Here is a 72089-nt window from a genome sequence, read left to right as displayed (position 1 = left end):
ACCACCACCACTTATAAATGTTATCGGGGTTTGTTGCGCATTATGTGGGATATGAAGGATTCCATTGGATTATGAAGAGGTTGTCGCAGGTGGCTACCAACAACCCTGGGTGGAATAGGGTATAATATCTATGGAACCTCCGATGAGGGTGTTTCGAGGTGATCCTGCTAATTTTTGACGATGATAATCGACACTTTTACGTATTTCGGCGACTTTGTGGTGAAACTAATAAATTTAAAAACAGTTAATAGTATACATTCAAAATAAAATAATAATCCAATAAGATAATATTTATTATATTAAAAAATAATAAATTAAAAGTAATATTTCAATAAATTAATAATTCAAAAAAAATTACAATAATTAATAATCCAATAATGTATTATTTACTATGATGTAAATATTATATATTAAAAATAATATTTGTTGATATATAATAATCTAATAAAAAAGAATTGCTCCAACTAAATGAAATTATAAAAAGAGTCAACTAAAAGAAATTAATAATCCAATAAAATATTGTTTCGTAATATGTAATAATCCCATAATATAATATTTATTATGATATAAATATTATATATTAAAAACTATATGTACTGATACATAATAATTCAATAAAAAAGAATTACTTCGACAAAAAAAAAATTAAAAAAAATAATTAGCTAAAATAAATTAATAATCCAATAAAACAACATTTAGTATATGAAGAAAATAATAAATTAAACGTAATAATACAATGAAAAATGTTTAAAAATTATAAAAATTAATTAAAAAAATTAATAATCCAATAATATAATATTTATTACGATATAAATATTATATAATAAAAACTATATGTATTGATATATAATAATTTAATAAAAAAGAATTACTCCAACAATTTTTTTTTAAAAAAAAAATCAACTAAAATAAATTAATAATCCAATAAAAAATATTTATTAATATATAATATTATATATTAAAAATAATATCTACTAAATATATAATACTTTATTAAAATAAAAAAGAATATATGCAAAAATGGTCCTTATAGTATAGTAAAAGACAAAACTGTGAAAATGGTCCCTGGGGGTAAAATTGTAATTTTAAGGAACTTAATGGATGAGGGACCAAAACCACAACAAAACTTGTTGAAAAGGACCAAATCTGCAACTTTTCAAACGTTTGGACCATAACCACATAAAATAAGAAACCACAAGGACCATTTTTGCAGTTTTGTCTTTCATAAATTATAAATATAAATACAACATTTTCATTATAAGTAGGTATCGGATATTAATTCTGAAAATGTTTTTTTTTCTTTGTTAATGTACATATATAACAAGTTTAAATTTTGAACATGTTTATGAAACATTTGATGTGCCATTCAAAATAGAATATTTCTCAACTCTCAAGTTCAATCCTATCAAAGTTTTTAGTTTTAACAAAGTAAAATCTGAGTCTGAGTCAAAATTTCAAAATCCGTACATATATTACGAGTAACACTAACTTATGTTTTAATTAGGGATAATGACTTGGGAGAGTAATAAGGTTTCCAGTTTGTCCGTATTAGGTCACTAAGGTTTTTTTTTTGTGTATTAGACAAATATGGTTGTTATTACCGTTTAGAAATAGTCCTTTTACCGGTTTTAACGGGTAAAAATGACTATTTCTAAACGGTAATAACAACCATATTGGTCTAATACGCACAAAAAAACCTTAGTGACCTAATACGGACAAACTGGAAACCTTATTACCCTCCTAAGTCATTAACCCTAATTTTAAAGACATTGAGAATATATGACCATCAACAGTAAACTACTTCGTTTAGAACTCGCGTCGTCCCATATAACCTGCTACTCCTCTATATGGTGAAGCTCTTCATCTATAGTCGTCCCTTTGGGGACATCCGATAAAATTGGAACGATACAGAGAAGATTAGCATGGCCCCTGCGCAAGGATGACACACACACAAATCAAGAAATGGTCCAATTTTTTTTAACCCTAATTCCCTTTTCAAATGCTAATAGAGTTCAATTGCAATTCTTACGTTTCAATATTTCATCTACTAAAGTCATAATCAGACAACATGTGGATTCTATGGTCAGATTGATCTTCTTGTTGATGTCTTCAACCATTTGTGGCAAGAGTGATCTTTCTTTCTATAAAGTCTCATTTAAGTTTTTTACTTTCCCTGTCATTAAGTTTCATGCTTTATAAACTTCCGTTTATGTGTTGTATATAGTCTGTATGTGTTTGTTCATGTGCTGATTTTGATTAATTGTGCAACTTCAATTTCTTAGTTCATGTTGTGGTTTTGCTTTTTATAAAATAATTGATAATAGGCATCATCTGCAAGTCCCTGTTGGTTTTACATTTCCATTCGTTATCAAATGTAGACATTGATGGGAGGTATCAAAGTGAGATTTTGTTTTTGTACATATGGATGTGTTCATGTAAACATTTAAATGACAAAAAAGAAGTTATTGATAAAATGTTGCATATTTATGTAATGAAGATCATCAATCATATGAGTTTCTGGACTTAGAAGTTCTGAAAGGGTTGTGAGATAAGTTTAAATGGAAGCAACTAGTTTCAGTCAAACAAATCAGTCACATTGATTAGTAAGCATGTTTTCTAAATAATTAGGGTTAATGACTTAGGAGGGTAATAATGTTTCAAGTTTGTCCGTATTAGGTCACTAAGGTTTTTTTATGCGTATTAGACCAATATGGTTGTTATTACCGTTTAGAAATAGTCATTTTTACCCGTTAAAACCAAGAACCCCCAATGCATTTTTTTTTCTACCTATTAGAAACCAAAAAAAAAAAATATAAAAAAAAAAATAATAATAATAATAAAAACCTATGTAGCTACAATGTCATTAAAAATGTGAGAGTTTTGTTAGATGCCCACGAAAGAAGACAAATACTCCATCGAATAAACGTATCCACCGAACAAACTAAAAACTTAAGTTCCTAAAGGCTTTTAAAACCTCGAAACATACCCATTGTCATTCTACGTTTTGGATATTTTTTTAATTGTTCATTTTATCATTATTCATAATAAATACGATTCAAATTGATCTATTTTATTTTAAATAGATCAATCAAACTTGTCATGACTATTTGATCCCTAACTTTTCAGTAGAATCAATCGAAACAACCACAAATCTTTTAAAACTTCACATGCATAACTAATTTTTATTCATAGCAATCGAATATACCAACATTAATAAGCTTCAAAAATTATGAACAAATCCATTGACACTTGCATGTTTGAGCATCCGAACATGTTCCCCATGAGTATTTCTTCCTCCAGAAATGACAATAATTGTTGCATTTTTCTTTCCAACAACCGGTTGTCCATGTCAGATTCACATCACATAACTGGACTACCATCTTCGTCTCTTTTTTCCCATCACCTAAACCAAGTGACAACATATATTACATAACTTATGTTATAAAAAAAATACATTCAAGTAAAAGAAAATTATATATGTAAATTACTTGTTGACGTTGTTGCAATTGATGTTGTGACAAGTAATAGAACTGTAGCAAAGCCATATATGTTAAAAAGCTTCATTGCTTTGCTCGTATTTTATCTTCAAGACTTCAACAATGAGTCATACGACCGTTTACAAAATTATGTGTTTGTAATATATTTGGAGCAAGATTTATAGGATTTATAGGTGACTACCTGAGATATTCCATCATAAATTAACAACAATATATGTTAACAAATATTTGTATTAAATGCCATTAGTGCAATTAAATGCATCAAAGATTACTTTTTCTTTATTCATTACTATATTAATCATATTAGTATTAATTGAAAACTCTTTATTAAAAGAACATTTTGTTGACACAATTTTTTATTTTCATTCATTTTAACCATTAAAATTATCTTACACATTAATTACATTATACATGGTCGCTATTAATTCATGTATTATTATTATTATTATTATTATTATTATTATTATTATTATGTAATATGTCTTTTTTCTTTATCACGTCTGTTTTTGTTTCTTATCGTTGCTGTATTGTTGTTTTTGTATCTTCTCTTGCCTAGCACCTTGCTAGGTTTGACTTTTAATATCATATTTGTTGGTTAAAAAATATTTATTTAAAAAGTTTTCTAATATATCTTTAACAACATCTTTTATATTTTGGGAAAATGACTCTTGAGGGTAATTAACTTTTGCGTTTGTACTCATTTGGTCCCTTTTCTTTTTTTTGTATTCAATATACCATCGAACTTGTTGTTGATGTTTACCATAGCCCTTTTGACCTGTGATAGCCGGTCAAAGGGTTATGGTGAACACAGACAACAAGTTCGATGGTATATTGAGTACAAAAAAAAAGAAAAGGGACCAAATGAGAACAAACGCAACAGTTGGTTACCCTCCTGATTCATTTTCCCTTTACTCATTTACAACAAATCTCACATCATCTCCTATTGATATTAATGACTTTTATGAGATTCATTCTTGCTTCTCTTCAAAACATAACCTACGAAAGGACATTATTCATACATGTACAACTTTGTAATGCACTTGAATATTTATTAGGGGAATCTTGACTAAGCAGACACATTTCATGACTACATTTACATTTTCAATCAAATGATTTATCGTATCATGGATTCTAGACAAGTCTACAAACGAGTGGAATCACAAGTGCTATGATTTTTGAGTTTACTTAGCTTTAAGATCGAACTCATGGGATAAGATACAACATCAATATGTACAATACACCATAATATTGTACATATTGATATTGTATCTTATCCCATGAGTTCGATCTTAAAGCTAAATAAACTCAAAAATCATAGCACTTGTGATTCGACTCGTTTGTAGACTTGTCTAGAATCCATGATACGATAAATCATTTGATTGGAAATGTAAATGTAGTCATGAAATGTGCCTGCTTAGTCAAGATTCCCCTAATAAATATTCAAGTGCATTACAAAGTTGTACATGTATGAATAATGTCCTTTCGTAGGTTATGTTTTGAAGAGAAGCAAGAATGAATCTCATAAAAGTCATTAATATCAGTAGGAGATGATGTGAGATTTGTTGTAAATGAGTAAAGGGAAAATGAATCAGGAGGGTAACCAACTGTTGCGTTTGTTCTCATTTGGTCCCTTTTCTTTTTTTTTTGTACTCAATATACCATTGAACTTGTTGTCTGTGTTCACCATAACCCTTTGACCGGCTATCACAGGTCAAAAGCCGGTCAAAAGGGCTATGGTAAACACCAACAACAAGTTCGATGGTATATTGAATACAAAAAAAAGAAAAGGGACCAAATGAGTACAAACGCAAAAATTAATTACCCTCAAGAGTCATTTTCCCTTATATTTTAATATTTTGTATTTCAGTTTTCAGTAATATTTATTTAAGGTATTGTTGTAAAAGTTATGTTATAATTAATTATTTTATTTTTATAACCTTTATAGTCTTTATTATAAACTTAAACAAATAATAAGTAAAATGTTATCTAGAAAATATTATATAATAACTACTTAATAAAGTACTCCAAAAATTAAAAGAAAACGATATAAGTGCTGGGGATAGCAATCATAATATAGTATTAAACCATTTCCAACTCATTTTTATTTTATCCTAAAAATAGTGTAAACAAATAATTATTATTTTACTCCAAAAATAGTGTAAAAAAAAAGATAAATAATATTTCATCTCTATCTCTATTTTATTTTATTCCAAAAATATATTTCTATTATATTTTATTTTTGTAACTTACATAGATTGTCAAACATATTTTTACTAATTAACTTTTAAAAAATATATATAAGTCATGTTATCGTAAAACCATGACAAATTAACTTGTTTGTATATAATGAATTTGTATAAAACCTATTTATTGAAAAAAAAATCTTAAATAAATAATATTATAATTATAATACATCTTAAAATAATCATTATACATGCAGTTTATAGAAATATTACCCTAACATTTGAAAAAACTAATACATATTATGCATTGAAATAATTTCATATAAATGATCAAGTTATACATTTTGTAGACTGAAGCGAGTTACTTTATCTTTAATACGTTTTATTTCATAACAAGAAGTTGTTGGAAATGACTGTTTTATCCATCATCGTTTAAATCTCTATCGATGTTACTGCTTTTGCAACTTTAACCAGCGTATCAAAATAATCTTCATCCTCGAACTTATTGCCGTTCCTACCTAGCACCTTGCTAGGTTTGGCTTTTTAATATCATACTTGTTGGTTCAAAAAAATTAATTAAAAAGTTTTATAATATATCTTTAACAACACTTTTTATATTTTATGTTTCAGTTTTTAGTAATATTTATTTAAGGTATTGTTGTAAAAGTTATGATATAGTTAATTATTTTAATTTTATAACTTTTATAGTCTTTATCTTAAACTTAAACAGACAATAAGTAAAATGTTATCTAGGAAATATTATATAATAACTACTAAATAAAATACTTTAAAAATTAAAAGAAAACATTATAAGTGCAGAGGATAGTAATCATGATATCGTATTAGACCATTTTCAATTCATTTTTATTTTATCCTAAAAATAGTGTAAAAAACCAGATGAGGTTCAGTGGTCCACATGTTCGGGCAAAAAAACCAAAGGGCCGAGTTCGAGATTGGAAGACTTCCAGGGCCGCAGCCGATGCGGTAAGTGTGGCAGGACGCACGGGGGTACATGTAGGAGTAGCAGAGGTGGTGATCCTGGCTGTTTCAAGTACGGCCAGACTAATCATTTTAACAGAGATTGTACTACTACCATCGCTCAGGGGATTGATCCGATATGTTTCCGTTGTATTCAGAGGGGCAACAAGAAGGCCCACTATCCGAGTTTGAATACAGCAGGGCAGGTGCCAGCTCCTGCCCTTGGGACTTCGAGAACCGCTAGCAGACATCAGGGTCGGGCAAGGGCGCCCACGGCTCGGAGCAGAGTATTTCGGTTGATTTCAACAAGGATTCGAGCAGCACTGGATGTAGGGGGTACGTATCTTTTACCTTCCTGTCAATTATGATTTATGATGTTGTTGTTATGTTACTACACCGATTTAGTAAGTACTTATATTGGAATATTATATTACCTATTTGGGATTGAGTCATATGCCATATGCATACCTTGGAATCTAGAATGATAGTTGAGGACGTTCCCCGTAAGCAGGTCAGTTCGGATGCAGTAACTGTAGCATGTATATGTAAGGTTGGAAGTGTCTCACTACTTTCGAGAAGGTGTCATTCGAGTATAGACCAGTTATAACCCCAACAGTGGTAAGCTGGAGTTTCCAGCGGAGTAACTAGAGGACGATAGGGTTGCGGTTCGAAGACATTTCCCCCTTAAGCGTAGGTTCTCACTATGCAGTCACTGAAGCAAATGCAATCGGAGATTTAAAGGTGCTTCGTTAGTTGGCAAGAATGGTTCAAGTCTAGTAATGGGTTATTTGGAGCGCCTACAGAGGTAAATGTGGTTGATAGCAGATCGAACCGTTAGATGATAGGAAGGATTGGAAATCCTTTTTTTTAACTATGATTTGTAAAGGAATTAGCCAGATCGAAGTGGGGGAGAACCCTTCAAGTATTCGGGGCGGTAGTATGATAAACTTATAAAGGGTTAGTAATCTTTGAGAAGGAAGGGAAATCAGTCTGATGGGTTGTGTGGGTAAAGAAGTACAGGAGTTGGGTGCTTGGGAACTTCCCAACGTTGAGTTCATGTAATTGATATTAGTGGGCGATTGGGTTTGGAAACCCAACGATATATTTTCTCGACAGAACACTAAGGTAGCAGGGATGTAAGCCTACGGGACAGTTGTAGCATTTTTTTTCTGAGGGTTGGTTTGGGAAATCGGGTTGGAGGATCGCCAACAGGACTCGAGTAAGTTGGGATGCCCTCGGAATGGTAGTTAGTGATAGAGTCAGATAGTATTAGAGTGTTGTAAGTCTGTGAGTGTAGCCGTAGCATTCACTAGCAGCCAGATAGTGATATAGTGTTGTAAGTCTGCGGGTGTAGCCATAGCATTCACTAGCAGCCAGATAGTATTAAAGTGTTGTAAGTCTACGGGTGTAGCCGTAGCATTCACTAGCAGCCAGATAGTATTAGAGTGTTGTAAGTCTGCGGGTGTAGCCGTAGCATTCACTAGCATCCATATAGTATTTGAGTGTTGTAAGTCTACGGGTGTAGCCGTAGCATTCACTAGCAACCAGATAGTATTAGAGTGTTGTAAATCTGCGGGTGTATCCGTAGCATTCACTAGCAGCCAGATAGTATTAGAGTGTTGTAAGTCTGCAGGTGTAGCCGTAGTTGTAACACCCGAAATCAAAAAGGTCAAGAAAGGAAAGGAAAAACCCTAAGTTAAAGAGGGCTGACTCGTCGAGTCCAGGGAGGAACTCGGCGAGTCGGAGCGGGATCCGGGTGTAAAGCAAGTGACCGACTCGGCGAGTCGGCAAGTGGACTCGGCGAGTCAGGTCTGGGTTGGGAAACCCTAATTTCGGGACTTGGTACCCTGTTTAAGCATCTTAATCTCTTCCCTAGGGCTCATTTGCGGCCCTATAGTCCAGAACCAGAAACCCTAAGCCTCCATTGTTGCTCAATCAAGCTTTCTTGCCAATTTGGGTGATTTGAAGGAAGAAGGAGGAAGGCACACATTGGGGATTCAAGAATTGGCAGTAGATCCAGAGTTGGTGAGGTCTTCTAGAGCTTTTGAAGGTAATGAGTCGCTACCTTCCCTCTTTTGCATATAGATCAACCTTTATCATGGGATTTGGGGCTTTTAGGACAAGTTTATGAACCATTTCGAGTTAGAAGCCCGGATCTGAAGTTGCTACTTCAGATCTATGTGTATCTTGGCCTGGAGAATCATAAAGCATCAGTCTATGGGTTGATTGTTGAGCCCCTTTGTCTCAAACCCTAGTTTATAGTGATTTGAGCCTAGATCTCGTTAGCTACACGTAAAGTTTGCCACTTTACGTAAGGAATAGGCTTTAGAAGAGTGAATCTACAGTTTGGAGTCCATGCATGACTCAAAAGTCCTCTGCATGTATGTAGATCTGAATGGACTCGGCGAGTCCTTCGAGTGGACTCGGCGAGTAGCATGAAGATGAGGAGGAACTCGACGAGTGGGATGAATAACTCGTCGAGTCGGATGAAGTTAAGCATGAACTCGGCGAGTTGGAAGAACAACTCGACGAGTTGGTTGAAGATTGCCTTGGACTCAGCGAGTCTATTAGTGGACTCGGCGAGTCAGGTCGCGAAACCCCAATCCCTTCGAGTTGAGATTCGAATTAGTGAGTCGGGTGGAGACTCAGCGAGTTGGACAGGTCAGGACTCGGAAATAGTTGGACTCGGCGAGTCATGGACTGACTCGGCGAGTCGAGTCGCGAATAGAAAAACCCTGAGCATATGAACTCGGCGAGTAGGGTTGACCTAGAAGGTTGACTTTGACCAGGACTTTGACTTTGACCAGAGTTGACCTTGTTGACTTTTAGAGGACTATCAGATTAAGTGTCATATTGATATTGGTAGCTCGGAGAGCTGGAGGAGCAACGGCTCAGGGGATTGTCGATCAGCAGCCAGAGGACTATCGGCGGAGCTCAGCAGTTCAGGTGAGTTTCCTTCCAGTAGGAACGGGTCTAAGGCCACAATGCCGGCCCGTTTAGCTAGCAGTAGTTTCCGGATTTTGATCTGATGCAGTAGTTAATATGTTTGATGCCTTCGTGGCTCATACAGGATTTATGTGTTATGTGTTCCCGGCTACGGCCCGATTCAGTATGCAGTATATCTGTGTTCATGCTAGTTGATGTGTTTATGTTATGTGATGTTCAGTTAGTTCCGGACTTTGGTCCGATGCAGGGGGCAAGGCCCCAGTTAGTCCGGACTTCGGTCCGATGCAGGGGACAAGGTCCCAGTCAGTTAGTCCGGACTTCGGTCCGATGCAGGGGACAAGGTCCCAGTCAGTTTCCGGACTTCGGTCCGATGCAGGGGGCAAGGCCCCAGTTAGTTCGGACTTCGGTCCGATGCAGGGGACAAGGTCCCAGACAGTTTCCGGACTTCGGTCCGATGCAGGGGGCAAGGCCCCAGTTAATCCGGACCTCGGTCCGATGCAGTGGGCAAGGCCCAGTATGTGCTTTATATGTTATTGCATGGTATGTGGTAGATTGGGGGAGCTCACTAAGCTTCGTGCTTACGGTTTTCAGTTTTGGTTTCAAGTACTCATTTTTCAAAAGAGGAGCTCGGGAAGATTGCAGTGCACACACCATAGTCAGTTAGCCTGGGAATGTTTGACTCTGATAATGAGATTATGTTTTGAATTAATACTCTAAAAATTATGTTATGACTTATGATACAGTTTTGTAAATATGGTTTTAGTAATGTTTTAAAAGAAATTTTTAGTCGTGATTTTTGGGTCGTTACAGTAGCATTCACTAGCAGCCAGATAGTGATAGAGTGTTGTAGGTCTGCGGGTGTAGCCGTAGCATTCACTAGCAGCCAGATAGTGATAGAGTGTTGTAGGTATATGGGTGTAGTCGTAGCATCCACCAGGTTGGTAGATAGCATGAGTACATTGTTAGGATGTGGAAGAAACATTAGCTCCCAGATCGGGCACAACAGTAAGGATGTGGAAATCCACGAATTGGATTTCAGAATTATCTGGATGGATTAGACCTAGTTGAGCCAGTGATAAGACTGTAAGAATGTCACTACAGTTTGAGATCGAGGAAGCAATGGAATGCCTCGGGTACAATTGGTCTGGTAGCAGTCACGTTTAGCCACAATTTGGTAACATCAGGTTTCGACGCTCAAACCCGATCGGTTGGATCAGGAGATGTTAGAGCCTTAGTAACGTGGTAACTAGTTCCAGAGAAGGATTTTGTTCAGAAGTCGTGTAAGACGACAAAAATAGGGAGTCCTTTGGCTCCGCAGCCGGGTTGGAACCCAATATTTCAGATGACTGTCGAGGGAATTGAGACCAGGAAGGTCTTGAGAGATATAGGAAAGAAGCCATATAGCAACATGCTATTTTAGGCAGTTCAGTGTTTCAGGCGGTTCAGTGTTTCAGGCAGTTCAGCGTTTCAGACAGTTAGTATTTCAGGCAGTCAGTGTTCAAGCTGTTCAGTGTTTCAGGCAGTCAGTGATCAGACAGTTCAATGTTTTTAGGAAGTTCAGTGTTTTCAGAAAGTCTTGGGTCTCCAGCGGTGATGGTATTTTGGACTTTTATGGATAGTTTGTGGAGTGGCAAGCCACTCATAGCACGATTATTTGATTTATGGCCAAGTATAAGTGAATCACTGGGATAAGTGGATCTGTGGATTCTGTTGTTCTAGCGAGAACCTGGGGTAGTTAGCATGAAAGGAATGGATTCATGAAGAGGACAGAATGAGTTCCAAACTAGCGAGTTGCTCGGGTTATCGGCAAATATGGAAAAAAGGGAGGATAGTTTGGCACCGGAAGAGGACCCAATGAATTATTGTGGTATATAACTTTCGCAAGTCATGAAAGTGTGTTCCTGCCAGGAAGGGGACAGTATCCTCGGGTGATACTTGGTTGTTAGGTAATGACATTGAGGCCGGTGGTCGACATGGAGTTTTGGCAAGGCTGCCACGCGAGGAGAAGTTATTTTAAATAGGGGTGCAGTGGTAGGGTTTGGAAGGACCTGAGTTATTTAGGAATTCGGAATTTTTTGTGCAAGTGGTTAGTTCGGAAGCGTATCCTGCAGTAGGCTTTGAGGAAGAAGCCTAATTTAAGTGGGGGAAAGATGTATCACCCAGAATCAGGAAGACCAGGAAAGGAAAGAAAAGCCCTAAGTCAAAGGAGTCAACTCGTCGAGTCCAAGGAGGAACTCGACGAGTCGGAGCGTGACCCGTGTCGCGGATTAAGTGACCGACTCGGCGAACCAGGGAGACTGACTCGGCGAGTCTGGTCTGAGTTGGGAAACCCTAATTTTCGGACTTGGCACCCTATTTAAGTATCATTTTAGGCCTCCACCCCAACCTCCATCACTCCCTTTACCTACTCTCGAAACCCTAAGCCTCCATTGTAGTGCTCTCAAGCTTTCTTTGCCATTTTTGGGTGCTTTGAAGCTAGAATGAGGAAAGGAACCTTTGGTGATTCAAGAATTGGCAGTAGATTCTGAGTTGGTGTGATATTTCAGATCATTTGAAGGTATGAAGCTCATACCTTGGTTGTTATTCATTTAGATCCACTTTCCTAGTTAGATTTTATCATTTTTGGGGCCATTTCCAAGGCCAATTCGTGTATTGTGCCTTGGTGAGCAAAGAGAACTTCATATCTAGGTTTGTCTTGGCCCAGAAACCCATAAAGTATTAGTCTTTGGTGTATTGGTGAAGCATGTTTGTCTCAAACCCTATCCCTAGAGTGTTTCAAGCCTATAACTCCTTGGTTTCACATAAAGTTTGCAACTTTACGTGAAGGGTGGGCCTTAGAAGTGTGGATCTACAGTTTGGAGCCCTTGCATGGCTCAAAAAGTCACTGTATGGATTAAGAACTAAAGCGACTCGGCGAGTCACATGGGTGGACTCGGCGAGTTGTATGAAGAAGGGCAGGAACTCGACGAGTTGGAAGAACAACTCGGCAAGTCTGTTGAAGGTTGCCTTGGACTCGACGAGTCTGTTCTTGGACTCAGCGAGTTTGGTCGCAGAACCCCAATCTTCTCTGGTTAAGACGCAGATCAGTGAGTTGAGTGGTGACTCGGTGGGTTTGGTCAGGATGGGACTCGGAGATCGTTGAACTCGACGAGTCTTGGGGTGACTCGGCGAGTTGAGTGGTATTTTGAAGGATTATGAGTTTAAGAACTCGGCGAGTTTACGGGTTGACTCGGCAAGTAGAGTCAACTGGAAGGTTGACTTTGACCAGGACTTTGACTTTGACCATAATTGACTTAGTTAGACTTCTAGAGTCTAGTTTAGGCTAAGTGTTATTACTGGTATTGGTAGCTCAGGGAGCTAGAGGAGCAACATTTCGGAGAGTCGTCGGATAGCATCCAGAGGGTTATCGGCCGAGTTCAACAGCTTAGGTGAGTTTTCCCTCCAGTAGGAACGGGTTTACGGCCACAATGCCGACCCGTCTAGTTAGCAGTAGTTTCCGGACTTCGGTCCGATACAGTAGTTCAGTGTGCTTGATGTCTTTGTGATTCAAGCATGTTTTTGTGTTATGTGTTCCGGACTCCGGTCCGATGCAGTATGCAGTATATGTGTTTATGCTAGTAGTTATTATTATGTTATGCCATGTTCAGCAGTTAGTTCGGACTTCGGTCCGATGCAGGGGCAAGGCCCCAGTTAGTCGGACTTCGGTCCGATGCAGTTAGTCGGACTTCAGTCCGATGCAGGGGGCAAGGCCCCATTTGTAACGACCCAAAAATCATGACTAAAAATTTTTGTTTTAATATTACTAAAAATCGCAACATCAACTATTAGATAATAAAACTTCAACTCTATTTTTTTCAGAAATGAATAGTATTGTTTTATATTTTGGGGAATACTATTAATATATAGAGAAATATTATAGAAATAAGGTAGGATCGGATGAAAATGAAGAAAAATTAGAATAAATTAAAATTTAGGTGTGGGTTGAAGATGTTCAAAGACACCGAATGTGTTTCTAGCCATCACTAAAATAAAATAAGATTATTTGAAACTAACTTTCATTAATTTTATCACAAAAAAAAAATCATGGTTGAAAATATTATTCATAAAATTTATTTAATATTTTTATTGAAATAATATAATATACAAAATATTAAAATTTTAACAATATTATAATAAAATATTAGAAATATTATTTATTAGAAATAATATTTTTGTTAAAATATTCCACTAAATGATGTTTTTTTAGTATACAAATAATGTGATTAACTAAGATACATATAAAGCAAAAAAGAATTTATGCACAATCAACTCATCATATGAGTACGAAAAGATTTGTTTTCGTATATCTTTTGGTTCTCAAAATTACTCAACCCTTAATTAAGATACATATAAAACAAAAAAGATTCTACTCATTGTTCTTCTTCCTAGTTCTAAAAAACTAAAATAAACTACACACAAATACATGCAAATTAGTTACGTACATATTTCATACTCATATCACATATGTAACATAAAGGACGAAAACATCCAAATCAAACTCATATGATTTGTTTGGATGCGTAATTTCCTTGTGACTTTAACAAAGAGGATGATGAATTCCAATTTGAAGAGCCACAACACAAAGACTTCAATGAAAAAAATCACCATAACTCTTCTTAGAACAATATTAACGGGTACAACAAGTGCTAAAGATTTTTTTTTTCTGAATTTACCGAACTTAGCAGTTTTGACAAAAAAGATGTCGGAGAGAGAAGACAATAAACGACATCAATCACAACTAGAGGAGCTCAAGGAAGATAAATTTTGCAACATGGAGGAGGAAAAACAAAAGAAATTACGCATCATGTAGGAGTTGTGCATGATGCAGGAAAAACTAATAGGTAAAGATATTTGATTCTATGTAACGACAAATGATCATTTAATTTAGTTGAGCTTGAATGAAGAACTCGGACAATATGAATTTAACTAGTCTTATATGATTTTAATAAAAGATTTTAATTACTATTTAGTCTTGGAATTTTTTTTATTAATGAAATATTTAATTACAAAATTTATAATTTTATATTTAGTTCTCAATCATTTTAAATAATTTAATAAAAAATGTGAAATAAACAGGATGAAAATAGTTGACAATCCCTATGGTTAATAGATGTTTTAAATATGTTGATATAAAGTGTGGGATGAGTAAGGCCATTCTTGTTGCCTTTTGTTTAAAATGCAATCATAATGACATAATCTACATCTTAATTATACCTACGTCTCAAATAAGACTTAACCCTTAATCTAATGGAGGAATAACACTTCATTATAACCATACCGCAAGATCAAAAGTTTTTTGGTTTCACCACCCGTACGCGTTTCTTTTAACATTTTTAAATAAAGATTTAGGAAACTTTTAATATCATACAAAGCTACCAAAACCTGGTTTGTAAAAAATCCCAATTTTCATTCCTAAAAACATAACGGGTGTATAAATTACATCAATAAACCGTAGAAAAAACAAAATATATATAAATAAAAAGAACTAAGTCCCGTCTCCATCCGTCTTGTTGTTATCACAAGTCACCCTATAACTTTGCACCTGATCCTAGAATACATGACAACAATAAAACACATATTAGACAACTTTATTTGGTGGGTTATAAGAGAGTTCAAACAAAACAACCTCATAACCATTCTCTTTAAACGTACTATTATCGCGCTCGAAATTTGGCTCAGTCACATTATTTGGCATAGGACGCTTATCTTTACTATGGAGTGACCATTCATAACGAGTCCTCATAAATACAACCCTAATTGTGCGCAGTCACATCACGTGACCCAAGACACTGACCTTTTACTAAAGAACAAATCATCCGAACAAGACCCATAGTAGGTCCCCGTAGGAACCCAAGACATGCGGTAAATTACTTTCACTTTATCACATTGAGTAATATGATAATCACATAAGCATAATTTGCTATAAGTCATGTACTTAAGTTATTAAGTACTAAGCCATGTATTCCTCATATATATATATATATATATATATATATATATATATATATATATATATATATATATATATATATATATATATATATATATATATATATATATCACTTGGGGAGTCTAGGTAGCATATGTTCTCTAATCATATTCTCTTTGCAATCCAAATCTTGCTTCATACTTAAGCATTCATTTCCAAATCCTTTAATCATTACATATGCTACTTTTCACATCTTAGCAACATACTTTTAAAATTTGCATAATACTCTACTAATTACATTTAGTATAATTTAGTCTCATTATAACACTAAACTAATCATATAGTTTAGATTTCCATGTATCACATACCCTTTATGTGTCAAAATTTTCACATATAGCAACTTATTTTCGTTTGACCATTTCACTTTATTTCGTTATATGCTTCAATTCTTATAACTATCTAATGACCATATTAACCTAGTCCTTCTAATATCATTTAGAATCCATTTTAATACCTACATATACTTTATAAAAGCAAATGCTCATTTTGGAAACTTTTGCCATTTTGTCCCTTTTTTACATTTTATTTCAAATATCATGCATTATTGTGTTTACTTTATGTTAGGGAGTAACAATTGATGATGACACGTCACGACACGAAATAAAATTGGGATGAAACTAAAATTTGAATTCGTATTCATGTCAAGGGTAAAAAGCACGACATCGTGTTGTATAGTGTTCGTGTTCGAAATATGTTTTCTAAATTTTCAGCATGAATTAGAATATGTTTTGCTTACTAGCTGAAAATGTAGTTGTTATCTAAAAAACTAGATGTGAAATAAAAAGCTAGTTGATAGTTGAAAAGTTAGCTGATAAAAAATATAATTTGGTAAAACTAACTGAAAAATATAAAATGACTTAAAATGGCATTTAAATATATTTGTTTCTATAATTTATTAAGGAGTATATTTGAAGTTTTTTTAAAAACTCCTAAGAACTTAGTCTAAATAGCTTTTTAAAAAGCTAACTTATAAAATATATTTTGGTTTGCCAAACATAATAATTTAAAAAGTTCGAAAAATAAGCTAAAATATCAGCTAGCTGTAACACGCCAATAACAATCATAATATCTTTATGGTCTTAACATTTTTCAAAACAATAGATATCAACTTATATTTTATTGTCCTTTTGTCATTTCAACAATTTTATTTCTTTTTACAATTAAGTAAATTTCTAATTTTCTCTGACCAAAACTCGCAAGATTTTGTTTAAAACTTATATCTCATATTTTATTAACTTATTCTAAGTTAATTCTATTCAAAATCTAAAATTGTCAAATAATCAACAAAATGTGACTGATCTTTTTGATCGCACAAAAAGTTAGCATGCAACTTTAATCTATCACAACTTTTTGGAATGGCCTCTAACGAGTTGAAGCAGCTTGCTGCAAGTTCCTCACATTCTCTGCTTCATTGCTTCATTTTTGGCTCAAGAATGAATTGATTTGAATATGTACAACTCATCTTATGCAGCTCTAAATACTTTAAATTTCCAAACTTAGAATCATTTCAACATTCAAGCTTTGTGCTGATATTATACTCAACTTTGACCAAACATATCTCAATCATACAAAGTGGGATGAGTTGGATTTTTATTTATTTGTGTTCTTTGTTGTAGGATTATCTACTGATTTACTGTTTTTGGAGTTTCATTCCAATGGCTTAAACAATTGCATATATTCTAAACTTGTCTGTGTCATATAATATTTGTTGAAGTTCTAATAACTCTTTCATGACCATTAAAAGTTCTAACGATTAGTTTTCACTTTTTTTTTTTAGTTTTCACTTTTTTTTATTTTTCACTTTTTTTTAATACAAGTACAACGTATTTTTAGTTAGTTTTCACTTTTTTTTTAGAAATTTAGTTTTAAAAAAATTAGGTTCAGAGAATGACTAGAAACTCGCAACAACTAGTTTTTCATGTGTTTATAAAAGTCAGGAGACGAATAAGAAAAAAAAATGGTGATGAGAGTAGCTTCAGGGAATGATGCAATGAACAGAATAACATAACTTTATCATGTACGTTTGTGTATGCAAAGAGATATATCATGTATAATGTATGATTGAATGTAGGTTGATGGAACAATGTTTACAAAATAAACAAAGTTCCATAACATCAAACTTAATTCAGAAGATCAAAAATCATCAAATCTGAATAACAAGCTCGAAACCATTGTTGTATGCCCCTGTCTGAACCGAACGAAATTGAATTAAACATCCGATTATTCGAGGGCAATTTCAAAAATAAAAACAAAGCATAGACATTTTTAATCGAAAATTATCCGAGACTGCTTGGAAGAACATTGATGGTAACACTTATGATCGATCCAAGTTGCCCCGGTGGTTTAAATATTCAAATTAAAAAGTTAATCGATGAAGATAGAACCTTTTAATCTGTAAATAAACGTATTTGATATAAGCCTCTTAACTAAGCTCGATATGAAATCTAAATGTATTCATACGGCTACTCTATAGAGGCGTTGATTCGAAAAATAAATACCAGCAAACTGTTAAACGTTACGAACTTACGATTCACATGATTGAGATGCATTGAATTGAAATCGGAGCACATTCAATCCAAATTACGAAGCAAACGAGCTCTGATTTCATCTTCGTAATTCGATGTGATGCTAACAGAGGATAACTACGATGACTGAAGTAAATCAAGATTGAAAGAAAGTTCGTAGATTTACAGAGACATCCGTTGCTGAAATAGATGAAGAACTTAGGTTGAGCTTCAATGGAGATGGGGTTTTGAGGAGGAGGCTAGCGATTTTAGGGTTACTTTGCAACAGCGATTTTTATTTTCTGGATTCTTGAAGCCCAAAGTAAAGAGGCTCATCCACCATGTTCGTTTTTTTTAGGCCCATGTCATTATATTGGTTAAATTAGAATAAACGAGTCATAAAAATAAATCATATTTTAAAATATAGTTTAATTGAGTCGCTTTGATATTTTCTACTCAACTTAGTTTTCAAGGTGTGTACCAATGAAATGGTAGATTTGGATGTATAGAAATTCTTTTCGTAAACGCTTCTATAATTCTTTTATTCCTCGAGGAGAACTTTCAATTTTTATGTTTAACAAACTATATTATTCGTCATATGGATATGGATGTTGTAAATTATTTTGGAATTGTACTTTCCATATTTAACCAGTATGGTTTAAAAAGAGATGGACGGATAGGTTGAATAACAAGTGACTTTTAAATGTGATCTAAATAGATTCAGTGGATACATCAAAACTATTTTGTTTGATTTCTTATTTCTATGTAATAAGATGATCAACTAAAAATTATACTTAAAAAATAACTATACTTAAAAAATATTAATTTAAATAACATGATATATATATATATATATATATATATATATATATATATATATATATATATATATATATATATATATATATATATATATATATATAACTTTTATTTCATATAAGTTTGGGCCCACAATAACCACTCATACCACACCCATCCCTCCCTCTCTAGGTTTCCATTTTTAGAGGATTGTGATGCTAGTATGGTGGTGGTGTCATGTACTGATGTTGAAACACAAACTGATGTTACAGTTGCTACCAATGATTATGTCGTCGTTGTTGACCTTCGATCTCCTTAAGATGGAAGTTATGGACAATTATTGGTGGCACATTTAAGCCTCCCAACCTACTTGTTGCATGAACCCCAACGTGATTGAAGTTGGTTGAGTCCCAACACCCAAGGACATCGATGCTATCTGGATCGAATAGTTGAGTCTCTTATATACCAAATAATGAAATTTTATGTTGGGCCTTTAATCTTTTAACCCAAGCCACCTTATGATCTTCTCGAATTTACTTTGATGTTTAGTGATATACAATTCATTGGGTCGTGTTAATTCCCCCAACCTCACCCACGACTTCTTCCAATATTAGGTTCCTAACTTCAATCTCAAACCCTAATTGTTAGCTAACCTTAGTTGTTTAGATCAATTCCATTGTGGAAGAGTTGCAATCGTTGGACAGGTATCGACTTCATGGTCAAATAGCACAAAGCCTATCACAATGACCCTACCCAACTTAGCGAGTCCATATACCAACTCAGTGTTACAGTTGGTATTAATTGATGGGGTTTACATGCAATAACGCGGATAAATCCTTATACACTTAAGGGTGCATGCAACCTATTAGATATAATCATAACACTATTGTAGTAACATTATATTGAACAACAAAAACCCTATAATCCTAGCTAATTTCATAATCCATAGAAGATGTTACATACCTTTTAGTTATTGTAGTAAATAACTAATCAAATCCTTCTTCAAAAACTATTGAAAGCTAGCACCATAAATCTCGTGCCTCTGACGGTTCACACCCAAACCTTAACAACTAGGAAACTTTAAGTGAGAGGAGAAGAGAGGGGAATTTTCGGCTATGCTCTTAGCAAATGGAGTTTGCCGAAATTTAGAGGATTTAAGGCCTTATTTATAGCTGATAAGAAAACCCTAGATAACCCTTACTTGATTAAAATAATAATATATCAAATCAGGTAATTATATGGTTTCCTAATTATCTTCAAAGGATATTCTAGAAGTCCTAGAACCACCCTCCAAACCGTTCACCCTATGGGGAAGGTTCTGGAAGCCTTTTGTTCAACTATTGAACAGTTACAACTTAGGTCTTTGCGCTATTAATTAATCCAATTAATCCCAAAATTAATTCTACTTAATTTCTGATTAATTCTTAATTTAATAATAATAGTTCTAATTAATATATTATTCTCATAATCTATTAACAAAGCATTTATTTCTATTCATCAATCATATAATAAATCAATCTTATTCTCTAAAAGTCATCCTATTCAATTGGTAGGTTTGAGGGCAATCCAGAAGGAATTCGTTAATAATTCAAGTATATATCAATTTAGTTATTGACTTAGACACCTAATCCAACAGTTTCCTACTTGGATAAGTCTACAACTACAACTGCCAATATAACTTCTAAATTATCAGCAAATGGTGCTTCCAAAAGCAACTCTAGCCGCCGATCTGATCAAACATTGGTCATAAGATAAGTGATCAAATATTCCTTCGTTCTACCAGGTATCGTATGAACACGAGACATGGATTAGAATCAATCTCATTGTCCAAAATTCTGTTTCCCGATTTCCTGATTTGTGATGACATCATAAGACTTCTAATTGAGCACATCAATTTAGTCCTAGTTGGGACCATCACTATGAGTCAACACCAAATAACTGAGGGACCCAAAGATATTGCTTTTCCCATTAGGGAGAAAGGAACGAATAAACTTTTAACTCATATGCTTGTATCATTTACTCACCAAATCATACATGACACTACATTTTATAACACCAAGTTACTAATGCGTTTTTGCAACACCAATGTACAACCGAATTGTAAATTACAACTCATATATCTCCATTTTAAGAATATAAGATATTATCGTATCAAAATTACTCGTGATAGAATCCACGAAGTAATTCTATGAGTGTGGATTTACCCAACACTCAAATCTCCATTTTCAAGTACTCATGAATGTTGTAGCAACACAACTGTTATGTCTAAACTCCTTAGACAGTCTATAATCCAATTCATGACAGTCTTCATTCACTGTTTACTTCCTAAAGTATGAGCGACTGTGGAGCTTCGAATAATTAAATTATTCAGGAAGTAAAACATGCAAAATGAAACACAATAATATATAATTAACAAAGGCAGTAAACAAACTCATAAATAATCTCTATTTAGATATATTAGAAAGGTATTGAAGAGCCCCACAATATTATCTAATCTTGGAATAAAAACATCTCGAACAAAAACCCATATTTCATGCAAGACCCCGACCCATGATTTTCCTTTTTTACCCTTCGGCCCAGAACACAATTCAAAGGTTAAGAGCTCGCAACCATCATTACCACCTTCCACAAGGACTAAAATTTGTCTCCTTAAGGCCCAAAGCCTTTACACAGTCGACTTCCGACCCACGACCCTGAATTACAGAATGATCCAGAACAGGTTGTTACATAAAGAATAATGTGTGTTTTCATGAATTAACATACTTTTCATATATATTTTTTTTCCTAAAGTAACTAAAGTGAGATTTTAAAATAGGGTTCTAGTATTTTATAGATTATAATTTTAATCTGATTATGTCATATCGAACCCGTTCAACTAATGACCATCCAACACACAAGAGAGCGGTGGGTGAAAAGGACATCCATTTAACGGTCATTATATAGGTCGTTTCCTTATATCATTTTTATAGCATGGCTTCGTAAATGAGGCTTACTAGCGATTCGACTGACTTTATCTTATACATTTAGTAATTAACGTTTAATATAATATATAACGTATATTTTAAAACATTTCAAAATACAAGGTTTAAATATTAATTATTTGTATTAAACATTTAATTAATTAAATGTAAACAATTATGATTTAATCTTTATCTTTTAATCAAACAATTAATTAAATTTTAATTAAATCATTTAGGGGATTAAATAATTATTTCCAATTATACTATTAATTAAATAATTCAAATTTAATCCTATAATCTTGTAATTTTCAAAAATTAAGGGATAGGGTTACCAAGTTTTAAATTATTCAAATTTTAAGGCAATTAAAATCATTAAGAAAACTAGAAACCCTAAGAAGCCCTAAGGCTTTTTTAGAAAATAAGGGGTGGAGGCTAGGGGTTCATGAAACCCTAGCCAAGTCAAAATTTTCATGGGTTAGGGTTTATTTTCGATAAACCCTATTTTTTTAATCCATTCAGATAATTCACAATCAAATAGAAAACAATGGCTCTGATACCACTAATGAGTTTTATAGGCTATTAAAATATATATTAAGTGAAAATATTAACCCTTAAGTTCACATGCAACCTATAAAGGATGTATGTTTTCTATAATTGATAACAATAAACATAGAATATCAAGAACCCTAAATAACTCTAGGTATTTCGAAAATACAAGAGGGATTAGGGTTTACATACCTTTAGATTTATTATAGTAAATATATCTTGAATCCTTTCCTTTTCTTCTTTTGTAAGCTAGCATCAAAAACTTAGTGCATCTAATGACTTGTACCCAAACCCTAACAACTAGAAGACAATAGGAGAGAGGAGACGGAGGAGCAAAATTTTGGATCTTCTTAAGAGAATGAAGTTGAGCAAATAGGGAACCAAGGGGCCATATTTATAGTTGATAGGAAAACCCTAAAAACTCTAACTTGAAATAAAATAATATTATTTCAAATATGATATTTATCTAGTTTCCTGATTATCCAAAAGGAATATTTTAGATCCCTTTTGGATCCCATCCAAACCGTCCAACCTATTCGAAGGTTATGGAATTCCCTCTTTTTCAACTATTAAACAATTAGAACTCAATCCTTGCACTAACAATTAATCTAATTAATCTCAAAATTAATTCCAATTAATCTCTGGTTAATTCTTAATTAATTAACAATATTTTCAATTAATATATCAATCACATAATATATTAACAAACTATTTATGACAATTTATTAATCATATAATAAATCAATAAATCAACTTCTCTCCCTAAATGTCATTCTATTCAGTTACTAGTTATGAGGGCAACCCAAAAATGACTTTGTTTTTAATTCAAGTATATACCAATTTATTTATGAGCTTAGACACATTAATCAAAAAGTGATTATGATACAAAGTTATGTAAAGAAAGGAGTTGTTTCATGAGGTGAGTTTACCCTACAATTGGTTTGTTCACCTTTGGCCATATGGTATGTCCACATAGTGAAGGCTTAAAAGAAGGTGGACACTTCATCACAAAATCATTTCACTATGTTTTGGGATGGTGTTTACTAGTGAAGAAGAAGAGAGAAGGGTGAGAAAGAAGGGGAAAAAGAAAGTGAAAAGGATATTTTCTTCTCTCTTAAATCGGACATAGAGGCTTTGGTTTAAGGATCGACGACCTCAGTGAACACTGGGCTGACCCCTCGGCAAGCTGAGCTCGGTTCGGCATTTCGGTGGAAATCTACCGAGTTTGACCGAGTGTAGTGGACCAATGGGGCAACGACGCTTTTTGGTTTAATTTTGTTTTTAAATTCCTATAAATACAACCTAAAACTCATTCATTTAACACATAAAAACCATTTTCTACTTCTTAAAAAGTCTCTTTAAAAATGTCATATTCATCGTCTTCATCGGGCATGTTTGATGCATTGCTTGAAACAACCATAGAGGTGTAACGCCCTGTTCCGAATCGATTCATAGTCTGAGAGTGTGGCCCGAAGATCAATCTTCATAAGGATTAGGGCTTTTGGAAAAGGTATGATCTAGGCACATTTGGGTGCGGGTGATGTATTAGAAGTGATATGGGTGTTCGGTTTGTGATTTAGAGTCTAGGGGTATTTCGGTAAAGTGTCAGCTCAGGCTTTTGTGGAAAATGGATTTTTGTTTGGAAGGTCTTAAGAAAGGTTTGAGTTGTTATAAGTGTAGGGCTTCTCATTACCTTTCCGTTGATATAAGGATCGTCGGAATCAGGCTTATAACGAAGAAGTTATGGCCTTCAGATGTTTCGTGGGTTTCAGGCTTAGCCGAGTACACGGGGCGTACTAGTGAAGAAGGCGGTACGCGGGGAGTACCTTGGAGTACGTTGGGCGTACTGACCAGGATGGTCGCGAATGTTCCTCGGAGTACAGTGGGCGTACCATATGTACGCTGGGCGTACGCTAGTCATATCAGAACCCTATTTTAGGGTTTTGGACCTTATTTAAGCTCCTTATCTCATAACCTAACCCTAATATCTTCAACCCCCATCCCTCTAAACCCTAGAAATCGACCCATAGCCCCCATTTGAGTGATTTTAGAGCTTTAAAGTGATTTTTGTGTGTTTTGGTGCTTGAGGAGGAAGAAGGAACTTCTTAAAGAGTCATTGTTTGACTTGAAGCTTTTGGATCCAAGCTTTGTGCACCTAGATCTATCTTCTGGAGGTATAAAGTCTTAACCTTGACAACTTTTTCATGTAGATTTAGCTAAGTGGTACATTGTTATGGTTTTGGTCCCTTGAGGTTGTTCTTGTGAGTAGAAGTTACTCCAGAACCTTTGAGCTTCATATTTGGCCCTTATTGAGGTTATGGAGTTATAAAGTTTGGATCTTGATGGGTATAAACCTTACATGCATGATTTGGTAGTCATTTGATGAAGTTTGGGACTTAGGGTTTTGATTTAGGCCCCATTGGGTTATGCTAAGTCATAACGCTGGAAACTTTATGACTTAAGAAGTCCCTTGAAATCAGATCTGGAAGTTTGGACTGAGGTCTTAAGGTATTAAGAAGTTTTAAGACATTTTGGGAGTGATTTTGACCTTTTGGAGTTCATCTTTGGTGTTTTGGCTTCATTAAGCCATGCAAAGGCTTAAAGCATTTGACTTTATGGATCAAGTCACTTATATTTGGCTATTCTGAGGTGTTAGACGTCTTGACTTAACGAATTAAGAGCTAGAATTGAAGGTTGGTCATCAGGAGGAGTATGTTGGGCGTACAAGCCTGTACGCGCAACGTACAAGCTCTTAAGCTAGTACGCTTAGCGTACAAGCTGAGTACACACTACGTACTCATGAGAGTGGGATTTCGGGTTTTGGGCTTCAGTTTGTGCCATCAGTTTTGTAGCGCCCCGACTCTCAGGTAGTACTTTAAATATAATATTTTTGGGTTTTGGCCATACTCGACGAGTTGGTTGCCCTACTCGTCGTGTAGCAGCGGGTTGGATCGCGAGTTAAGTGATCTACTCGGCGAGTCCTTGTGGGACTCGGCGAGTAGGAGTTGGAAAGTGAAACCCTAATTCCGGGGGTTGCACCCCTATTTAAAGAAGCTCAAGCCTCTTTCAGTTCCTTGGCAGCCCCCTTTACTGTTGGGTTTTAAGCATTCTAACACTCCTAAGTGTACATGCAACCCTAAATACCTTGGATCTATGTTTTCTCTATTATACATGCAAATAAGAACTTCCAAGGTATTATCCTAATCTAGCATACAAAACAATGAGTGTAACAAGATAGAATACATACCTCTTTTGATATAGAAAGTCTTCATGAAGCTTGAGTGCCTAGCCCCAATAGTGTGGAAGCCTCAAATGGAATCACAATCACCAAAACACTTAGAATAACTTGAGAGAATTCTACAACTCATGAAATCGGCTAGCCCTTTCTTACTCTCACTCTAGTGGCCGATTTGGTCAAGAATAAGATGCTTATATAGTTAGGGTTACACCATGTAAGCCCTAATTGACATGGCCTTTCATTTCCATGATCCATGGGTACAAATACACCATGGAGCATCCATGGACCATCCTATGGGTTTTAGCCCAACTTGATCATCCATGGAGCATTAACCCACTATACAAGTATGGATGATTTACACAATCAACCCATATATTTAATTAGTCTTCTTTTGATCACTTAATTAATCCAAGATTAATTCTTGATCAATACTAATTAAATAATCTTATTATTCTTATTATTAATATACTAGAACTTATAATATATTAATAACCATAAGTGTCTTATTTCTCTCATTATAGTCTATCCAAGTGCATGATGGTATGCAACCCAAATGGACCATGCCGGGTTGGGTCAAGTCTTACCAATTATAGTTATGGACTTAGACATTAATCCAACAGTCTCCCACTTGGATAAGTCTAAAACTATTATTGCGTATGACTTCAGGAACCAACTGGCAATCGTAGCTCTCAAAAGCTTCTGTCGAACTCTGACCTTGTAGATGAACTTTGACCTTTGTCAATGACTTGTCCATTAGAAAAGGGATCATATATTCCTCCATTCTAGATATCATATGGACTGAGACATGGATTATAATCATTCTCTCTGTCCATTTGTTGTTTCCCAATTTTCGATTTATGACGACTGACTAATTGAACAAATCAAATCAGTCCTGGCCCGGCCGAGCACTTCCATTTGTCATCATTAAATCATCGAGGGGCCCACAGATATCGCTTTTATCCCGAAGGTAAAAGGAATGGATAAACTTCGACTCATATGGCTTGTTCTACTACTTGTTGAATCATACACAAAGGCACGTTTTATAGCACCGAGTTACCAAATGCGTTTTCGTGCAATCAATGTACAACCAACTCATAGTAACAACTCATATCTCTAGGTTTGAAGAATATAAGATATTATCGTCTCATGATCACTCGTGATAAAATCCATGAAGTGATTCCAATGAGCGCGGGTTGAATCCAATACTCATAACTTATAAGCACTCATGAGTGTTGTAGCCCTTTGTCCAACACCTTAGACCTCTACAAGCCAACCCATGACAGTCTTAATTCATATCTACTTCCAACATATGACCGACTGTGGATGGTTTGAATAACTTAGTCATTCCGGAAGAATAACCCAGTTTATTCGGGAAGTTAAAACATGCAAAGTGAAACACAATAATAATTGAATCCAATATGGTATCAAACCCTATGAACATAAATAAAACACCTTTTATTTATCACCATATGATTACACATTATTCATTGTATACTGTTTCAGCTATCAACTTTATTCTTGAATTTAAAACAATAGTTGTCCCATGCTCCAAGCATGTACACTATGTTTTTCTAAACACTAGTCATGCCATACACCAAGTATGCATACTATGTTTGTCTATGATCTTTACTTTGTGAACTAGATCCATTGAACATAACTTCAATGATTCTCTTTTCACACTCCCAAATCCTTACTGCAAATACAAGAATTCCAAATTCATGTCATTTACTGAAATCTGTTAGATTCTAAACTTATATGCATTGATCCCCTTGTAATGATTATGCACAAAGTCAGAAATACTTGACAACAATCATTACAGAGTATTCCAAAGGAGATAAGCTCCTTGGAAACATCCTTCTTGCATTAAGTTTCCTAATCTTACACAGATTAAATAATCTCTAACTTTGAAACATTTCCATATTCCATTTTGACTATCACTTCTGAACAAGAGTTGACTCCTTATAGATTATGTCAATATGGTCCTTCCAGAATTATCACTATACTTCCAACTGTCCTTGAGCAACCAATCTTTGGTAAACCTTAGATTGTCCTCGACAATTGTTTAATCCTTTTAGTCATTTCCAGTTCTAAACCTTTTCCCTTCTTAATGCCCTAGGCATTTGGAAAATTTTAGAAAGGATGAATACATGTAATCGATCCTATATCCGAAGCATATGAGAATCGATTCATGATGTCTCACATAAAGACTAAACCAGTCTTTTGCTATAACATTTCCATTTCAATTTGCCAAGTTCTCATAATTCAGATTATGAAAAGGGATGCCGTAATCATAATCGAATTTTAGAACGCAAAAATGGACTCATATACAAAATTTCCTTATGTTGAGCCATTCCAACATGAAATTCATATATATCCTTGACTAAATGATTAAAACCTCACGATCTAAGCTTATAGATTTGAGATGAAGTATAATTTCCTCTCCCTTAATTATAGCAAAACAACTCTTTCCCAATTGAAACTTTTGTTTTCTATAATTAACATTGCTAGCTTGCAACCTTTATCATAATTATCATGCTCCCACTAACATGATGATTATTAGCATAACACTTATGCTCCCACTAGTTTTGACATGTACTCAGAAATCAGCTGACTTTCTGACCAAAGTGCAGATTTTTGATACTAGATTGTTTTGATAAGACTTTATCAAAATCATACACCTTCCCTTAGATAGCACACTTGTGTGTCTAAAAAATTATGAAGAGGGATGCCGTAATCATAATGGTTAGACCTTTTTGCCACTTCTCACAAGTCCAGGTTAGTGTGCCGGTTAACCACACACGCTCCACTAACGACTTTGAGAATGAAAATATCACAATTGCTATCTAGCTAAAATCTACTTAGTGAAAGTGTTTCCTCACCATCATTTTCATGAATCGGAGAGAAACCTTATGACACTTAGATTTAATGGTGTATGTGTTCTTATCCATGTGAATTGTCAAAACCATAGACACAAGACAAGGATAATGACAAATCCATACTCATATGGATTGAACTCAATCTTAATTTCTTGCCACCTGGCAGCTCAAGGGCTTGCCATTGCTTCCAAGTTGTTGTGCAACACATTGAGAACTCTAAGAACTCATATGCAAAGCCAACTTTAACTGGAATGGGCACATAATATGTCAACACGATAGGTTATAAACCTCAAGTCGTGTGCTAGTGAAGAACTTCAGGTTCTATTCTTGATTAGTTCTTGAGACTTTCAAGACTTTAAAGACTCCCACTGTCCTCTTGACCTATAAGACTCCCTTGTCAAACATCCACCAGATAGTGTGGATTTTAATCAAGACAAACACTTCACATGATTGGCCTAAGTTGGTCTTTGTTTTATCCAAAACATCACAACTTACCAATTTCAAATGTACAAGAGTAGAAAACTTTTACTCTTACATTTGAAAAGTGTTTTAAACCTTCTTTAAGACATGTCACTCAAGTTACAATCTTAGAGTATAACTCTAAGAATTGTTTTGGAACGAAGTATGACTCATCTTCTTGATTTAACCACTTCAACAATTCAAGTTCCTTTTCTTAGTCATAAAATTGCACTAAGATTTTCCTTAGAGAACTAATTTTGATATGGTTTCTTAATCATTAAGATGATCACAAAACTGATACTAAAGTACTCTCCCATCTTTTCAATTTTGAGAAACTTTTATCCTTCTGCCTAATTTGATTCTTTTTATTCGCTCTGCCTTACATTGGAACCTTTTCCAATGTCTCAGAGTTACACTTAAGCTTGTAAGTATAATCATATTTACTGAGCTTTAGTAAACTATGACGAATAGTCTTATCAATATTTTGTGGTGGACTTAATCAGTGCACAAGAATGTGTACTCGGTCCCTTAGTCCGTTACTTGACTCACACATCCATGTGAACAAGTAATTAGTCTTAATTTTCCAAAACTTGAAAATTCTCATTCATCATGCTATACAACTTGCATGATTCCAAGTTCCGGTCCAATTGAAACTTGGTGGATGAGAATCTTTCCTTATTTGGTAAATTTAGACATTACCACAAATGAAAGAATCAATTTCATATTTCCACTCTTGCTATTAATGGAATCATATAAGCAACAAATTTTCCTCAAATGCCATTGTAAGGATATTTTAAAATAAATAAATCAAAAATTTTCTTTTATTTTAAAACTTTGCGAAAAACTTATCCTTACAATCCATATGAAAACTTGTTGTTATCTATTCCTAAGCAATATCTCATAACTCCTAAGAAGTAGCTCAAGAATCCGATCTTCAAACTACGCGATAGAAATCCATCTACGCAATCAGATTCAGAATATTCTTTCTTTAAGTTTCTTTACTTTTCTTTGATTCTTAAAACATCAACATGTGACCTAGTCACATCATGTATCAAGAATCTCAGATTAGAAACTTAGCAGAGTTAGATAGTGGACTTTACCTGAAGTAGAGTCAAACTTATTGACTTCAACATCCTTAGGTAAATTTTGCAGATTCGTAACCAATGTCCCTTCCTTTGGCAATATAAACATATGGACCCTTTGATAATGGTACACGGGACTATCACGGACTTAGCTTTTCTCTTTACCATTTGGTCAACCGAGTTGACTATGGTCGATCCCTTTCCATTGGGAAGAGAATGCTTTTCTGGATTTCCTGTGTCACTATTGTCAATGTCCATCAAGTTTTAAGGAAGTTGATCTTAACAAATAGATAAGATCATTAAGGGTCTTGTCATAGTCTGTTTCATAGGTGTCCCAAAGGAACTCACTATGTGACTTAGAAATTGATTGAACCACCAACTTTCTCAAGACTTTGACACCCAACTCTCCCGGCTTGTCAATAAGTGACTACATCTCCAAGACGTGACCACACCTAGACCTTGCCGTGCCAGTAGGGATTGAGTGACCTTAAACTTTTCAAAAACTTGTGGGTTATGGAGAATAATTGGAGGAGGTGAATGAAGTATGATTTCCATGGGACATCATCTTCATTTAGGAAAGCTTGTTTCAAGAGATTTGGGAAGATCATAAATGTCTAAACCAGACATGTTTTGGGAGAGATTCAAGATAGTTGATCTTAAGTCCTTAATATGACACCCAATATGAAATATTAAGGCTAGGACCCAACAAACTATTTTATAACTTAGAAGAGGGATGCCGTAATCCAAGCTATAAAATATTTGAAGGTAGGTGAATGTCGATTCACCAATTTCCACCAAGATAAACGAAATGTATTATTAGGTTTTAATTGGATTTGAAATTCCTAGATCTTTTGAGATTCATTGAACTTTTCAATGACATGTTTCAATCTCGAGTGTGCCCTTCAGGTTTTGTGACTGGGATGCCGAGGATCACAAAACAAGGTGTGAAGTAACCATGCAAATTACTTGGTACCCTTAAGTGTTTACCCCTTAATCGATGTGCCGGTAAACCACACACGCTCCATCGATACTATGATAAATATTAAGTCACCCTTTACCAACCTTGTTAAGTCCAGGTTAGTGTGCCGGTTAACCACACACGCTCCACTAACGACTTAGACAAAGTGTAAAGTGTAATTTCATGGATTAGGACCTTATTCACATTTTCCTAAGTAACTAAGATTGGGTATTATTAAGAGTTTAGTTACTTAGTATTTATCATTAATACTTTTAATGAAGGGTGAATTATAGTCTTGTCAAACCCGTTCGGCTAACGACCCTCCACCGGTCAAGCAAGCGGTGGGTGAGAGTGGACACCCATTAAGTTGCCATTTTATAGGCAACAACCTTATACCCACCTTATAGACCGGCTTCGTGAATGAGGCGTACTAACGGTAAGACTGACTTTACTCTTATACATACATACATACATATATATATATATATATATATATATATATATATATATATATATATATATATTATTAACTTATAATATTATAAAGTATAAGGGTTGAATTTTAACTCTTTAAAATTCTAAGGGATAACTTGGAATTAAAATATTCATAAGTGAAAACTTTTCAAATTCCAAAACTCGAGGACAAGTTTTGAAACTATTCCAAACTAATTATTTACATAACTTATGTGTTTAAAGTAGTTTTAATCCAAAAACTCTTCAAGTTCCATAACTTGAGGACAAGTTATGGAAAACTTTAAAATAATAAAAGAATTAACTTTTCTTTATTTTATAACTTATGAAATTAATTAAGGTTACACTTTATTTATTTATTTATTAATGAAGTGACTCTTGAACCTCCATAACTTAAGGACAAGACTCTTCATCTTTTGTAACCATTGCCAACTTTTATGAGTTTTATGAAACTTAAATGTGACTTTTCATATAACTTGAGGACAAGTTACAAAAACACATTTTAGAATCAACTCTTAGATTAATTTGGATTGAAAACAACTATTTCACTCAACTTTTCTATTAATCTAAGCAACTCATAAGAACAAGATAATTCAAATCAAACTTTTTCATGTAATTAGCCTAATCACTAAACTAATTCAAAACATGAATCTATTGACAATTATCTTTGAAATTGGATTAGCATGAACATTACCACATCAAAAACAAGTTTATAAGTTCAAAAACAACTTAGGGTAATGTTCCTAGTCCATTTCTAGCCAAAAAAAAGTCGAATATATGCTGTCTGGGGCTCCTACTCGGCGAGTGCATGAACCTACTCGGCGAGTAGGATGATTTTACTCATGGAATCGGCGAGTTCATTAGTGGACTCGGCGAGTCCAGTGCCCAGAAAGCCAGAAAATCGAGTTTTTCAGCATTTTTCAGCAATTTGCATCAAGTATAATTGAAAACAAGCCTAGGCTCTGATACCACTGTTGGGTTTTAAGCATTCTAACACTCCTAAGTGTACATGCAACCCCAAATACCTTGGATCTATGTTTTCTCTATTATACATGCAAATAAGAACTTCCAAGGTATTATCCTAATCTAGCATACAAAACAATGAGTGTAACAAGATAGAATACATACCTATTTTGATATAGAAAGTCTTCATGAAGCTTGAGTGCCTAGCCCCAATAGTGTGGAAGCCTCAAATGGAATCACAATCACCAAAACACTTAGAATAACTTGAGAGAATTCTACAACTCATGAAATCGGCTAGCCCTTTCTTACTCTCACTCTAGTGGCCGATTTGGTCAAGAATAAGATGCTTATATAGTTAGGGTTACACCATGTAAGCCCTAATTGACATGGCCTTTCATTTCCATGATCCATGGGTACAAATACACCATGGAGCATCCATGGACCATCCTATGGGTTTTAGCCCAACTTGATCATCCATGGAGCATTAGCCCACTATACAAGTATGGATGATTTACACAATCAACCCATATATTTAATTAGTCTTCTTTTGATCACTTAATTAATCCTAGATTAATTCTTGATCAATACTAATTAAATAATCTTATTATTCTTATTATTAATATAATAGAACTTATAATATATTAATAACCATAAGTGTCTTATTTCTCTCATTATAGTCTATCCAAGTGCATGATGGTATGCAACCCAAATGGACCATGCCGGGTCGGGTCAAGTCTTACCAATTATAGTTATGGACTTAGACATTAATCCAACATTTACATCTCTAACTCGTGTGTGTGTGCCTTGTGTGTTGAAGCTTTAAGAGAAGATTTTTGTGTAAAAGTTTGGGGAAAACAAGTGTTTGGGCAAGGAGTTGGGAGGAGATCCGAATTCTTCTGTTGTGGGCATCTCTTGGGAAGGTATTAAACCATTACCCTTAGTTATTTCAGTTTAGACCTTATCTTTGAATGAGTTTAAGGGTTTTAAGAGGGTATCAAGTTGGTATGGCAATCTATGGGCTAGATCTAAAGATGTAACTTCAGATCTGGACCTTCTTTGGAGCATTCAAGCATAAAGTTCCAGCTTTAGGCAAGATTAAGGTTCCCTTGGTCCATGATCACCCATTAAAAGTTTGGTTTTGGCATTAGAAGCTTGTGAAGCAATGCATGCACGTAAAGTTTTGCAAATTTACGTGATAAGAAGGCCTAAGGAAGTTGGATCTGCAATTTGGGGCCTTGCCATGGCTTAAAGACGTCTGCATGTTAAAATGACTGTAATGACTCGGTGAGTCGCGAAGCCGACTCGACGAGTCATATGAAGATGTGTATTGGACTCGACGAGTTGGATGAACAAATCAGCGAGTCAAATGAAGGAAGTAGTGAACTCGACGAGTTGTTTGAACAACTCGGTGAGTTAGATGAAGATGGCCATGAAACTCGACGAGTTGAAGAACAACTCGACGAGTCGGATGAGTTTAACCAAGGATATGGTTGTGTGTGTACCCGTCGAGTTGAAATGAGGAAACTCGACGGGTGACCTTAAGGATTGATCAAGATTCGAAGGAACTCGACGAATCACTCCGATGACTCGGCGAGTTGGAATGTGCTCCATGGACTCGGCGAGTGGCCGGGTGTACTCGGCGAGTTGAGGTCAACATGGACTGTTGACCTTGACTGAGGACTTTGACCTCGATCAGGAATTTACTAAGAGGTTATGGGGTGTCTCATAAGAGTAAGGACTTATGAGTATATTGTGCTATGGTTATAGGTGTTGGAGCCTGTGTCAAGTGATCCGATAGTTGGAGTTTGCCTTTCGAATCGACATCTTCGAGGTGAGTTATCCTCACTCTAGATCATCTTCTGGAATCGTATAACTGTCAAAAGTGAGTGACTGTTCATCGGAACTGTTATAGTCCGAATACTCATAAGGTTGGGTCGACGCCTGTAGTCTTGAAAAAAAAAAGATCGGAAGATTCGGAAACGGAATCCACATATTAACGAATCTGAAGAGATAATCTTTGATGTACGTTGCATCTTTCAACCAAAGCTTAATGGTTTCTTCTGGAAATGTTGGAATAGATCTCAGAGTAAAAAATTTGCGGCACCAAGGCCGGACCTTCATGATTTACATCCTAGTTTAGGATGGTTGCTTTGTTATTGCCATGTTAGATTTCATCCTATTTAGGATGGTTGCTATGCTAGAGATCGGTTAGATCGGTTGTCATGGTATGCTACATATGATTCTGATCTGTTAGATCGGAATCAGGATAGAGAGTATGTTATGCTTTTATGATCTGTGAGGATTGGTATGTTAGTGACCTGTTAGGTCGATGCTCTAGTTACGAGTGAAACTCTATGATTGATGGTCAGTGAGATAGATATGTTTGCTATGTGTATGTGCCAGTATATGATAGTATACGTACATGGTTATTTTCTTGTTGGTTGGGTTGAGGTGGTCCTGCTTTGTGCTGAAGGCCAACACACCCTCTGAGCGGTCCGGGGAGACTGTAGGCCCACGCGGCGGATCAGTCATGTCGAAGGCTCGGGATAGATCCAGATAGACTGTAGGCCCAGTAGGGCGGACCAGTCCGACCAATGGCCTAGTATGTATGTTGTTTGATTGATCGTTATGGCTATGGTTTCTGCCAGCGTGGTATTAGTATTTTGGGGGTAGCTCACTAAGCCCTTGGGCTTACAGTTTTCAGTTTATTGTTTCAGGTACTTCAGGAGAGCGAGGGAAGGAGAAGGTGTGACCGTACCGCTCCTCATCCTCATGATCTATTTTGGGACACTCTGATGATAAATGAATTGGAAATGTTTTGTAAAAAAAACAATTACTATTTGACTCTTTTGTTAGTATTAAAAGTTTAAATTTGGCGTAAATTTTATGGGTGTTACAAGTTTGGGCCTTGATGCTTGGGCCCTAGTGGACTATATGAGTAGTTGTATTCTGGACTAATTAAAGGATTGGACCTTAGGATAAGGCCCATGAAAGGGTTTGGGCCCAATTTGGAAAATTGGGCCATTAGTGGGCTTTTATGGATTTTAGAGTTTTTGGTTGATTGGTTTTGGGCTTGGTCCTTAGTTATGTATCTTGTTGGGACAAGGGTAAAATAGTCATTTTACCCCAAGTATGGATTACGGATCATGGTATAGAACCCAATTGCTAATTGGGTGATATTTTGGTATTGATAGCCCGAGGAGTTTCCAGGACAGCAACTAAGGATTTCTTGCAGTGGACTTCAACAGTTTGAGGTGAGTTACCTTCCAATAGAAGTGGGTCTAAGGCCACAATGTCGGTCCACTGGTAGGAGTTGTTGTTAGATAATTGTCTTTGAGATAATTATCTAGGTTTGCTACTGTTTGATATGCTTTACATGCTAGTATAATACGATGTTATGTGATAGTAGTAGTAAGGGGAATAGTCCCCGGTTATCGGTCGATAGGGCCAAAGGGGTAGTATAGTACCCAGCCATGCTAGACAGTATGATTATGTTTTGTTATCATGTGGTAGTAGTAGGGGTGAAATAGTCCCCGAAGCCGGTTGAGATAAACCGAAGGGGTAGGTCAGACACCTCCGTATGTCTGACAGGGGTAGGTTAGACACCCCGGTATGCCTAGTAGGGTAGGTCGGGCACCCATATATGCCTGACAGTATGTTTACTGTATGGTATGTGGTAGGATGGGGGAACTCACTAAGCTTTGTGCTTACGGTTTACAGTTTTGGTTTCAGGTACTCGTTTTCAAAGGAACGGAGCTGGCTTGATTGCAACGCATCACACTATGTTTTCCGCACATGGGATCTTTGGGATTACACTCTGATATGGTTTTATGATAATATGTTTTGATTATTGACGCTTTATTTTTGACATGAGATATTATTATGAATGTTTTTATACTGTTGGTTTTATATAATAACTTAATTAAAATGAAATTTTTGGTCTTGAATTTTGGGATGTTACAGGTTGGTATCAGAGCCTTGGTTTGAGGGATTCAGACACATTCTTAGGTGTGTCTGGACTCAATCTAGGGTTTGAAAGATTTTTACAAGAAATTAATTTTCTAAAATTAAAATAAAGATTTTTGATAAAGAATAAGGAATGTGATGCGTGCAATCAGCCGAGCTCAAGTAAGTTTTCCCCAAGATACTCATACATGTTATGTTATGATATAAAGTGAGAATATGTGAAGTGCATGCTAGATTAGGGATAAGGATCTAGGAAGAATGCCTTATATGACTATTATATGTGCTTGTAGACCTGCATGCTAGTACTGATCAATCAGTGATAGGATGGCCTGTTTAGGTTATGCCTGATTGTATGATCCTTTGAATTGCATGTACAAATTCATGATTAGAGGATAGAATGGTTTGATTGGATCATGTTGGTTAGAATTTCCATTGTCTAAATGTTGCTTGCTTTGTGCTTTGTGGGACTCCTAGTGATGTGAGTTAGCTACTAAGTGAATATGCTAAGTCACATGGGATACAGACCGAATAATCTCAGAGTGATGGACTTGACCCTATTACGTAGCTCTCGTTTGAGTCTAACCATTCTAGGGATGAATCTTTTACTCGAAAGATTATTTGATCTCTGTTGCATGTGGCTATATTCATAAGGTAGCTATTTAACATTACTGGGAATCTTTCAGCAGCTGAGGACTGGGTGGGTTCGGGAACCTAGGGAAAGCCTAGGATAAGATTAGTGTTGGGAAGGGTATTAGTGTAAGGGACTTGGTGGAATCGAGGAAATATTTGAGGAAAGTACGGATAGATGTGGAAGGTAGTAGGGGCCCATACTACTGAAAGCAGAGGATCCGTACTCGATTCAAGGAAGGCTGAGATAAGACCAGGGAGCTTGTAGTGTTTGTGATCGAGTATTCAGATGGTTTTTATGGCATGTTTTCAGCATGGAGACGCTACATGAGATACCAATTGGCGGTTCAGGTGCCGCTGAGGGATGTGGCTCAGGCTCTGGAGCTGGGCAGCTTGGCGATCGAATGAGAGAGTTTATTTCAGATGAGATTATACGTAGCATCATTAATAAGACTCCTGTGATTTTCGGTTTGGTCAAGGAGGGGATTTTGGAACTTTTGGATGGTCACCTAGAGGCCTTTCAGGTCGAGATCGTTGCGGGGAAGTTGGGGGCTCATCTGGAGCCTAATGCTTTCGGATCCCTGAGATCCTTCAGGAAGGAGGACCCTACTGTTAACTCTGGTCATTTGGGATCGGGGGTGGGTTATGCACCTTGTCTTCAGGAGAGTCTACCACATGGTTGGATCACTGTGGAGGTTTTGCGAGCCCTACGAGAGGAGTTACCAGACATCATTGGGCGTGTCACTGATAGAGTTGTCGTTAGACTCGAGGGGAAGACCTCAGTTATACAGGCGATTGATGGGATGGTCGAGGTAACTCAGGAGAAAAAGATTGGTTTGGATGGACAACTAGGGAAGAGGAAGCGGGAACATGGTCTGGGCCGACAAATCGAGCAGTTGGGTGTGGCGGCATCAAGTGTCAGAGATCTGAGGGGTCGTGGCGGTTGCATGGAGGACGAAGGGGTACAAAAGGATGTTCATAGCAGGTATAAGTGCGGCAGGTGCGGGTGAAAGGGTCACAATCGCCAAGAACGCATGTTAGAGGTAGTGTTGTTCCATCGTCGTCATCAACCTTGTCATATCAGGGCAAATTGTCCCCGTATAGAGGTTAGGGCTGCTCATGATTCATCGCAGGTACTTCCGTAGGAAGTCAAGATCGAGCCGCAATAGATCGCTGATATGTAATTTGAAATTCCCCTTTTTGTAATGAAATTATGGTGTAACTACTCTTAATTAGCAGTTGTATCTGCTTTGAAATCTCACTAAGTTTTGGGTAAGTGTATCGATGGGTTTATTTCTCTACTTGTATGTGGATTATAATTTCAGAAATATCATATGCCAATTGCATACCATGAGTTGTTAGTGGATTAGAAGAGGGATTGTATCTCGTATAGAGAGTTCCAAGTGTTTGGTTGTTATTTAGGGTGAGGTCGAGATCGGCTCCGGGGTATTGCGTGAGAGGTTTGTGATTAGTTCATCGGGCTAGCTCCCCTGTATTGTTGGGTATAGTGATTTCATCATCTGTTTGGGAACGGTACCATAAGGATATGGGTGTTAGACGCATATGTGTTTGGTCATTGGATGTTTCAAGAAAAGTGTATTCTCGCATGGGTTGTGTTTGGTTAGAGTTCAGTGGTGCGGTGAGAATGGAAGTGGGAGCGAAGATTCGCCAGCCAGGGTAAAGATTGAGGCCTCCATTCACCAGCATGGGAGGTGGATTGAGGTATCGGACTAGATCAGATTTCAAGAGTACTCTTCAAGATTTCAGAGAATGGGTGATCTTAAGGTTTGACTGGTAGTAGAACGCTAACATTGGTAAGCACAGGTTGTCAACACTGGACTGATAGGAAGTAAGAAGGATTGAGAATCCATCAATTCTCACGTGCTGCGAAGATTTAGTAGAATCTAAGTGGGGGAGAATCAATCAGATATCCAAGAGCAGAATGGGTGTGAAACTAGGATGAGTTTCGCATCCCCGCTATGGAGAAAGATGGCCGAGTGGCAGCCTTGTTTGAGGATTGTGGGAGTTGGAAGTCTGAAAAACGTTCCAACATTTGGTTCACATTTTCCCTTGGAATCAGGCCTCAGGAAACAGGCCAGGGATTTCAGTAAGGACATGAGTTCAGCTGGGGATATTAGATCGGGTATATAAGCTCGACTTTGGGTGTGTTCGGAATAGTAATCAGCGGAAAGACCATGGTCAGTGGTTGAGTTAGCATGAGAAGTGTTGTAAGTCTACGGGTGCATCCGTATCATTTACAAGGTTGTCAGATAGTGTTAGAAGTGTTGTAAGTCTGCGGGTGTAGCCGTAGCATTCACAAGATTGTCAGATAGTGATAGAAGTGTTGTAAGTCTGCGGGTGTAGCTGTAACATTCACAAGGTTGGCAGATAGTGCTAGAGTACTATAAGTCTACGGGTGTAGCCATAGATTTCACTAGGTTACTAAATAGTATAGGAGTGATGTTAGATCACAAGATGAACCGTAGCACCCATCAGTTCTGGTGCAGCAGTAAGGACGTGGAAAATCCATGGATTGGGATACAAAATTACCTATATGGATTAGATCTGGTTGAGCCTGTGGAAGACCGTGGGAACAACACGGCAGTCGTGGGATCAAGGAAGCGATTGGCCACATAAGGTCGTTTGTGATATAATGTTATCTATAGTCATGATGCATTCAATTTTAGCTTTGGGATTGGTGACGTCAGGATTCGACGTATGGACCGATCAATTGGGCCAGGAGGTCGATAGAGCCTCAGTGGCAAGATAACTAGTGATAACTATTAACAAATGAGGATTGCATTCGGAAGTCGTGTGGGGCGATTGTGTGGGAGTCTTTAGGCTCAGGAACCAGAATGGAATCCGGTACCTCAGATGACTGGCAGACGAACTGGGACCAAGAAGGTCTCAGTGGATTTTGGAAAGCAGCCAGGAGGCAGCATACTGTTCAGGAAGTTCGGTGCTTCGGGCAGCTTCGGTGTCTCGAGCGGTAATGGTTTATAGGATGTCATGTACGGACGAAGCGACTGATTGATTGGGAAGTGATGAGTCACTTACAGTGGGATTAAATAATCTTAGAGTAGTTGATTTGAACCTGTTACGCATCTCTTGTATGAGTATAAACGTTGCAGGGATGAATCTTCTACTCGAAGGATTATCTCTTCTGTCAATATGAGTGTTCTGTAGCGGTATATGGTCGGTAATTTTGCTCTGTTCGAGATAGCAGGGTGAGCAAGGATTGGAAGCAATTTGTGTGGTGCGAGACAATATGAGGATTGTTTGGTGGCAGATCTGATAGGGAGTTAGGCCGTTGAGACTCCGACTTCAAATTTCAGGTGAAGTAGGGAAGGTTTTATTTGAAGAGATTGAGGATTCGTCTTCACCTGGTTTGAAGAATTAATCTAAGGATTCATTGTATGATCAGAGTTGGAAGGGTTATGACTGGTTTGCCATCAGTTGGGAGAAGGCATGGGTTGTTTCAGCACGGGCGAGCTGTCGGGAAGTTAGGTTATTATAGATGTCGGGTATCGGAAGGTAGAAGTGGCTGCAAGGGCGGAAGGTTCGGATGTTATTTCAAGGATAGGAGTTCCGGTTGCATGGAGAAGGTTATTCTACGTGCATGACTTCCGTTCATGATCATCAAGTTGATTGTGTTGGCATAAGTGTTACTAAAGAGCGATTTCGAGGACGAAATCTAAATTAAGTGGGGAAGAGTTGTAACGCCCTGTTCCGAATCGATTCCTAATTTGAGGCTGTGGCCCGAAGATCGATCATCATAAGGATTAGGGCTTTTGGAAAAGGTATGATCTAGGCCCATTTGGGTGCGAGCTATGTATTAGAAGTGATATGGGTGTTCGCTTTGTGTTTTAGAGCCTAGGGGTATTTCAGTAAAGTGTCAGTTCAGGCTTTTGTGGAAAATGTATTTTTGGGCTTCAGTTTGGTCCTTGATGCTTGGGCCCTAATGGACTATCTGAGTAGTTGTATTCTGGACTAATTAGAGGATTAGACCTTAGGATAAGGCCCATGAAAGGGTTTGGCCCCAATTTGGAAAATTGGGCCATTAGTGGGCTTTTATGGATTTTAAAGTTTTGGGTTGATTGGTTTTGGGCTTGGTCCTTAGTTATGTATCTTGTTGGGTTAGGGGTAAAATGGTCATTTTACCCCAAGTATGGATTATGGATCATGGTATAGAACCCAATTGCTAATTGGGTGATATTTTGGTATTGATAACTCGAGGAGTTTCCAGGACAACAACTAAGGATTTCTTGCAGTAGAATTCAGCAGTTCGAGGTGAGTTACATTCCAGTAGAAATGGGTCTAAGGCCACAATGTCGGCCCACTGGTAGGATTTGTTGTTAGATAATTGTCTTTGTGATAATTATCTAGGTTTGCTACTGTTTGATATGTTTTACGTGCTAGTATAATGCGATGTTATGTGATAGTAGTAGTAAGGGGAATAGTCCTTGGTTATCGGTTAATAGGGCCGAAGGGGTAGTATAGTACCCAACCACGCTAGACAGTATGATTATGTTTCGTTATCATGTGGTAGTAGTAGGGGTGAAATAGTCCCCGTAGCCGGTTGAGAAAAACTGGAGGGATAGGTCGGACACCCTGGTATGTCTGACAGGGGTAGGTTAGGCACCTCGGTATGCCTAGCAAGGTAGGCAGGGCACCCAAATATGCCTGACAATATGTTTAATGTATGGTATGTGGTATGATGGGGGAACTTACTAAGCTTCGTGCTTACAGTTTACAGTTTTGGTTTCAGGTACTCGTTTTCAAAGGAAAGGAGCTGGCTTGATCGCAACGCATCATACTATGTTTTCCGCACATGGGATCTTTGGGATTACACTCTGATATGGTTTTATGATAATATGTTTTGATTATTGACGCTTTGTTTTTGACATGAGATATTATTATGAATGTTTTTATACTGTTAGTTTTATATAATAACTTAATTAAAATGAAATCTTTGGTCTTGAATTTTGGGATGTTACAAGAGGTCATTTAGGAGGTTGAACAGAAGATCGAAGGATTACGACAACAAAATGATGATAATGAACGCCATAGAAAAAAGGTACATACAAAGACATCATGAGGTGGCTAATCAACGGCTCATGCAAGATTACTCTGACAAAAATGTGACGTTTCAAGGATATTACTTTCGTCGATGGTTCTGTATGCATAAACATATGTTTTTGCGTATCATCAATGACGTCATAACAACGTGTCCATATTTTCCACAACGTTCAGACGCTAGAGGTAAAGTTGCTTTTACTCCTTTACAAAGATGCACCGCCACACTTTTTCAATTAGATGAGAATCTTAGGATGTCCGGACGTACTGCACAACAAAGCCTTCACAATTTTTTTAAGTATGTCATGAGGTTATATTATCCACGATATATGCGTAAACCTACTTTTGGTGACGTTCAACCGTTGTATGCTCATCATTCAAATGTGCACGACTTCCTTGGAATGTTAGGAAGCCTAGATTGCCTCCACTGGGAATGAGGCAATTGTCTGAATGCTCACCAAGACCAATACACCGAGGCGATCATGGTTACCCAACTATCATACTTATGGTTGTGGTCTCACATGATTTATGGATATGACATGCATTCTTTGGTTCCTTCAATGACACTAATGTTCTTAATATGTCTCCATTATTCGACGACATGTATAACATGACTGCATCATATTCTTCCTTTTAAGTGTGTGGAACGTCATATAGGAACGATATTATCTTGTGGACGGGATCTATCCGAAGCGTGTTTGTTTTATGAAGTCATTGTCCTGTCAAATGATCGCAAAAGGTTGAAGTTTAAGAGAGCTCAAGAGAAAGCGAGAACGGATGTTGAATGAGCGTTTGGTGCTATGAAAAGATGTTAGCATATTCTTAAATATCCTGTACCTTATATGGAGAAGAAGAAAATGAGTGAGGTGATGTATACTTGTATCATATTGTATAATATGATTTTCGAAGACAAAAGAAATGCAATATGTGAGTATAATGAAAATGAGATCATTCCACCGACACAAGTTTTTGAGGTCGGAAGCGATGAGTACTTGGCGAGGAGTACAATAATTCATGAGAACATATTTGGACCGTCACCTACATCGATCTTAACACGGAACCGGTCGATGATTTAGACGGCCAATCTGACGATGAAGATGTGCTTTAGGTCTATCTAGGTTTGGTAATTTTAATTTCCGTGTTCTTTATTTTTAAATTCTAAGGTTTTTTTTTTTTTTTTTTTTTTTTTTTTTTTTTTTTTTTTTTTGGGGTGGGGGTGGGGTGGGGTTGTTTGCTATGATGTATGTTAAGATTAATGAAATTTTAGTTTTAAAAGAGTTGGGTAAATTGATTATTTTTAACATAAATTAATTTTAGAAAAAAATGAGCATGAAAAATGTGGCAACTCATATCAAGTAAATGATAACTTTTTGTTGTAGTGTGACAAATCTGATATGTTTACGTAAACCGTAACAAACTTAACACCACTCCTTCCAACCTTACGAAGCTTCTTAATCGGTTCAACGATTCTGCCCCACTCTACAACCACAATGTACTACTAACAAGAGGGAAGATATTCTCTAATGCCACATAACCACATATGGATACCTTCACACCCATACCTAACCTAACAATAGCGATGACGTTCTCTAATGCCACATCAACCACGTATGGATACCTTGACACCTATACATAACCTTAACATTTTCCTTGTTTGTCCATCTCTTAAATTGTCCTTGGATCGTGTTTTTTTCATTCTTTATTTGACTGTCAAATCACTATGTAATATTTTAATTATTGTTTTTTTTATTTACTTGAATATGAAATCACCATGTAATATTTTAATTATTGTTATTTTTATTCAACTTTGATCGTATTCATAGTAAATAAATCATCAATAACAACGATTCAGTTTCATCTCATCTATCAAGTTTATTTTAACACTCATCGTAGTGCATATGTAGCTAAAAATGTTAGGTAATTTAATTTAATAAAATATGTATCTGAATTTACATGATTATAAAGATACATACAATCATTGATGAAGTTTCTTAAAATATATATATGAAAAAAAAAGGTTTTTGTTCACAGAAACAATAATGCTACTAAAGGCGTGGCCCTTTCCAACTGTTACACAATCAGAAAGAGCATGTGGCAGACAACATAATATCTTACTTTCAATATGCGCCTCATTCACACATTCACAATTGTATGGATGCATACAAAATAAAAAATTCTCATTCAAGATATCACATGAACGAATTTTTATGAAATCAAAGTTATTCAATGAAAAAAAAACAGAAATTCAGCAAGCATCAACATCTGAGACAATCGGGAAGCAATTACATATTATATATCCATTAATCAATCAATAATCAATTTGAACAAATGAAAATTTGGATCGAAAAACGAGAACTAAGGATCTGAAAACCATCATCATCACAAACGAATTTTATGAAACTACATACATTCAACAAAAGAATGAATTCACATACAAAAATTTCAAGAACAAATGCGGATATAAGCAGAACAAATCATCTCAATACAAAACAAAAATAATTTCTCCAAATCAAATCGATTTAGAATAAAAGCCCAAAGGAAAGAGAAATAAGGGAAATAAGGGCGGCCGGAACGTAAACGCTGGCGGCAGAAGACGGACCCGGCGCCGGGGCGGGAGCTTCCTGAGCTGCGACATTACTGACGGCAGATACGGCCATCAACATAACAACAACGGCGGCGAAGAGCTTCATCTTCATTGATTCCATTGATGCTTTACTTTGAATTTGAAATTCAAGCGGAATGTAAGAACAGATTAGTTTGATTAATTGCAGGGTGTTGAAACTTGAAAGTGGTGGTGGTGTTGGAGGTGATGAAGGGTTGATATATATAGGGGTGTGTGAAGGGGGAGGGGACACTTTAGTGGCATGAGCTGACCGAACTGCCCGACTGTTGACAGGGTGTTTATGTGGGGTTGCCCCACAGCTGTGGCCAACGGTTGTATCGCCGTTTTCGTGGGCTCCACCCATTTGTTTCGATTGCCTTTTCTTAGAAAAAAAAAAAAAGAAACTGAATTGTGTGGTTTACATGGAAAGCTATCATTTAAATTTAAAATTTTTGCCGTTCGATTTAAGACTAAACAGTCTCCTAAACTTTTTACCATTGCCACGTAGATTGAAAGAGACATTTTTATAAATTTTTAGTTTTAAAAATGATAACACACAAATATGATTTTTGCCACGATAAACTTTCACCGCTAGCAATGGATTTCTTGTGGAAAAACGGTCTTATAACATAATAACACCGTAAAATCAAGTATATAAATATACTGGGTGTTTGAGATAGTTTTTGAAAATAATTTTTCAAAAAGCTAATAAGCTAAAAAAGTGTTTGTGTGTTTAAAAAACGGATTTTAAAACAGTTTTTTTAAAACAGTTTTTCTTATCCGAACACTATTTAAAAACCGTTTTTCATAAAAGTCATAAGCTAATAAACATTTTTCTTAAAAATCACTTTTGTTATAAAAAAGTTAACCCAAACACACCCTTATTGCATCCTTCATTGATTCCTTTATATACACTCTATGAAACACAAGTTGATTATGATGGACATGAATATGACGATATTGGCATCGTAAAGGTAAACATTTTGCTTGCGATAGGACTACATATGCCAATGATGAATTAACAAACGATTATGCAAAAAATGTTTGTGTTGATTGATGATTTAATATTACTTCCACACGGATAACCGGTGGAAAGTCGTGAAGCTAGATCGGATTATGATGAAATTCAATATGATAACGATAACAGCCCAATCAATATGATAAGGATGACTATGAGTTCTTTTATTAGTATGAAGAAACTAAAACTATGAATATTACATTATACCATTGTTCCAACTCTCAACCCACAAACATAAACTTATCTTAAAGAGTCTCAATTTTTGAAAACAAATAAGATATATGTAACACCCGAATTTTTAATGCAATGTACACCAAAAAAAATTCACTTTTTAAATTTATAAGTAAGGCGTACACATGTATTAACAATCCAATATGTAGTTCTCAACATGATTACAACAAAGAAATAAAATGCATGTATTAACAATCCAATATGTAGTTCTCAACATGATTACAACAAAGAAATAAAATGCATTGATCTAAGTCGGGCATTACAACCTCTTTTTTACAATTATAGGGATGACAAAAAACTCATACCTAATGAAGAACACAAAACCTACACCCGTTTTTAGCCCTGTCGAAAATACCCGATACCCGAATTACCCGCCCGATTTTTTCGGGTATCGGGTAAATCGGGTATCGAGTAAATTTTTCCGGGTAATCGGGTTACCCGAAATTTTTTCGGGTCGGGTAAAGGGTATATTTTTTGGGTTTCGGGTATACCCGAATTACCCAAATTATTAAAAAAAAAATTTGTTTTGTAGAGCTTGTACTATATAACAGGTATTTGATCACGCTTAAACTAACTATCATTATTGTAAAACATAAATATATTTATTATGACAATACGACACTAACAATCTTAAAAGTAATTTTTATATATCATCACGTTCTTTAAAATTTAACAGTTTTCTGGATTATAGTTTTTATTACAACTAACAAACTCATTATCTTGACGAAACTTTAGAACATGGCAAAACTTATTACTACATTTATCTTAAACATTTTAAACTTTTAAATTAAGATTTTTAGGTATTTGTTTTTTTAACATTTTATTAGATTAGATTAAGTCGTTAAAAAATTACTTGATATCTCATGTATTATTGAGTAGAAAATCTCAATGTTCAAAGCTTGAGTAACTTCGTTTATGTCTCGTTTGTTTATATAAACAAGACTAATAAAGCACGACGTATTATTTCATTAAATTTATTTTTAGGTGAAATTCAAAAAAAAAATCATATATTTCGGGTAATACCCGAATTACCCAAACCCGACCCGATACCCGAATTACCCAAACCCGAATTTAGTTTGGGTAGGGTAACGGGTAATTTTTCTAACATGAAAAACCCGAATTACCCGACCCGAATTACCCGAAATCCGAAAAAATTATCCGTTCAACACCCCTACCCGTTTTGACCGGAGAATCCTCAAGTTAACCATGGATGGGGACGATCGGGAATCCCCGAATAAAAGAATGGGGATGGGGATACCTTTAGACCCCGACCCTGGACTTGGCCCTGATATATATATATATATATATATATATATATATATATATATATATATATATATATATATATATATATATATATATATATATATATATATATATATATATATATATATATATATATGGAAAAGTGAATATACCCTTAAGAGTATATAAGTTTAGATACACAAACTCACCATATTACGTCTCTTTGTATCATATATACATATTGTAAATGTCCAATGATCTTCTAATTCAACTTCTAACATGATTTAATTCCAAGATTTTTATAAATTTTATATTTATCTTCCTCTTACATAATTTTCATTTTTAACTATAATATATATAGCCTAATAGGTGTTCAGCATGAAGATGTGATATAAGAGAAAAATAATAGTGAAATTTTGAAAATCTTGAAAGTAAATCAAGTTAGAGGTTGAAGTTTAAGAACATTATAATGAATATATCAAACAAAACAATGTATTAAGGTGAGTTTGGGTACCTAAGCTTATATACCCTTAAAGGTATATTCACTTTTCCCATATATATATATATATATATATATATATATATATATATATATATATATATATATATATATATATATATATAGACACACACACACACACAAAACAAATTTTTATAGTATAATTTATGATATCTCAAAGTTTATCTCGGTAACCAAACTCATTAGTTATTACTTGGTTGAAATTGTATTTATCCTAATTCATTTATCTAATTTAACCTTGTGTGTAATTTTTTTTCTCTTTGGTTAATCTATTTTACCTTAAATACCAATCTGATAACTTTTTCTACTTGATTTTTCATGTATGTGTTTAAATTAGGTAGAATCTTTTTTATAGTTTTTATGCAATGTATGAATATTTTATATTATTTAAAATCTTTAAACTTACTTTGGTAAAACTGAAATTTAAAGTTTTTCTTTACGTAAAAGTGTAATGTCCCATTTTCAAAACAAAATTTTCATTTTTAAATAAGGATATGTCATTGTTTTTCAAAAACCTAGTCAAGGAACATAAATATCAAAATACAATGATCCCAAAAATATCAGAGCATAAAACTTGCGGAATCACATAAGCTGCAGGTGGATGTGTGTATAATCAAACATTCGCCTTCCTGCAATCATCTGAAGTACCTGAAGCACAATAAATTAACATCTGTAAGCTTGAAACTTAGTGAGTTTTCCCCCAAGATACCACATACTCTAGAACCCTCACCATAAATGGTCAATACTCCCCCACTTGGGTCTCGAACCGTCACCAACTATCGCTCATAATCAATCGGCCCTCCATGCGGACTCAACCAATCCATACCCACAATAACACATACACCCCCATCACGATAGGAATAAGATCTATATGGAACTTAACACCATAAATCTCCAGTACACAACTCGGTAAACATCAGAAGCCGAATCGTGTTCTTATCTGGAATAGCTACTCTTAAAGGTCGATCCACAGGCTCGCAAGGAACACTAAAGCCCCTACTGAACGATGTCGACACAAACGACCGGCTCACACCTGAGTCGAATAGAACAAAAGCGGGCAGAAAATTCATAAGAAATGTACCTAACAAAATCACAATCATAAGTATGCATAAAGTAAGATAACATAAATATAAAGGAACACATACCAGCAATGACGTCCGGCGTTGCCCTGGCCTCCTCTGCTGTCAACTGAAAAGTTCTCCCTCGGGCCCTAGGGGCCTGGGCGTTCCCTTGTCGATCATCAGTAATGCGTAGGGTTGCAGGAGCAAGAGTTTCAACTGGCCTCGATGTAAGTAATGGGCAATTGGCATTCATATGGCTCATCTGATTGAAGCTATAGTAGACTCGAAGATCAACGGACAATCCTTCGTAAAGTGTCTTTCATTGCCACATTTGTAGCATACCATCCCTGTCGGGTAGGTACCCTCATGAACCTTACCGAACTTGTTGCAAGTACAGACCCTATGACCTCTCAGTCTCGAATCAGCAAGCTTGAACCTCTTAGTCGTTGGCTGCAATGACACTGGCCTCCTATCTCTATGTTGTGTCTCCCTCTCAACCTCTCTCACTTATGTCTCCAGCTTAAGCTCTCTCCTCCTGACATTAGTCTGCAACTCAGCCAATGTCTGATACTGGGTGCTCGTCACGACCTTTTGGATATCCTTCTTGATTATTCTCAAGAATCAGGTCATCCCCACCTGCTTAGAGGATGTGTACTCAGGAAAGAAAAAGGCCCTCTCGTGAGACATCCTGGTGATCTCAGTTGTTGTCTCTATCATCTGCCTGAGCGACAGGAACTCCTGGGTCAACATCTCCCTCTCCACTAATGACACAAATTTAACATGAAACATCTCAATAAGTTGATCCCAAGTCATAACAGAAAGCTCTGATGGAGAATAATCTGATGTTACAAACTTCCACCAGTCCTTCGCTCCCAGGCAAAGAAGGTTCAGCGCGAAACGAACCTTCAGGTTCTCCAGACATTAACAAGTGTAGAAACATCCCTCAACATTTTAGACCTATCTCATAAAGGAAATAAGGTTCTTGACCCCATCGAAATCATGAGGCATCGTGTTGTTGAAATCCCGGTACAACATTGAATCCCCCCCATGTGGTCTACCAACAACAACAGCTGTAGTGGCTGCGGAAGTAGCAACCTCAGTGATGGTTGCATAGCGCTCGTCAAACAAATCAATCATAGCGGTCTTGATAAACCCAAAAATATCTGGAATATTCTCCCTGATCATTGCAACCACCTCTGTAGCAATGATCCTACTAATCTCCTCATCACTGGTACCCGACCTATCTGGGTCGCTAGAGCTTAAACCTCGGGTCGTCATCACCATACTGAAAAGAATAACGAAAAGATCAAAACCAAACTAAATCGTACACATACATAATACACTCCCACAAGTTCCTTATTACCCCATGATTCAACCTGAATTGCATACGGATCCTATGCTTTCAATAGTACGGGCCCATACTATCTTCCAAACCTATTCGTAGTTCATTCAGGTTGTCCTCCCAAATCCTTAAGATGCTAATCCCTAAAATCTAGATGTATCCATGCATACACACCTAAGGATCACAACTAAGAACCTAAATACTCATTATAGGTTCCCTCTCGACCACCTTTCCACCTTGCAAGAATCTCTGCTAAACTTGCCAATTGCTCCACGTATGTCAATTTTACATAATCCAGGACTCGATAGACAGTTGAATAAATGATTCTACCTCAAGTCCACAACCAAAAAAGGAGCAAGAAGTAAGGCTAAACCAAATAATCTAAGGCTATAAAACCCTAACTATGTATGTAACATCCCAATTTTCGGGTACAAATTTAAAGCCTTATATATATATATATACATACATATATATATACATATATATATATATATATATATATATATATATATATATATATATATATATATATATATATGCATTTTTAGGGCCACGTATATTTCAGGGTCTACTCGACGAGTTGGAAGACACCAACTCGATGAGTTGAAGGCTGAACATGAAAATCCTAATTTTTATGGTTTTCACCCTATTTAAAGACCTTATAACTCGTTTATGGTTTGCCTCTCTCCCCATTTTAAGTGATTGTGAGATTAAAGAGTGTTCTTTGGTGGTTTTCTTGAAGGAGCTTGAATTTGGTGGTGCAAGGTTGAAGGGAGAAGCTGTAGATTCAAGATTCTCAGTGTTGTTACATCCACTTGGAGGTATAAAGTCGTTATCTTGATCATCTCTTCTTCTAGATCTCTTCTTTTAGAAGTATGGCCATTATTAGCTTATTTTGGGACCATTATTGGATTTAAGCATGTTATGAAGCCATGGTTTCAGATCCGGACGTTTCATGGGCCCTTTTGACATAAAGTTGTCATCTTTATCAAGTATTGGCTCTCCTTCATGCCCTAGGCCCCGTGATAAACCTTATTTGAGTTTTTTAGCCCCTTTGATGCCACACATGGACGTAAAGTTAGCAACTTTACGTGGTATTTCAGTCATAGGGGACCAGATCTATAGTTTGGAGCATTAAGCTCACTTGGAAGTATCTGAATGCATTAAGGTTAGGAAAACTCGATGAGCTGATCTGCCAACTCGATGAGTTGGTGAGGGTTTTCCCACTTTCTAGATGCCAAAGAACTCGATGAGTTGCTCTGGTAACTCAGCGAGTTAACTATGGCTTTTCACGATTTTCTGAACATTTAAGGAACTCGACAAGTTGCTAGATGCACTCGATGAGTTAGGTCAACATGGACTGTTGACCTTGACTGTATATTTTGAGTTGGACTATGGTTAACCAAGTTTAACTTCAGAGGGTATTTTGGTGATTTAGGATTTTAATGGAATTAGTCATATGGTGGTTACAGGAACTTGAGTTCAGAGCCGTGAGTTGGGATTCGATTTTATCGGTTCAACACTACTTGTGAGATGAGTTCTTCTCACTATGCTAACAAAGTCTAAGGCACAAAGGCTGACCCTTTTTGGATTGTTATCCTGGTTATCACATGATGTTATGTTTAGTGATCTGTTAGAAGATATGCATACTGGTATATAGGATGGTGCTATGTTTAGTGATTTGTTAAATCTGCATCCTGGTATATAAGATGGTGTTATGTTTAGTGATCTGTTAGATCTGCATCCTAGTATATAGGTGTTGGATTAGTGTCTAAGTCCATAACTATTTTGGTATGTACTTGACCCGATGGTGCATGGTCCTTTTGGGTTGCCTTCACCAAAGCAACTTGATTGGAGAAATAACTAGAGAGAGAGGTTATTATGATTTATTAATATGTTATAAGAATAATATATTAAAGGAGAAATCATATTTGTTTAATTAATATTGGTCAATAATTAATTAAGAATTAATTTTGTGATCAAATATAATTAATTAAACTAGAGGGGCTGAATTGTAATTATGTGATAGTTACAAAATAGGGTAAGGATTATCCTAAGAATAGGTTGGATGAAGTTAAGGTGATAAGGCCTTAGAATTCGACTATGATAAGGATTCAAGGCTTATCTTATGGGTTGCTTGGTAAGCAAGCAACTAGATAAGGATAAGGACTGAAACCCTATCTCTACACCTATATAAACCCCCTTTGGCTCATGATTTCGTCCAGACCTTCCCAAGGCATCTTAGGGACGAATTCTTATACCTCTCCTCTCTCTTTATACCTTCTCCATTTGCTCTTGGTGTTTGTAAGCCATTAGAGGAGTGACACTTGTGACTCTAAGCCTTCCAAAGTCAATTCAAGGAGGAATCAGGATTGTTATTACTACATAACAATCAAGGTAACATTATAAACCTATTCTCATGTTAATACGATTATTTGAATGCTAGAATTAGGGTTTATAGTCTTGGATAGCTTGCATGTACAATAGAGAAACCTAGATCCAAGCATTAGGGTTTGTATGAGCACATAGGATGTCTTATGACCAAAATCCATCAGTGGTATCAGAGCCTTGACTAGTTTCAATTGTATTGATGCATTACATGTTCAAAAAATTCGATTTTTGATGTTCTGGAGACTGGACTCGCCGAGTCCATAGCTGAACTCGCCGAGTCCATGCAGACTCGACGAGTCCAAGCTTGACTCAACGAGTCAACTCGTCAGATGGAGCATATCTCGGGATTTCTTACTGTTTTTGCTTTGGGATAGTTACCTTATCATATTAGATCAATATAAATCCGATTTTATGATATATTTGACTATATTCTTGATCTAATTGAAGATATTTATCAATTAATAAGATAATTGTTTCCTTATGTGATAATTGATTAATTATTTTGACTAAATTGATAAATTGTTTAGCAAGAAATCATTAAATAAATCAAATATGGATAAATATGTGATTAATTGTTAATTTAGATTATTTGTTCCTTGTTGTTATGAATAGTTTCATATTTTCCCCTTTAGGTTTTATAGTTTAAATTTGAACCCAAAAGTTTTGTTGTTTTGAAATTTAAATAGTTAAAACCCTAATGTTTTGAAAAAGGTTTCAAAACTTGCCCTCAAGTTTTGGAATTTAAATTTTGATTAAATGGTTTAATTTTGATGTATATTTAAATTCTAAACCCTAATGTTTTGAAATGTTTCAAAACTTGCTCTCAAGTTTTGGAATTTAAAAGTTGATTAAAAGGTTAATTAGGAATGTTAAATTCTAAAACTCTAGTATTGTTTTTGAAAAAGTTCAAATCACACCCTTATGGTTTTATTAATTAATTAAGGTGTATAATTAAAAGAGGTTTAATAAATCCATAAAAGTTTAGGTTTACAATTTAATTGAATTAAAAGTATAATTGTTAAATTAGACTACCTAGTATTTTAAAAAGTGTAAAATACACCCACTACTAGAAAAAAGGCCTTTTACGACGCTCATTGCGCGTCGTAAAACGATCAGACGACGCGCAAATGCGTGTCAAGGAAGGCCCTGTCATAAAGAGAGACGACGCGCATTTACGACGCGTGGTTATGACACGCAATGCGTATCAAGGAAGGCCCTGTCATAAAGGAAGACGACACGCATTTGCGTGTCGTAACCTTACGACGCGCGTGTTTATGACACGCAATGCGTATCAAGGAAGCCCATGTCAAGAAAGGCCATGTCATAAATGAAGATGACACACATTTTTGCGTATCATAATTTTAAATGTTCTAAAAAATATATTTATATATTTATTAATTTTTAAATTAAATTTGCATTTAATGTCTCATAATAGAAATAAAATATCATATACAAAAAATACAATCCATTGCATAAAATTTAATGTCATACAATTCTATTTTTTACAATATCTAAATTTGCATCTAATCTACTCTCTACATCAAATTCCAACTAAGTAAAGTTGCATCTTGCCTTTCATAATTCTTTAAGACTAATGCTCCAAACAGATGTTATATGGATAAGAAGTTGTACATTGGCCCATCTACTCTGTGTTTCATACTAACAATTAAAATGAAGAATGCAACACTTGCATTTGCAGCATCTTATCTCTTTCGGCTTGAGCTTTCTTTTCCTCTTCTAACTCCAAAGTTATTCGCTTTCATCAACCCTATAAACACAACACAAAATCACTTTTCATTTTCATTCTACTTTTAAAATTAATTCTTATCAGGACATTCTGCTTTTAAACCTACCAATCTACAAATTTTTCAAAGAATATAATTTATAATTTTTATGGAAAGTACATTGCTATTTCTTGAATACAAGATGTTACAAATCAAGAAACTTACATGGACTGCCGACCACCATGAACCTGCAAGACACGAGACATCAAATAAATCAAAATTAAATTTTGATTTTTTTTCTTTCAGTAACGATTAACATTTAACAAAAAAACAAAAGGTCAACCCACTCCCTTTGCCTCATTCCAGCTGACCCACTCCCTGGAAACAAGAAAAAAAAACTATCAACCAACATTTTACTTATATTTGAGAGGTTTTCATATTGATTTATTTATTTGTTAATAAATAGTTTACATACTACACCTATGGTATGGATTAAGTATTCAGGGGAGGATTTACTATCAAGGAAAATGTCGAGGGTAAATTGTTCACATTGGTTTGAGTGATCTACAATCTCTTTGAATTTGAAAGTATGACTTCGTCTTGAAGCTGCATAAAATAAATATCAATGAATACAAGCTCATAAGTCATAATCACATCTATTATTGTGTGCACATTAAACTAACACTGATTGCTAAAAGAATAAAGGTTTTGACATGTGTTTTGATTAAGAATGTAGTCATATCAAATACCTTCAAGCGCTCAGAAAGATCTTTGAAACCCTTAACAAGTTGGGGCCAAAGGCGTTCACGGTTGGAACTCTCCATATCTTCTAGCTTTCCCATTGCATCTGCCCACATATAATACACCCATTTAGAACCGTATTATATGTATATATAATTAAACCAATGGAAGTACACATTGTTAACAGAGGCATCCATTTCATTGATGAGGCAGATGAAAAATATATTCAAAAGCAGGAATAAAATGAGTCAATTTGAAATGCTTTTTTCCTATTACAGTTTTCCTAACTCTATCATATCCTCTACCACCATCAGTCTCCACAAATCTACATAAATAAATAAAATAAAATAAGACTTACTTATGTTGTTAAATAAAACAATAAAAAAGTAGTCGATTACTGATTACTTGAAATATGATAGTTTGTACATAAGGGGGTTTAGCATGGTTGGAGTCGCATGTGAACCAATTTGGTATTGACCTGATAAGAAATAACAATGAAAAAGAAATAATTTATTAGAATAGATAAACAAAAATGAAATAGAAGAAATAACAATGAAATAGAAGTAATTTATTTTCCATTTTTTAAAACTACAATGCCCTAATTAGAAACTATTTGAAAGTACAATGCTATAACTAATTTAAAAAATGAAAGTACATTACTTGAAGTACTTAAACATACAAGATAATCAGGCTCCTTCATATGTGGGAAGATGCCTCCTCCTATACACACCCATTCAAAGGAACTTTTTTATATCATCACTAGAGTATCCCACGACACCTGACAATGATGAAAACTTCAAATAATTAATTTCTTATTTTCAATTCTTTATTATTATTTAAAAATAAAAAATAAAACTAGACATCCAAACAGTTGAAAAATTCTCAAGCAGCTTTTTTGGGTGATGACATGGCAGTACCAACAGTAGCAATGTGTGTTGTTCCATGTTGTATTATCAACTATAACTGTCCTGCTAGCCATTGTTGTTGTTTGGTAACATCAAGTGTGTGTGTGTGTGTGAATGAGTGCATTAAGTCCTAAGTCCTAAGCATGGATAAGACCTTATATAAATGTTGATCGAATATAGTGAGTTACTTACTTTATCATCTACTTCAGTGTTATGGCTTAACCATGCGTAAGCCTCTCTGAAATCATCAAAAACATGAAGAACTTCAGGTGGATGAGAAGTGAGCACAATTTAAAGAGCTGAATATGCTTTTGCTGCATCCTGCACACTATGAACCTAAACAAAGGGTAAAATCGTCATTTACTTTGTCATTCAGATGGTTCATTAGGTGCAAATAAGAAAAAGTCCTCGTACATACAACAGACACCATTCATCACTTAATGGAAAAGAAAGAAACAAACCCTAATCTGGTAAGCTATGCACGGGTGTTTCTTTTTTACTTGATTAAAAAAACCTACTTTAATGGAAGAAAGTATGTTTACCACATAGAAGTCACCCATCAACACAATTAAGAAAAGAGCAAAAATCGATGTGTCAACATGCAAGACTAAGGGCCACTTTTCAGTCTTCTTCTTGGAAGTCTCTTCCACAACCACCTCTTTTTTTGGTTTTCTTGGAAGGTCTTTTCTTCAACAAATCTTCTTTTTTTGTCACTATTTTCCATGGAAACAGTACTAGCAGATACTCCATCCCAAACCTTAGTGGTCAAAGTCAACAAAAAAGTCAATAAAATAATTTTGAGGACTAAAGAAGCGCGTGTGTGTGATTGCAAATACTTACTTCATTTTGGGTATTTTCAAATAAACTAAAAACATAGAATTTATTTGATCTTGCGAAAACATCAAAGGCTTCAGAAAGAGCAATTTCGGATAATATGCATGCAGTTGGAGCAAGCACAAGCATTCGTTGTACCTGTCATATCGTTAGACAGAAAAGTTTAAGTTGACAGGAAATTAAACATATGAAAAAAAAGGTAAAAATGTAAAATGAGTAGAATCCTTACCATGGCACTACAAAAGTATACAAACATTACTATATAAAGGATCAGAAAGGAACTTGCATCAAATAGAGGTGAAAAGCATGCCTGCAACATCATGAGTGTTCAGCACTCCCGTGTAACATTCCATCTCCCCAATGTTCCTTTACTTCAATCTATTCCAAAATTAGGCAAAATCAATGTTATATAAATGAGCATTATGCTTATTAAGCAAGAAAATCAATATAAATTACTATACTACCTCTTTGAATCGGGTCAAATAGTATTCAATCATATGTGTTGTGTATTTTCTTGTTACTTTGACACAACAACACCAAGAGCACAAGCTCCAACACTTCCGCGTAAAAAGGTTACATCCCTATCATTATCGATTTCAACAATATGTTAAATATGGATTTATATATCAAGATAATGAGATTGGAGTACTATAGAGGGTACCTAAAGCTTGCAGAAGCAGAGTCACAAGCTTCAATAATGCAAGCAGAGGTGTTCAGATCATTCTTGTTGCCATTCACTGGAAAAATTTTCAAGAGCAAGAAAGCGGTCCCCGGAGTACCATCACAAAGAGTAGAGTCGACGTGTATTCTTCTTTCAATGGTCTGCCATGTGTTCACCACAACCTGTTAAACATTTCCACAAACACGTTGTAGGCATGCACACAAATGCAGAAAACCAAGAAACACGCAGTTCCCCCAAAAGATTCAGTATCTATAACCATGTGTGTGAGAGAGAGAGAGAGAGATGGTACCGTGTGCTTGAGATATGTGGCGGCTCTTCTGAATTTTCTACGGATCTGTAAGGAGGGTCAAGGGAAATCAAATTCAGGAATCAAGAACTTGGATTCCATAAATACGAAATCCTAATTGGAAATCAGGCATTCGTTTTTCAACGAGTATTAGACTTTCAGTCAATCCCACGTTTGAGTAATAGATTTTTAGCAAATCCCAGGCTTTTAGTGATTGAGCGAGTCTCAGTTTGGTTTTGGTGATAGGTTGTTGGCGACTGACATATAGAAATCTCAATCTAAAATTAAAATCAGATAGAAGAAATCAGAAATCATAAAATCGGTTAGGAAGAAATTTGTGAAAAGAGTTGAAGTGGAAGGTGCATTATGAGTGTCGATTCGCTTAGGTGGCGAAGCAGCAGCAATGGTGAAAGTTAAAACCCTAAGTCGTCAGTTAATAGAGAACAACATTACATGCTTCCTTCTGCGGACATTTACCCCAATTTCCCCTTTCGTCTCTCACTCTAGAAACCCTAATCCCTCCGCCACAATGAACACCATTACAGTTTCCACGGCGCCTTGAAAGCCCTAACCTGAATCTCTCGATCAGAAGCGTATCTAGAAGGAAGCAGGTCAAGGAATAGTGCAAGAAAACTATTGGCGAGTATTCTCAATAACAGCAGAGAGATGAAGAAGGTGAAATTACAACAACGATGAAGTAGATGAATGGAAATCAGAAGCCCTTTTTCTTGATTGAGATGATGAAGTCGAGAGATGGAGATGAAATCGTAACCTTCGATCTTTGATTGAGAAGTTGCACAACAGTGTGAGTAGAATGAAAGATGCGTGAAAATGCTTAAGGGCAGGGAGGGTAGCGGGCTTTTCTAATTTTTTGGCTTTTCTTTTCCCGCTTGTAAGTAAGGAACGCGCGTTCATTAAAATTATAAAGCGACACATATAGAGGGCGCGCATTTAAGGTACAGCGCCCTCCGTGTTTTTAATTTTTTTTTCTTTTGACACTAATTTAAAGGCACGCAATAATGCGTGACCTAAATCCTTAAATTTTCTGAAGAGATGACACTTTTTTAATGTCACTCTCGTTTGCGTAACATAAATTAATGAGTGTCGTAATTTGCGCGTCGTAAAAGGCTATTTTTCTAGTAGTGACCCTATACTATATATAACATTAAAAGTCTAACATTATATATATATATATATATATATATATATATATATATATATATATATATATATATATATATATATATATATATGTATGAGTAAAAGTCAGTCTTACCGTTAGTAGGCCTCATTCACGAAGCTGGTCTATAAGGGGTGTTTAAGGAAATTGCATATAAAATGGCGATTGAATGGGTATCCACTCTTACCCACCGCAATCTTGACTAGTGGAGGGTCGTTAGCCGAACGGGTAGGATAGGACAAAACCTTTCATTATAAGTATAATAAAGTACAAAAGTAACTAAGTGTTTTACAAATTCCCAATCTTAGTTACTTAGGCAAAAGTGAATTGATGCAATTCCATGAAATTACACTTTGTACCCTTGCGAAGACGTTAGTGGAGCGTGTGTGGTTTACCGGCACACTAAATGGTTCTAAGCAAAGGTAGCAAAGGGTGACTCAATGTTTGTCATAGTTCGGTGGAGCGTGTGTGGTTTACCGGCACATCGAATAGGTGACCGTAACATGTGAGGGCACCATGTAAGTTTGCATGGTTATTCACACCCGCTTTGTGATCCTCGGCATCCCAGTTACAAACTAGAGGGGCATATCGAGATTTAAACATGCCATTGAAAGTTCAATGAATCTTAAAGGATCTAGGAGTTTTCATAGATTTAAAACTTAAATTTCTTTTTTCGTTTTTCGTGGTTGAAATTAGTGAATCGTCATTCACTTACCTTCAAATATTCTGCAATTAGGGTTACGGCATCCCTCTCCCGAGTTGTGGAATAATGTGTTGGGTCCTAGCCTTAGTATTTCATTTGGGTGATTTACTAAGGACTCAATCTATCAACTAACTTGAATTCGTTTCTCTCCCATTTTGTAGATGTCAAAGTACGACAACTATGGTTTTCCCAAATCCCGTGGAACAAGCATTCCACATGAAGATGGTATTCCACGATTCGATCGAGGAACAAGAGATCATGCTTCACTTCCTCCTCCTCCTCCAATTATTCTCCCTAACCCACAAGTTCAAAGGCTTGAAAAGTTTAAGATCACTCAAGCCCTTTTTGGCAAGTAAACATAAAGAAGGAAAGGCGGTGTGTGTACACGTCCTAGGGATGAAGTCACACATTGATAGGTTAAGAATGTTGGGATCCGTTGTCTATGAGGAAATGGCTGTTGATTGGGTTCTTCAGTCACTTCCTAACTCATATAGTGAGTTCGTAAGAGAGTACTATATGATGAACTGCGACGTGACCCTTATAGACCTCACCTATATGCTTATTGCTGCTGAATCAGCAATGGTTTGGCACAATAGAAAAGCAATGTTGATTGGTGAATCTGCCTTCGAGAGCTCTATGGATGTAGACAATGGCAACGAAAGACATGCAATGATCGAAAAGTTTGATCATAAGAGAAAGGCGATGTCTGAAGTAGTTCCATGTCATGTTCCAATAGAGCCAATTTGCTTTTATTGCCAATAGAAGGAGCATTAGAGACGAAGTTGCCCTATTTACCGAAGAGATCTAAGAGATGGGAGAGTCAAAACGTATGGCTTTGCTTTAGGTAAAATCCATTGACTAACTCTTTTAAGCTTCTATTCTAGATTCTTAATACATAATGTGATAAGATTACAATTGATATTTTGTAGGATCGAAGAAAAGAAAGGAAGCTTAAGGGAAGAAGTGAGCAAAATCTAACCGTGTAGGAATGGATTTTAATCGCATTTCTCGAAGATTAGATTCTTGAGCTACTACTTAGAGTTAGAATTAGATTGCTAAGAAAGATGTATTAGCATAGTTTTTCAATGAATTACATTGTAAGGACAAAATTTTTCCGCCATAAAATAAATTTTGATTTTAATATTATTTATTTATCCTTGCAATGGCGTATATGAAAAATTGATGCTTGAATGTTTCTAGCAATAATGGATTTGGTTCTTATTATGTTATTTATGGAAAGTCGAGAATTTACCAAATAGGGAGAGTTTCTCATCGCCCAAGTTTCAATTGGACAGAAACTTGGAATCATGCAACTTGGCTGCACGATGAATGAGAAATTTCATATTTGGAAATTAGACTAATTCATTGACAAAGTGTCAAGTGAAGGACTAGGAGATCAAGTACACAAAGTTGCGTATTGATCAAGTCCACCATAAGAGTAACCAAGATATTCGTCATGATTTACTAAAGGATTAGTAAATATGATTATACTTACAAGGTTAAGTGTAATTCTGAATTGATTGAAAATGTTTAAATCAATAGCAGAACGAATAAGAAGAATCAAGTAGGCAGAAAGATAAAAGTTTCTCCATTCTAAGAAGAAGGGAGAGTAGCTTTTATGCTTTATGATAGGTCTTAATGATTAAGAACCATATCTCAATTAATCCTCTAAGTAAGTCTTAGTACAATTGTATGTTTAAGAAGAGGAATCAAGAATTGAAGAAATGGTTAAATCAAGAAGTCAATCATACTTCGTTCCAAGACAAGTCTTAGAGTTAAGATTGTGACAATGAGTGAAAAGTATTAAGAAGGTTTATAACATTCATCAAATGTGGAAAGTTGTGATGTCTTGAATAAGACAAAGACCAACTAGAACCAATTTATGAAGTGTTTTTGATAAGAGCTACACTAACTCTTGAATATTTGTTTGTTAAGAAATGGTTATTAACAAGAGAATGGTATATGTCAAGGAGTCAGTGGGATTCTTAATGGTCTTGAAAGGTTTCAAGAACAAATCAAATAAACCTTATCGATCATCACTATCACACGAGTTGAGGTTTACAACCTATCGTGATGACATTATTTTGTTTCTGTGCCAATCCAATCGAGTTAATTATGCATGAGAGTGAGTTCTCATTTTGAACGCATAAAAGGCAAAGCACCTTAATCAATGAAAGGTACATTGATAGGAAAGGGTGAGCTGCTTAACTACTTGGAAGACATGGTGGGCAGTTGTGCTACCATAAGGCAAGAAATCAAGATTAAGAAAGTTCGGTCCATATGAGTTTGAATTTGTCGTAAACTTTGGTTTTAACAAATTCACATGGATAGGAACACATACACCGTTCAAATCTAAGTGTCATAAGATTTCCTCCTTCATGAAAATGATTATGAGGAAATGCTTTCAATAAGAAAGATTTTAAGAAGATAGTAATTGTAAAATTGCATTCTCGAATTCGATTATGGTTACGGTATCCCTTTCCATAATTTGAATTGTGAGGTTTGGCAATTAGTCTTAAGTGTTTAGACACACATATGAACTATCGAAGGCAAAGGTGTATAAGTTCAAGAAGCCTTGATAAAAGATTATCAAAGCACTAAGTATTAGAAACATGAACTTAAGAAATTCAATAAGCATTGTTCTTCTGAAAGTTAAGATGTTTATGAATACATGTCGAAGCTAGTGGGAGCATAAGTGTTATGTTTTATAACAATCATCATGATAGTGGGAGCATAAATGTTATGATTGTATGATTATTAAGGAAAGTATTGCAAGGTTAGCAATATGAATTATAGAAAACAAGAGTCATACTTTGCAAAGTTGTAAGAGTTGAAAGGTTGTTTTGCTATAAACAAGAGTCATACATAGTGTGTTCTTGAAATTTCGATTATGATTACGACATTCCTCTTCACAATTCGAATTTTGAGAACATAGCAAATAAAACATTATGCGTCGTGTTCCATACGCTTTGGGTATAGGATTGATTGCAAATGCTTTAATGTTTGACCATTCAAAAAATTTCCAAATGTCTAGCACATTTAGAGGGAAAAAGGGCTAGAATCGGTTTTGCCTAAAATAATTAAACAACTATCAAAGGACAACCCAAAGTTCGACGAGGATTGGTTGCTTGTGAGTAGTTGGAAGTATAGTATTGGAAAATATGGAAATGTTTCCATATTGGATGGACCATATCGAAATTATTATGAATAGATAAGATTCTATTAAGAATGAGTTGTCATATGGAAAATATGGAAGCGTGTCCATATTGGGAATTGAATATTGAAAATCTATGTCTAGATTAGAAACCTTTATGCAAAAGGATGTTCAAAGGAATGTACTTTGAGTGAGAGACATCATATCTAAGGAATTGTCTTGTAACAATCTCCGATAGAGGACTTTGTAATATCATTGGCAATAGTCTTTGTGACTTTGGTGCAGTGACATTACGAAAGGATAGTTGCATAGAATGTTAGAATCTAGCATATTCTATAAGTAGAAAGAATTTGATATTCTTTAACTTATGGAAAAAGGATTTGTAGTTGTGAAATGAGAATGATTGGAAATGTGTTCAATGTGATCTATTTCACAAAGTAAGAACCATAGGTAAACATTGTGTTCGTGCTAGGAGCATGGGACAAGTGTTGTAATTCAAGTAAGAAGTTGATTACCCGAAACGACAAATAATGAGTAATCAATATGGTGATAAATAAAAGGCGTTTTATTTATACTCAAAGGTTTGAGGCCATATGGGATTAGTATTATTCTTGTGTTTCACATTTGCATATTTTTGACTTCCAGAATAATTGAGTTTATTAAGAATAATCGAATTATTCAAACGGGCCACAGTCGTTCATATGTTGGAAGTAGATATGAATGAAGACTGTCGTGAATTGGTGTGTGGATTGTCTAAAGAGCATTAGACATAAACAAATGTTTGCTGCAACGTTCATGAGTGCTTATGAATGTGATTTGAGCATTGGATTAAACCCACGCTCACTTGGATCACTCCATGAATTGTATCACGAGTGATTGTTGAGACGATAACATCTTATATTCTTGAAACCGAGATGTGTGAGTTGTATCTTGCAAATCGGTTGCGCATTGATAATATGTAAACGCACTAGTAACTTGGTGTTATAAAACATATTGTTGTGTGTGATTCGGTGAGTGAGTGCAAGCAAGCATTGTATCAAAGTTTATCCGTTCCTTTTATCCAAAGTAGGATAAAAGCGATATCTTTGGGCCCCTCGATGATTTAGTGATGACAAACGTAAATGCTCGGCCGAGCTAGGGCTAATTTGATTTGTTCAATTAGTCAGTCGTCATAAATCGGGAATCGAGATATAGTACAAAGAGAATGATTTGAAATCATATCTCATATGATATCTAGAATGGAGGAATATATGATCCCTTATCTTAAGGACACGCGTATCTGATAGGATCAGAGTTGACAGCGACTTTGGAAAGCTACGATTGCAGATCAGGATCTGAAGTCATACGCAGAATAGTTATTAGACTTATCCAAGTGGGAGACTGTTGGATTAGTGTCTAAGTCCATAACTATTTTGGTATGTACTTGACCCGATGGTGCATGGTCCTTTTGGGTTGCCTTCACTAAAGCAACTTGATTGGAGAAATAACTAGAGAGAGGTTATTATGATTTATTAATATGTTATAAGAATAATATATTAAAGGAGAAATCATATTTGTTTAATTAATATTGGTCAATAATTAATTAAGAATTAATTTTGTGATCAAATGTAATTAATTAAACTAGAGGGGCTGAATTGTAATTATGTGATAGTTACAAAATAGGGTAAGGATTATCCTAAGAATAGGTTGGACGAATTTAAGGTGATAAGGCCTTAGAATTCGACTATGATAAGGATTCAAGGCTTATCTTATGGGTTGCTTGGTAAGCAAGCAACTAGATAAGGATAAGGACTGAAACCCTATCTCTACACCTATATAAACCCCCTTTGGCTCATGATTTCGTCCAGACCTTCCCAAGGCATCTTAGGGACGAATTCTTATACCTCTCCTCTCTCTTTATACCTTCTCCATTTGCTCTTGGTGTTTGTAAGCCATTAGAGGAGTGACACTTGTGACTCTAAGCCTTCCAAAGTCAATTCAAGGAGGAATCGGGATTGTTATTACAACATAACAATCACGGTAACATTTTAAACCTATTCTCATGTTAATACGATTATTTGAATGCTAGAATTAGGGTTTATAGTCTTGGATAGCTTGCATGTACAATAGAGAAACCTAGATCCAAGCATTAGGGTTTGTATGAGCACATAGGATGTCTTATGACCAAAATCCATCAATAGGATGGTGCTATCTTTAGTGATCTGTTAGATCTGTATCCTGGTATATAGGATGATGCTATGATTAGTGATATGTGTGATTGTTTGTACATGCTAGCTAGCGGTTGATATCTATGTGTTGATTGTGTTTGCGGGTGGGTTGAGGCGGTCCTGCTTTGTGCTCTAGGCCAATAGACCCAGGGCGGCTCGGGTAGACTGAAGGCCCATTGGGCCATACCAGTCAAGCTGAAGGCCCGGAGAATGGTTCAGACAGGTTGAAGGCCTGATAGGGCGGACCAGACATGCTGAAGGTTCTGAGAGTGGGCCAGATAGGCTGAAGGCCCGGTGAGGGCGATCCAGTCATACTAAAGACTTTGTATGCATGTTGTTTGTTATTATATTGTTCTGGTTTGTATGGCATTGGTATTTTGGGAGAACTCACTAAGCTTCGAGATTACAGTTTTGGATTTTGTTTCAGGTACTTCAGATGATCGTGGGGAGGCGAAGGCTTGATCGTGCACCTCTTCTCATTCTATGATTTTGATTTGTGGGATTCTCTGATATGAAACTATTTTGAAAACATTTTGTAATAACTATTGGCTTTTGGATGTTTGAAAAAGTTTTAAATTTTTATGAATTTTTATGGATGTTACAATGTACAACCCTAAATCATACTCAAAGTAATTAACAATCTTAGTTTCCATTCTCACAAAGAAAGACAAATAATCTCCAAGGAAAAAGGCATCATAATTCAGGAAATTCTATCATGCACTTCCTGAGGGATCCTTTTCTATCTCTAGCGTGCATTTCTATTAGTTCCTGCAATAACTCAAATACAATAAAACACAAGCATGGGTATTTTGGGAGATCACTTTCAAGCTCCTGTTGATTGTACACATCGCTCCCTCCTTTCTTCTCCTTGAAATTCTTGACTGCTAAAAATGTTTTTATGAAAAAATTTCTCAGATCCTAGTTTGAGTCTGGAATCCCACAAGTGTTCATCGAGATCCCTCAAACAAGGGCTCTGATACCAAATTGTAACGTCCCAATTTCAAAATAAAAAATTTATTTTTAAATAAGGATATATCATTGTTTTTCAAAAAACAAGTCAAGGAACATAAGTACCAAAATACAATCATCCCAAAAATAGCAGAGTATAAAACTTGCGGAATAACATAAGCTGTAGGTGGATGTGTACAATCAAGCCTTCGCTTTCCCGCGATCATCTGAAGTACTTGAAACACAATAAATAAACATCTATAAGCATGAAGCTTAATGAGTTTTCCCCAAAAATGCCACACACACACACACACACACACATATATATATATATATATATATATATATATATATATATATATATATATATATATATATACACCCTTAAGGGTATATAAGCTTAGGTACCCAAACTCACCATACTACGTCGTTTTGTATTATATGTATACATTGTAATTGTCCAATGTTCTTATAATTTTGAACTTCTAACTTGATTTATTACCAAGATTTTTACAAATTTCACATTTATCTTCCTCTTACATAATTATCATTTTCAACTATAATATATATATATATATATATATATATATATATATATATATATATATATATATATATATATATATATATATATATATATATATAACCTAATAGGTAGTCGGCAAAAAGATGGGATGTAAGAGGAAGATAATAGTAAAGTTTCGAAAATCTTGAAAGTAAATCAAGTTAGGAGTTGAAGTTTAAGAACATTATAATGAATATATAAAAAAAAGCGACATATTATCATGAGTTTGGATACGTAAGCTTATATACCCTTAAAGGTATATTCACTTTTCCCATATATATATATATATATATATATATATATATATATATATATATATATATATATATATATATATATATATATATATATTAGACTTCTAATGTTACATATAATATAAGGGTGTATTTTTAAAACTTTTTAAAAATACTAGGTTATATTTTAAATTTTCAAAATTAATGTTCAATTAATTAAATTAAAAATAAAACCAATCATGAATTCAAGATAAGGATATCAAATTACATTTTTAAAATATTTAGTTTTATCCAATTATAACAATATTAAGGTAATTATCCTAATCCATCCATGTGATAATTGAAAAAATCGAATTTTTAGGATCTGAAAGCTCAACACGTCGTGGAGAGCAATCACCATGCCGTGTTGGGTCGATTTCGTAGGTCTACACATCGTGTTTGAAGAACTCCACGACATGTTTGATGAACATAATGACGATTCTGCTTTCTCCTCCTTGTTTAAGTTCACATTAATATCAATTCAATAGAAAACTAAACCTATGCTCTGATACCACTGATGAGTTTTAAGCATAACAAACATTCCTATGTGTGCATGTAACCCTAAACTTTGATCTATGTTTTCTCTAATTGAATATACCATATGAACAACAATGTAGAAACCCTAGAACACTAGTACATAATCAAAATTACATAATTAGGGTTACAAAACATACATTTGATTGTTATATAGTAATAACAATCTAAATCATTTATGTTGTTGAGACTTTGAGAAAAAGTGTCACAATGGTCACACCTCTAATGGCTCACACCCAACACTAGTAATTGAAGGAAATTGTGGAGAAGGAGAGAGGAGGCAAATTTCTGGCTAGTGTTCTTTAGGAAGAATTTGACCGAAAAATACTAGGGTTATATCCTTATTTATAGTGTAAATAGGAAACCCTAGATAATCCCAAGTCCAAGATAATCTTAAACTAGGCAATTATCCACTTTCTCGATCATCCATTATAGACTATTCTAGAAACCCTACGGCTATAGGAAAACCGTACAATGCCTATGGAGGGTTCTAGATTGCCTCTTGCTCAACTATTGAACAATTACAATTCAGTTCCTGCACTTTTAATTAATTATTTTTTAATCCAATAATTAATTCTAATTAATTTCTGATTAAATATTAATTAAATATTACTATTTATAATTAATATATTATTCTCATAATATATTAATAATTTACTTATTTTAATTTATTAATCAAATTAATAAATCAACCACTTTCTCCAAAATCATCCTTCCCAATTGCTAGTCTTGAGGGCAACCCAAAAGGATTGTGTTACTATCAATTTAAGTATATACCAATTATAGTTATGGGCTTAGATACCTAATCCAACAAAAAAACTCATACTCTAAGGGAACAACATCTCACTTTCATTATTGGGCATGCTAGCCCACTCTTAACCCTCTATTTTGTGATCCATCGTGGATTCTTAATATTTCTTTTACTCTAGATTCCTTACTCTTAACCCCTCATGGGTTAAATCTAAGTTCTTACCAAGAACTCTCCAATCTTCTTCCTCACAAAGAACCTTTGTAACGCCCGTAGATCCGGGCTAGTCAATTTAGAGGCAATAGGGGTCGAAAATGACTTTTCGACAAAAAGATTATTTAGAGTAAATAATCTTAACCAACTTGTAGAATATGTCACAAGGTTTCCGTACATATAAAGAACGCCGAAATCCGAGTTATAACGAAGAAGTTATGACCCATCGAAGTTTCGCGTCGGAACCGGCACGACACCGGGAAGCGTAAATAGTAAATTTATGATAGAGCGAGATTTAGCCTTAGCGCTCTAAAAGAAAGTCGTAGAATATGTTAAACTAAGAACATCGATAAAAAGAACGCCCAAATCTGACTTCGTATGAAGAAGTTATGATTTTTCGAAGTTTCGGATTAGCGGTGTACTGCTCGAAATTCGAATTTTAGATCGATTGATTTTTAGCCGACACAACCTAAACGAGAATCGAAGATCTCGTTATTAGTAGCGTAACGATAAAAAGACAGACAAAAATGGACATCGGATGAAGAAGTTATGAGATTTTAACGGACCAATCCTGTCCCCGCCTGTTAAAAATATAACTTTAAAAATAAATTCAAAATTAGCCGACGGAGTCTAAACGAAAGTTGTAGGGTACGTTCCTGCCTACGCGTGGATATAAAGAACGTCAAAAACGGAGTTCGTATGAATGAGTTACAAATTATAATAGCATATTTACGTATTAAAATAAAGTATAAATCATGTATACGTACACATATATATACATATGTATATATCATTAGAAAGGTATCGACGATGCGGTCATTATAAGACTAATGTTGAGTTCTTTCGACATTAGTTTAGTGCAAATATCATTAAATCTATTTAAAATAGTATTATAAAGGGGTGTTTAGTTGTTTATATAACTATAAGGTCATTAAGTAATTATGGAGGGTAGTTTTTGTAAATTCAATTACTATAAATAAGAGGCTTGGGCTCTCATATTTCTTGCACCATTCTCTTGATTCAAAAGTCTTTCTCTCCTTATCCCCCGAGCATTTCGGTCCCTCGTGATTCGACTTCTCTTTCTGTAGTTTTAGTATAGTAAGGTGAGCGCCGAAGCGCTGCACGAATCTTTCTTAAAAAGATTCAGCGACGAAGTTCTGCCCCTGCAGAGCCCGACTTCTAGCTAAAACTCCCTTGTAAGTAAGTTATGCTTACCTTATTTTAATATAGCTTATATTTAAAATTAGTATTATTATTATGAACTTATAATAAATATTTGAGCTATTATTATAACTTATATAAGTGTCGTTATAATATTTTTTTAACTACTCGCGGTACGGGGAATCTGGTTTAAAGGGCCGCATAGGGTTGTTGGATTTCAGAAGTGATATATGCCAAAATGGTCCTGCCCTCCGGTGTTTTATATCTGGCCCCTGTCTGTACAAAGTGGTTGGAAAATATTGTTTAACGCTTATATAATAATAATAATAATACTAAGACTAATAGTTGGTCACGGTAAATATTAGACTAAAATTTAGCGATAATAATGCTAGGTTTCGTCGAAGGAAAATAGAATCGTTAGAAGCAAGCGCTGCCCGATTTTGGAATCATCACTTTAACAAGTGAGTGCATAGTTACTTTTAGCTTACACATAGATATGAAGTATTTTATATAAATTACGTGCTATGTGTGCATATTATCTGAATACTTGCTATCTATGCTGGATGAACGTTTTATACATGTTTTCAATGATTTAAATTGTATATGTATTTTATATCTACAAAATGTGTTGGGTAAAACATGGGTAGATGTAATAGTTGCTGTGTGACAAGATAAAACGATGAGAGGCCTCATTATAGATGTTATTGATGATCCAGTCATCTAGCAGAGTATAGATGACGACCACGGACTATTCTAGACAGTCCAGTGGAACACTAGCAGGCTCGCAACCTGTAGGTGTTTATTCGAACCGTGTGTTTATTTGAATTGTGTGCTCACCAGATGTACTCCATCCCCCACATGGTTGCCTTAAGGACATTTATTGCTGAGGAATCCCCTTAGCAGTAGTGTCTGTCCCGATGATAATCCTTAGGATAGGTCCCTTATGATAGATGCTTAGGGACGTAATGTGAGGGTAACGGGAACGGGTAATCGGGTTTGTTTAATTTAATGAAGTTAATAAACTTATTTATTGTGGGTTGAAAACCCTATGTGCTCACCAGGCTCCCAAGCCTGACCCACTCGGTTTTATGTATTACAGGTAGTGGCGCTTGAGCATAGTTATGATGTTTGGACGAGGGATTACGGATATAGGCCTGTAGATATGAAATAATGTAGTAAGGCTTATATTGTATAGTTTATGCTTTTGATCTGTACGAACATGACATCCCAAGTCTTTTAATGAAATACATTTCTATGGAAATGCTTTTGATAAATCTTTATCATATTTTGTTTTGGGACAAATTCCGCAACACTTTTATTTAAAATGTTACTCTGATTTTTAAACAAAGCATAAACAAACCGGTCTTTTATGGTCGTGATTTTGGAGATGTCACAACCTTTCTCTATATCTTATAATCATTCTCAATATAGATTCTCACAAGAATCATCTATCTATATTCCCATAGGGAATCCTCTAACTATTTCCTTGTAAATACATAATCTCATTCTCGCATGAATCATAATCTTTATCCCCGTAGGAACCTTTACTATATTCCCAAAGGAATCTATGTCTCTTGTCACGAAAAAGAACCATACTCATGTTCCCAAATGAAACTTACTCTTGTTTCCATAGGAGCCATACTCTGATCCCCGACGGCACCTTACTCTTGTTCCTGTAGGAACCATACTTTTGTCCCCAAATGAACCTTACTCTTGTTCCCGTATGAACCATACTCTTGTCCCCGAAGGAACCTTCTCTCTCTGTATCTCTATCCTTATTATATGACTCATCACATAACACTTGTCCCTTGGATAGTCTATCTCTTTATCTCATTATGAGATCTTCTATTGCTCATATAGTACTGAATATGTTAAGTACTTAATCTATATTCGTGTCTAGTACCATATAGCAATCTACAATAATAATGTAACTAGAAATACTTGCATATTCTTATGATTATATTTCATATAATCATCTTATATCTCTTATGTATCTGCATACTCCATTCTTATCATCTATTAATACATAGGATTATATTACATATACTAATATTCTTCCTTTTTCTACTCTTCATGGTATTACTCATATTACCCAAATCTTTTCCTTGCACATATACACATGATTTGGTTATACATACATGGTTAGATACATGGTCTTACATGTATAAACACAAGTATTTAACCTTTCACGGGATCAGATTCTATATGATCCTTTCCCTTCCATCTTTATGTTAAGCTCAGGTACATGAATTTTTACATACATAAACATACAAACACACACACACACACACACATATATATATATATATATATATATATATAACTCACCTTGTCAGTTAGAGAAGATTAACTGTCCCACTTTGGCTCTTTTCCTCAATTGATGCATCTTGATCCATCTTCCTTTCTCTTAGGCCTAATCATACATATGTTGGATAAGGTGTCTAAGTCCATAACTTATTTGGTACATACTTGACCCGACCCGGCATGGTCCATTTGGGTTGCACTTCACCCAAACGATTTATGGATAATTTTATGAGAATTGTATACTTACGATTTATTTATATATTGTAAGTTATAATATATTAATATGAAGTCATTTTATTTAATTAGTTTTAGTCTTAAATTAATTATGAATTAATTTAGAGATTAAAAAGAAGACTGATTAA

The 72089-nt window shown here is 35.4% G+C and overlaps 1 protein-coding gene, 1 long non-coding RNA gene, 2 other non-coding genes and 1 pseudogene across 4 annotated transcripts; 1 reads left to right on the top strand and 4 right to left on the bottom strand.

Annotated features, from left to right (window-relative positions):
- Positions 1–1872: 1872 nt before the first annotated feature.
- On the top strand, positions 1873–1977 carry LOC111900958 (U6 spliceosomal RNA). The gene has a single exon (XR_002853356.1). It is a non-coding gene; the product is annotated as a U6 spliceosomal RNA (small nuclear RNA).
- Positions 1978–15029: 13052 nt separating this feature from the next.
- Positions 15030–18458, bottom strand: LOC111900784 (uncharacterized). The gene is made up of 2 exons (XR_002853276.3): positions 18160–18458; positions 15030–15191 (listed from the first exon to the last, which is right to left on the bottom strand). It is a non-coding gene; the product is annotated as an uncharacterized LOC111900784 (long non-coding RNA).
- On the bottom strand, positions 17741–17867 carry LOC111900965 (small nucleolar RNA snoR138). The gene has a single exon (XR_002853357.1). It is a non-coding gene; the product is annotated as a small nucleolar RNA snoR138 (small nucleolar RNA).
- A 25968-nt stretch (positions 18459–44426) lies between the features above and the next one.
- Positions 44427–44971, bottom strand: LOC111900788 (arabinogalactan protein 13-like). Its single transcript, XM_023896673.3, has one exon. It carries the CDS (start codon positions 44859–44861, stop codon positions 44676–44678), a length of 186 nt encoding a protein of 61 aa, XP_023752441.1. The 5' UTR covers positions 44862–44971; the 3' UTR covers positions 44427–44675.
- Positions 44972–55229: 10258 nt separating this feature from the next.
- Positions 55230–57092, bottom strand: LOC128127519 (dolichyl-diphosphooligosaccharide--protein glycosyltransferase subunit STT3A-like; annotated as a pseudogene).
- Between the last annotated feature and the right edge of the window lie 14997 nt (positions 57093–72089).

This window comes from Lactuca sativa, chromosome 1, assembly GCF_002870075.4.
Source record: "Lactuca sativa cultivar Salinas chromosome 1, Lsat_Salinas_v11, whole genome shotgun sequence".
Classification (NCBI taxonomy): Eukaryota; Viridiplantae; Streptophyta; class Magnoliopsida; order Asterales; family Asteraceae; genus Lactuca; species Lactuca sativa.
Note: the sequence above shows the minus strand (reverse complement) of the source record. Positions and strands in the feature narration are given on the sequence as shown.

Bases quoted from the DNA above. Each gene is read 5' to 3' on its own strand.
- LOC111900788 (XM_023896673.3), bottom strand. From the start codon at position 44,861: ATGGAATCAATGAAGATGAAGCTCTTCGCCGCCGTTGTTGTTATGTTG.